This window comes from Chamaea fasciata, unplaced genomic scaffold (assembly GCF_029207755.1).
Source record: "Chamaea fasciata isolate MVZ Bird 193981 ecotype frontalis unplaced genomic scaffold, bChaFas1.0.hap1 SCAF_27, whole genome shotgun sequence".
Lineage (NCBI taxonomy): Eukaryota > Metazoa > Chordata > Aves > Passeriformes > Sylviidae > Chamaea > Chamaea fasciata.
Genome location: NW_027094112.1, coordinates 5,255,752 through 5,323,106, shown reverse-complemented (window position 1 = coordinate 5,323,106; position 67,355 = coordinate 5,255,752). Strand labels below are relative to the sequence as shown.

At 61.2% G+C, this 67,355-nt stretch overlaps 4 protein-coding genes across 6 annotated transcripts in view; 2 read left to right on the top strand and 2 right to left on the bottom strand.

Annotated features, from left to right (window-relative positions):
• Positions 1-3,696, top strand: part of DLX3 (distal-less homeobox 3) — a 5,357-nt gene extending 1,661 nt beyond the window's left edge. The window contains exons 2-3 of the mRNA XM_066205111.1: positions 314-504; positions 2,637-3,696. Coding sequence (XP_066061208.1) covers positions 314-504; positions 2,637-2,966 — 521 coding nt within the window. The 3' untranslated portion in view covers positions 2,967-3,696. The remainder of the gene's footprint in view (positions 1-313; positions 505-2,636) is intronic.
• Positions 3,697-8,275: 4,579 nt separating this feature from the next.
• On the bottom strand, positions 8,276-11,739 carry DLX4 (distal-less homeobox 4). Its single transcript, XM_066205113.1, has 3 exons — positions 11,502-11,739; positions 10,337-10,530; positions 8,276-8,527 (listed from the first exon to the last, which is right to left on the bottom strand). Exons 1-3 carry the CDS (start codon positions 11,737-11,739, stop codon positions 8,276-8,278), a joined length of 684 nt encoding a protein of 227 aa, XP_066061210.1.
• Positions 11,740-45,087: 33,348 nt separating this feature from the next.
• KAT7 (lysine acetyltransferase 7) lies at positions 45,088-57,046 on the bottom strand. Of its 3 annotated transcripts, XM_066205098.1 has the most exons (15): positions 56,950-57,046; positions 55,587-55,734; positions 54,619-54,795; positions 54,089-54,328; positions 53,374-53,456; positions 53,036-53,125; positions 52,484-52,582; positions 52,191-52,301; positions 49,465-49,656; positions 48,674-48,763; positions 47,621-47,761; positions 46,857-46,950; positions 46,560-46,706; positions 45,907-46,013; positions 45,088-45,780 (listed from the first exon to the last, which is right to left on the bottom strand). In XM_066205098.1, the coding sequence occupies exons 1-15, from the start codon at positions 56,962-56,964 to the stop codon at positions 45,679-45,681; spliced, it is 1,836 nt and encodes a 611-aa protein (XP_066061195.1). In that variant the 5' UTR covers positions 56,965-57,046; the 3' UTR covers positions 45,088-45,678. The 3 variants fall into 3 exon arrangements, with proteins under 3 accessions (XP_066061195.1, XP_066061194.1, XP_066061196.1); XM_066205097.1 differs by lacking the exon at positions 56,950-57,046 and having other exon boundaries at positions 55,587-55,821; XM_066205099.1 differs by lacking the exon at positions 56,950-57,046 and having other exon boundaries at positions 55,637-55,784.
• A 1,041-nt stretch (positions 57,047-58,087) lies between these two features.
• On the top strand, positions 58,088-64,601 carry SLC35B1 (solute carrier family 35 member B1). Its single transcript, XM_066205108.1, has 9 exons — positions 58,088-58,281; positions 59,520-59,623; positions 59,734-59,864; positions 60,761-60,791; positions 61,043-61,200; positions 61,609-61,735; positions 62,723-62,829; positions 62,932-63,085; positions 64,237-64,601. Exons 1-9 carry the CDS (start codon positions 58,088-58,090, stop codon positions 64,287-64,289), a joined length of 1,059 nt encoding a protein of 352 aa, XP_066061205.1. The 3' UTR covers positions 64,290-64,601.
• The last annotated feature ends 2,754 nt before the right edge of the window (positions 64,602-67,355 follow it).

The following is a 67,355-nucleotide window of genomic DNA, read 5'->3' as shown; positions in this document are numbered from 1 at the left end:
GTGGGGTTTTAGGACTTTGTGGGGTTTCGCCCCTCGTGTGTCCCCGATCTTTATGAGGTTTTACCCCTCCGGGTGTCCCCAGCTTGGGGACAGGGGGCTGCTGGCGGCTGTTGTGTCTCGGCCACCCCCGGTTCTCCCGTGGGGACGGATCCGTGCCGGACGCAGAGCCCGGGACACATCGCAGAGATGTCCCAGAGCTTGTCACACGGGCCGGGGACACTGCCAGCACCCCGAGCGGGGTGACACCGACCCGGGGCCGGGAACGGCGGCCCCGGGAACCCTTTCCCCGCCTCACCCCGCCGCCCTCCCGCAGTGTCCGTGAAGGAGGAGCCGGAGCCGGAGGTGCGGATGGTCAACGGGAAGCCCAAGAAGATCCGCAAGCCCCGAACCATCTACTCCAGCTACCAGCTGGCCGCCCTGCAGCGCCGCTTCCAGAAGGCGCAGTACCTGGCGCTGCCCGAGCGCGCCGAGCTGGCCGCGCAGCTGGGGCTCACCCAGACACAGGTGAGGGCTGAGGATCCCCCCCGACATCCCAAAATCCCCACCGCGGGCAGCCCAGGAGGAGCCGCCCCGCTGAGGATCCCCCCGACACCCCAAAATCTCCCCCGCGCGCAGCCCAGGAGGAGCCGTCGCTCCCGTGAATCCTGGATTTGTGAAGGATCTGGGAGCCGGGAGGGGGTTTGGGGATCACAGGGATGGAGTTCCCCGCGCGCTGTGGGGTCCCCAGGGTGAGGTTTCCACCTCGGAGCGGATCTGCTCTGCCCGGGGAAAGATGGGGAGGCTGGAGGCAGATTTGGGGTTCATCCCAAAACTCCCCCTGCAGCCGGCCCCACGGTAGAGCCGCCTGTGCCCCACAGGGTTTGGGGCTGGGTCCTGCCCCGGCAGCTGGGCAGATCCCGGGTCGGGGCACACCCGTTGTCCCAGGAATGTGGGGCGCCGAGTCCCGGGACGCTGAGGATGAGTGTTTGGGATGAGTGTTTGGGATCAGGTTCTCGGGACGCCCCATCCCCGCCGCAGCTCCTGACCCCAAACCCTGCCGGAGCCACAGGGAGCTGGGGCCGGGCCCTGCTCCTGCCGCCCGGACTCCCCGAGCTTTCCCCCGGCTCCGGCCGCCCCGTCCCGCTCGGGAGCAGGGATTTGGGGACCGGTTCCACGCCCGCTGTCGCCGGCGCCGGGGTGGCCCTGCAGGCTGGACTGGAAGAGCCGGGACGTGCGGGATGGGCTTCTCCTCCTCCCCGCCAGCCGCGCGGATTCGGGGCCAAACCCTCGCAACTCGGGGTCCCGCCTGGCGCGGGGACTGTGCGGGTGGGAGGGGAGGGGACCGTCCCCGCTGTCCCCGCAGCCCGTGACTCCCCCGCGCCCCAGCGCCGTGCCCTCCCTGCCTCGGGGCTGGCGCCGGCGCCCTTGTGCCGCCCTTGGCCTTCCTCCTCCTCCTCCTCCTCCTCCTCCTCCTCCCTGGGGCGATGAAGCAATCGGGGACACTCGGCAAAGGGCTGACGGAGCGCGTCACCCGCTCCCAGAGGGACATCCTGTTTGGGTGACAAGCGCCGCCACCCCCGCCCCTGGCCCGGGGCGGCCAGCGCCGCCTCGCCCAGCGCGGGGACGCTCCCGACGCCCGGCCCGTGGCGTGACGGCTCCTGGTGACGCCCGTGTCCCCACAGGGGTCTGTGACACCTGGTGACGCCCATGTCCCCACAGGGGTCCCCGTGACACCTGGTGATGCCCGTGTCCCCACAGGGGTCTGTGACACCTGGTGACACCCGTGTCCCCACAGGGGTCTGTGACACCTGGTGATGCCCGTGTCCCCACAGGGGTCTGTGACACCTGGTGATGCCCGTGTCCCCACAGGGGTCCCCGTGATACCTGGTGCCACATGGGTGCTGTGCACAGAGCACGGGGTGCCCGTGTCCAGAGAGTGTCCGTGGGGTGTCCGTGGAGTGTCCGTGGCGTGTCCATGGTGTGTCCATGTCCCCGGTGTGTCCGTGGTGTGTCCGTGGAGTGTCCATGTCCCTGGTGTGTCCCTGGTGTGTCCGTGGTGTGTCCATGACCCTGGTGTGTCCATGGTGTGTCCATGGTGTGTCCATGGTGTGTCTGTGGTGTGTCCATAGTGTGTCCGCGTTCTCGGTGACACTCACACCAAGGGTGTCTTCCCACATGTCCCCTGTCCCGAGGAGTTCCCTGCCATTCACCGTGTGGGGTCCCCGTGATGTCCCTTCCTGAGGCTCCTCATGTGTCACCTGTGTCCCTTGTCCCTTCCTGCGTGCCACACTGTGTCTGGGGTCCCTGTGACCCCCATGTCCCTTGTCCCTTCCTGTGTCTTTTGGGTCCCCGTGACTGTCATGTCCCTTCCCGTGTCCCTGGGGTCACTGTGACCCCCATGTCCCTCCCCGTGTCCCTGGGGTCACTCTGACCCCCATGTCCCAGCTTAGTTCAGTGCCCAGGGAAGTTCCCTGTGACCTCCCATATCTCTTCCCGTGTTTCTGGGCTGCCCGTGACCCTCGTGTCCGGTGTCCCTATGACCCAAATCACCCCATACCCTGTCCCTTCCCCTTCCTGTGCTGGCTCCTGACCCTTTTCCCTGTATCCATCCCATTCCCCTCCCTGGTCTCTGACCCTTTCCCCCCGCCGCCCCGCAGGTGAAGATCTGGTTCCAGAACCGCCGCTCCAAGTTCAAGAAGCTCTACAAGAACGGCGAGGTGCCTCTGGAGCACAGCCCCAACAACAGCGACTCCATGGCCTGCAACTCGCCGCCGTCGCCGGTGTGGGACAGCCCCGGCGGCAGCGCCCGCACCCCGCTGCCGCCGCAGCCGCTGCCCTACAGCTCCTCGCCGGCCTTCCTGGAGGAGCACAACCCCTGGTACCACCCGCAGAACCTCGGCGGAGCCCACGGACCCCACCAGGCGCAGGCGGCGCCCCCGATGCACCACCCGTCCCCCGGGCCCCCCAGCACGGGCGCCGTGTACTGAGCGGGGGGACCCCGCGGGGCTCAGAGACGCTGCACCAACTCCTCGGCCTCCTTTTTTTGGGTTTTTATTTTTATTTTTGCCCTCCCCTCGCTCTGGTTTTTTTGGGGGGGTTTTGCCTTAAAAAAAAAAACACCAAACAGACCCCCCACCCCACCCACCCCCCCTCAAAAACGACACGACGAAGCAACAGCAAAGGAAAGGACACCCCGCCCTGTGCGTCGCCTAAAAAAACTCTTCTCTGCTCATCTCAGGAACCAGAGGACTGCAAAGGCCCCGAAACCTCCGCTCCCGGCGCAGGAAAAAGCTGGAAAAACCCGAAAAAATCCTTCTGCTACTTTTGAATTTCTTGGAAGTTTGTTTTGTTTTGTTTTTTTTGCCATCACTCCCCCCCAACTCCCTGCAAACCCCCCTCGAGAGAAATTTGGGTCCCCCCAAGGAGCCTCATCCCAAACCCCGTCGTTGGAGCTTTGGGTGACGCCGCTGAGCGAGCCCGGATCCCGCCGGGACGGAGGATTTGTGTCACCGCTGTCGCGACAGGGACCTGTCTGCCCCCAGCAGAGGGGGATGTGCTCGGCCCTGGCTCCGAAATCCAGGGTTTTTTTGGGAGGGGGGTCACGGACACCCCACGGGACCCTCATCCCGGCCGGAATCACCCGGGACCGTGCTCAGACCAGAAGGTGGTGATTTAAAATGATATTAAAAATTTTGGGCTTGGGGTGGGAGGGTGGCGGGGAGGGAAATATTTTAATATTTAAGCAGTTCGGGAACGGTTTTAAGTTATTGTTGAAAGAGGAAAAAAAAAAAAAAGGAAAACCCCCCCCCCTCGCGTTCATCTCCGTTTTCTGGCTGTGCCTCCAGCTGTGGGTAAAGGAACGGCGAAAATGCCTCTTTATTTTCTTTTTTAAGGAAATCGACGACTTATTTTAAAGGATAAAATACATACATATATATATATATATATACATACATATATATATATATATAACCGAGCTCTTTCCTATTTTTTAAGAGAATAACGCTATTTTTTTAAAGCAGCAAAGTGCCGTTTTAAGGAGTGTTCATAGTGTTGTACAGTCCCGGGGATTTATTTATGTTGCCTTCTATAAATAGGGGTGGTTTTTTGGGGGGGAGGGGGGGGAACCAAAAAAACAAAAAAAAAAACAAAACAGGGAGTGTACATAAGGTTCGTTTGTATAAAGTTGTTCCAAACCAAACTGGTTTCGGTCTGGGGTTTTTTTTTGGGGGGGGGGGTGTATTTTTTTGTCTATATATATATATTTTTTTTTTCCTAAGGAAAATCCCCCCCCGGTGGATGGGAACCCCCCTCGGGTGTCCCTGAGCGTCCTTTGCTCCTTCCCCAGGGAACCCAAAGCCGGGCTGGAAGTGTTCATTAATAAAAGTTCTCAGTTTAAAGCTCCAAACTCCAGGGTTTTTTCCCCCCCCCCCCCGGTTTCTGGCGGTTTTTGGGGAGCAGCGTTTGGGGTTTTTCCACCTCGGGAAATGCGGATTTCAACGCTCCGTCGCCCCATTTTTGGGGGGACAGCTGGGCGTGGGGTGGCAGCGGGTGGTGCCGGCTCACCCCAAATCCCGCCTTGTCCTGCTGAGAGAGGATTTTGGGGCAGGGAAAGGAATTTTTTTTTTTCCCGGTTTTTAGAGGATCCCGACGCTTCCCTCCCGCTGCTCGTACTGGGACCAGTGAACTCCCAGCCCCGCAGGCTGGAGTCTGTCCCCATGTCCCTTTTGGGGACAACGAGGTGGGGGACAGGACAAACCCCCAGATTCCAAAATCCCGTGGGATCCCCGCGGAGAGGGCGCCGTCCCCGGCAGCGCTGTGGGGTTGAGGCGCTCCGGTGACCCCAAAAGCCGCGGTGGGGTGTCCGGGGCTGGGGTGCCCCTGTCCTGCTGTCCCCGGTGTCACCTGCCTCGTGTCACGGGGGTGGGGGTCCCATCGTCCCCCCAGAGCTGTCCCCATCACCCCCATGGCCGTGGGGACCCCAAAAACCCCCTCGATGGCCGCGGGGACCCCAAAACCCCACAGGGCCCCGTTCCCCTGGGGGAGGCTCCAGCGCCAGAGCTCGGCATGTCCCCAGTGTCCCCAGATCTGTCCCCACTGTCCCCATCCCCAAATCCGCGCGGGGACAGCCTCCCACCGAGCCCCCAAATCCCCCCAGGAGCTGCAGCCCCAAACCCCAAATCCCCAATCCCACGGGAGGAGGAGGAAGCGGAGCGGCGGAGGGAGCGCGGAGCTCCGCGGTGTGAGCCGGCGCTGCTGGGGAAGTTTCGGTTTAGTTTTTATTTAATTCTTTTTTTTTTCTTTCTTTTTTTTTTTTTTTTTCATTTAGAGGAGGAGGAGGAAAAGAAAAAAAAAAAAACCAAACCCAAAAAACCCCGAGAAGGCGGCGGGTTACATATCCAGGGATTATGTAAATCCCGGGCGCCGCATCGCCCAGGGCCAGGCGCCGGCCCTGCTCCCTCCCAGCGCTGCTGCCTCGGGAATGGGATCCGGGAAAACTTTGGGATCACGGGGATCCCCCTGCCCGCCCTCCAGAGGGTCCCCCGAGCTCCCGCCCCCCTTTTGTCCCCCTCACCCCCAGCCCCCGGAGGGGTCACCAGCGGCTCCTCCTGGCACAGATGTGGCCAAAACCCCCGGAATTCCCAAAAAAGACCCCGAGATCCTTCCCCGGGGCCGGGCCCGGTGTCCTGGCACACTCCTGGAAATGGGAACAGACATGGGATGGGAATGGGAATGGGAATGGGAATGGGAATGGAACAGGAATGGGAGCCATCGGTACAGGCCCCACAGGGGTGGGGACACCCCCCCACTGTCCCCAGCATCCCTGCCCTGTCCTGGCACAGGCACAGAGTGACCTTCCCTCGTCATCCCAGTCATCCCAGTTATCCCAGTTATCCCAGTTACCGACAGCCCCGGGATGGCAGGACGCGGTTGAGTGGGTTCTGGCAGGGAGGGTGACAGTGCCAGGGGAGGTGGCAGTGCCAGGGGTGACAGTGTCAGGGGAGCAGAGGTGGCAGTGACAGGGGATGTGACAGTGCCAGGGTTGGCAGTGCCAGGGGTGACAGTGCCGGGGGTGGCAGTGCCGGGGGTGGCAGTGCTGGGGGAGGTGACAGTGTCAGGGGATGACCATGAGGAGGGTGACAGTGCCAGGGGTGGCAGTGCCGGGGGGTGGCAGTGCCAGGGGTGGCAGTGCCGGGGGGTGACAGTCCCCACGTCCCCGCGCTGTCACCCCGGGCCCAGCGGAGCCCTGCCAGCGCTCTCTCGGTTCCTGCCCCGTTGCGACACCTGCGGCCCTTGCGTCACCCGGTGCCAGCCCCGGGAGCGGGGGCAGCGCCCGCCCACGGCCCGGCCCGGCCCGGCAGCCCCGGAGCCCGGCCCGGCCCTGCGCTCGCCCGCCGGAGTCACGGCCCCACAAACGGGGCAGCGGTGCTCCCGTGGGATGCCTCCGTCCCCATCCTCCTGCTGGGGACAGGGAGGTGACACCGCGGACCTGATGTCGTCCCTCAGCATGGGAAACTCGATGGGAAACTCTCCCCTCTTCCAGCAATCCCATCCCCATCCCTAAATCCTCTGTGGGGAGGGTGGTCTCCGTCCCACCGGGAAAATCCCACTGGGATTGTCACCCACCACCGGCCTGGCCGTGTCCCAGTCCCTGGGTGCCACATCCCCCCGTGGGGACAGCTGGGGACACCCACCCTGCGGGGTCAGCACACCAAACCCCTCGGCTGAGGGATCCGAGCTCTCCCAGGGTGGGCGGGAATGGGGAGATGGGAATGGGGACATGGGAATGGGGAGATGGGACTGGAACACGGGAATGGGACATGGGAATGGGACACGGGAATGGGGAGATGGGAATGGGGACATGGGAATGGGGACACGGGAATGGGATATGGGAATGAGACATGGGAGTGAGACATGGGAGTGGGGACATGGGAATGGGACATGGGGATGGGGACACAGGGACGGGACATGGGGGTCCCCAGTGCCACCGACCCCAGACAGGACATCCCCAGGCTCCATCCCAGCCCCAATCCCTGATCCTGATCCTGATCCTGATCCCGACCCCTCAGGTGGGATCACGGGGGGTTTGTTTGTGCCAGGGGGTCCCAGGGGGTTTGTCCCTCTGCCTGGGCAGCCCCGGGGGGATCTCTCCCCCTCCCCGGGTGACAAACCCCCAGCGGGGTGGGGAAAAGCGGGAAATGACGACGTGGAAAGAAAGAGAAATGCCAAGGATTTATTTTCTGGCTTCTGGGAGCACGAAGCCAAAGCTGCTGAGGGAAATCACCCCCCGCTCCCAAAACAACCCCGCCTGGCTCTCAGGGCTGGGTGTCCCCGTGTCCTCCCAGTGCCACCCCTGCCGGGGTGACATCTCCAACTGCTCCAAACTGCCCCAGATTCCCACAGGAGGAGCCCCTGGAGAGCCCCGGCCTCACAGTTCCTCTAATTGGGCTCCATTTGGGGCAGATTTTTGGGGGGGACACAGTCCTGCACCCCCAGCCCCTCTGGGCGGTTTTCCCGGGAACTGGGAGAGCCGGAGGTTCTGGCTGGAAGCGTCTCCCCCAAACCAGGGGCACCCCAAAGCCACCCTGAGTGTGGAGGAGCCGAACCCGCCGACGTTCATAAATGGGGGCACAACCAAAACCGGCAGAATCCATAAACAAAACCCGACAGAATCCACAAACAACCCCGGGCCGGGGGGACCCCCAGCCCCTCCCGGTGTCCCCGTGTCCCCTGTCCATCCATGGGGACACCCGGACCCGGGTCCTGTCCCTCTGGGTGCTGGGTCACTGCGGAGTGTGACAGAGCAGGACACCCGCGGGTCTCTGCAGGTCGTTGTCACCTTCCTCCTCCTCCTCCTCGTCCTCCTCCATCCGCGGGGTTCCCCCGGGTCTTCACTGCACTCCCAGTCCCCCGGGGGGCAGCGGCAGAGGGCCCCCCTCAGTGTCCCTTAATGTCCCTCACTGTCCCTCAGTGTCTCTCAGTGTCTCTGGGTGTCCCTCAGTGTCTCTCAGTGTCTCTGGGTGTCTCTCAGTGTCTCTGGGTGTCCCTCGGTGTCCCTCAATGTCTCTCACTGTCCCTCGGTGTCACTCAGTGTCCCTCAGTGTCTCTGGGTGTCCCTCGGTGTCACTCAGTGTCCCTCAGTGTCTCTGGGTGTCCCTCGGTGTCTCTCGGTGTCTCTCAGTGTCTCTGGGTGTCCCTCGGTGTCTCTGGGTGTCTCTCAGTGTCTCTGGGTGTCCCTCGGTGTCTCTCTCAGTGTCCCTCAGTGTCCCTCTGTCCCTCCAGCTCGGTGGCAGTGTCACATCACGGGGGCCCTGGGCACGGCGTCCTGCGGCTGTGGCGGGTACCAGGCCCCGAAGGTGTTGATGTAGGGCCCGGGGGGCAGCGGGGGGGGCCCCTTGCCGGGCCCGGGGAGGTCCCAGAGCGGGGACAGGCCGGGGGACAGGGCGGGGACGCCGTGCGGGGGCTGCGGGTCCCCCTCGGGGACACTCGGGCCCTGCTTCAGGATCTTCTTGTACTTGGAGCGCTTGTTCTGGAACCAGATCTTCACCTGGGGGCAGAGGGAGGGCCGTGAGAGCGGGGAGAAGGAAACCCCCACCTTTAACCATTGCAGACCACCCAGGGCCCCGTTTTTGGGGGGTCGGGGGGATGACCCGGGTTGGGAGCCCGACTCTTCACACCCCACCTCCCAGGCGGGGGGAGAACTTGGGGAGAGGCACCGGGGGCCCGCAGAGCGAGGCAGAGCCCCCAGGAGTGACCCAGGAGTGTCCCAGGAGTGTCCCCAGGAGTGTCCCAGCAGTGTCCCCAGCAGTGTCCCCAGCAGAGTCCCCAGCACTGTCCCCGCAGTGTCCCCAGCACTGTCCCCATCAGTGTCCCAGCACTGTCCGCATCAGTGTCCCAGGAGTGTCCCCGCAGTGTCCCCATCAGTGACCCATCAGTGTCCCTGCAGTGTCCCCATCAGTGTCCCAGCAGTGTCCCAGCAGTGTCCCAGCACTGTCTCCATCAGTGTCCCCATCAGTGTCCAATCAGTGTCCCCGCAGTGTCCCCAGCAGTGTCCCAGCGGTGTCCCATCAGTGTCCCAGCAGTGTCCCCGCAGTGTCCCCGCAGTGTCCCCGCAGTGTCCCCATGTCCTCCCGGTGCCGTGCCGTGCCGTGCCTGGCTGCGCAGCCGGCCCCGCTCATTCACTCCTCTCCCCGCCGTCCCCCCCGCGCTCCGCCGGCAGGTTCCCACTTGTCCTCCTCTCCCTCTCCCTCCCTCCCTCCCTCCCCGGCTTTATGAGCTCTCTTCGCCCCCGGCTGCGGGGCTGCACCGCCGCCGCCTGCCTGTCTCTCCCCATCGCCTTCAAAAACCCACCGGCCCCGGAGCGGGCACGGCCGGGCCGCCAGCCAGGCTCCGGGGCTGGGAAAGTCCCGCTGCCGCCGGGAGGTGCGGGCAGGGGCGCCCCGAACCCCGGCCCTGCGGGCCCACCGGCGCCAGCTCCCCCCGCCGCGCCCCGCCCGCCTCGGCTCGGCCCGGCTCGGCTCGGCTCCAGCAGCCCCGCCGCTGGCTCTCCCGGTGGGCACGGGGAGCGGCCCGGTGGGGCTGGGACAGACCTGGGTGGCACCGGGACAGACCTGGGGCTCAGGGACGGCTCTGGGGGGCTCAGGGACGGCTCTGGGGGGCACTGGGACAGCCCTGGGGGGCTCAGGGATATCTTGGGGGGCTCAGGGACAGCCCTGGGGGGCTCAGGGATATCTTGGGGGGCTCAGGGACAGCCCTGGGGGGCTCAGGGACAGCTTGGGGGGCTCTGGGATAGCCCTGGGTGGCACCAGAATAGCTCCGGGTAGCTCTGGGACACCCCTGGGTAGCTCTGGCATAGCCCTCGGTGGCACCAGGACAGCTCTGGGTGGCTCAGGGACAGCTCCTGGTGGCTCTAGGACAGCCCTGGGTGGCTCAGGGACAGCTCCTGGTGGCTCTAGGACAGCCCTGGGTGGCTCAGGGACAGCTCCAGCGGCTCTGAGATGGCTCTGGCCAGCACAGGGACAGCTCTGGGTGGCTCTGGCTGGCACAGGGACAGCCCCGGTGGCACAGGGACAGCCCTGGATGGCTCAGAGACACCCCTGGGTGGCTCTGGGATGACTCTGGCTGCCACAGGGACAGCTCCAGTAGCTCAGAGACGGCTCTGAGTGGCTCTGGGACATCCTTGGGTGGGTCAGGGGCAGCTCTGGCTGGCACAGGGACAGCCCTGGGTGGCTCTGGGCGGCACAGAGACAGATCCAGTGGCTCAGGAACGGCCCCCGGTGGCTGTGGGTGGCTCTGGGACACCCCCGGTGGCTGTGGGTGGCTCAGGGACAGCCCCGGTGTCCCCGCGGGGCCGTACCTGTGTCTGGGTGAGCCCCAGCTGTGCCGCCAGCTCGGCGCGCTCGGGCAGCGCCAGGTACTGCGTCTGCTGGAAGCGGCGGTTCAGCGCCTGCAGCTGCAGGCTGGAGTAGATGGTGCGGGGCTTGCGCAGCTTCCTGCCCCTCCCGCCCGGCCGCGGGACCCCCCCGGGCACGGCCGGGCGCCTCTCGGGCTCTGCGGAGGGGGGACGGGGGACACGGGACGTCAGACTCACAGGGGGGGGGTCAAAAAACACCCCAAAAACCACCCCAAAAACACCTTAAATCCACTTCGAAACCATCCCAAAAATACCCCCAAAGCACCCCAAAAACACCCCAAAAACCACCCCCAAAACACCCCCCAAACACACCCCCAAAATACCCCCAAAGCACCCCAAAAACACCCCAAAACCCATTCCAAATCCCCCCCCAACCACCCCAAATCCCCCCCGGCTCACCCCCGCGGATCCCGGGGGTGTCTGTGGCGGGGGGGGGGATATCGGGGGTCGGGGGCCGCCTTTCGCTGCTGTTTAAACCTCGGGTAAGTCAGAACGAGGGGACAAGCAGGGGCCGGATGTGACAATTCACGCGGTGTCACCGTCCCCGTCCCGCAGCACGTGGGACACGGGCCTGGGCCTGGCCTGGGGGCTCCCTGGGGGATGGGGGTCCCGGGGGACAGCCGGGGGTCCCAGGGGACGGGATGTGACAGCCGGGGGTCCCAGGGGACACCCGGGGGTCCCAGGGGATGGGATATGACAGGTGGGGGTCCCAGGGACAGGATGTGACAGCCGGGGGTCCCAGGGGACACCCGGGGGTCCCAGGGGATGGGATGTGACAGGTGGGGGTCCCAGGGACACGATGTGACAGCCGGGGGTCCCAGGGGACACCCGGGGGTCTCAGCCTGGAGGGTTCCGGCTCACAGAGGCTGACGCTCCCCGTGCCCGCGGCTCCTCGAAGCCACCCACGTGTCCCCTGCGGGTCGGAGCGCTCCGGGAGCGGGGGGGAGACCACCCCCGAGTCCCCCTGAGCTCCCCGAGCCCCCCCAGGACCCCTCACTCAGCCCGGCCCACCCCCGACGGCTCCATCCCAGCTTAATCCCGGGGCGGGTGCGCGACCCCCGAGCCCCCGGGACCCCCGAGACCCCCACGCCCCCCGAGCCCCCCTTACCTGTGTCCTGCAGCCCGGCCGCGGGGCCCGGGGCGTGCGGGGCGCCGGGGGGCGGGAAGGGCAGGTAGGGCCCCCCGGGGGTCCCCGCGGGGTACGGGAAGGGCCCGTAGGGGGAGCAGGGGAAGGGCGGGGGCTGGGGGTCGTGCAGGGGGTAGTGCTGGGGGGCGCCGAGCTCCAGGAACGCGCCTTTGGACGGGTCGGAGCCCAGCAGGGTCTCGGTCAATGAGCTCATGGTCATGGTCGGGCCGGGCCGGGCCGGGCTGTGCCCGCAGCCCCCCGAACCGAGCCGGGCCGAGCCGAGCCGAGCCGGGCCGGGCCGGGCCGAGCCGAGCCGAGCCCCCGCCGCCCCCCGACGGCTCCGGCAGCCGCGGCCCGGGGATGCCCCGAAGGCCCCGCCCCCGCCCCGCCTACTCAGTGACGTCACTCCCGGGGCACCCCCTTCACCCCCCCCATTGCGTGGGGACCCCCTCCAGGCCATCCCCTCCCCTTGTGTCACTGGGACCCCTCCCCGGGGCTGGGGGGACACCCAGACCCCCCCAGGGGGACACGGGGGGGCAAGGGACAGCTCCGGGGACAGGCAGGGGACAGCTGAGGCCACCCGCACTCAGCTCACCCACGGGGGACACGGGGACACGGGGACACGGACACGCGGGTCCGGAGGGACACCGAGGGACATTGAGGGACATTGAGGGACACCGAGGAACATTGAGGGGGCTCTGGGGGCACTCCCGGGATGCCAGACGCGGGTGGGACCTCCCGAGCCACCGCTCCAGGCCGGTGACAACCCACCCGGCCGGTGACAACCCTCAGTGACCCCGGCGGGGCCTCGGGCCGGGGGGGACCCCCAGCCACCACACCGCACCCCAAAAACGGCCACAAACCCCTTCGGGAGCTGCTGTCACCGCCTCCGGGGACAGCCAGCGGAGCTGGTGGCGGGGTCAGCGGGGCTGCGATGGCTTTGGGGACAGCGGGGTGACACGGCGGGGAGGGGAGCGCTGTCCCCGCGGGAGCGGTGACAGCGGGGAGCTGTCCCCTCCCTGTCCCCACCCTCGCACTGGGCCGGGGCCCGGCCGTGTCTCCGTGCGGCCACCGCCTCTGAGTCACCCGCGGCGGGGACAGCGCTGCGACAGAGATAAAATAACCCGGCTCGGGGACACGCGGGGACTGTGTCCTGCCCCCCTTGGGGACACTCAGGGACCGTGTCCTGCTCCCGGGACACGCGGGGACTGTGTCCTGCCCCCCTTGGGGACACTCAGGGACCGTGTCCTGCCCCCGGGACACGTGGGCACCGTGTCCTGCCCCCCTTGGGGACACTCAGATACCGTGTCCTGCCCCCGGGACACTCAGATACCGTGTCCTGCCCCCCTTGGGGACACTCAGATACCGTGTCCTGCCCCCCTTGGGGACACTCAGGGACCGTGTCCTGCCCCCGGGACACGTGGGCACCGTGTCCTGCCCCCCTTGGGGACACTCAGGGACCGTGTCCTGCTCCCGGGACACGCGGGGACTGTGTCCTGCCCCCCTTGGGGACACTCAGATACCGTGTCCTGCCCCCCTTGGGAACACTCAGGGACCGTGTCCTGCCCCCGGGACACGTGGGCACCGTGTCCTGCCCCCCTTGGGGACACTCAGGGACCGTGTCCTGCCCCCGGGACACGCGTGGACCGTGTCCTGCCCGGCTCGGGGACAGCCCAGCCTCACCCTCCAGTCCTCCCGCTGCCCTCTGTCCCCACCCGAGGCGCCGGTGGCACCTGGGGACAATCCCCGGCGTAGCCCGGCACTGTCCCCTCGGTGCTGCGCCGTCCCCGGGATGATCCCCGGGACCCCAAAACCCACATGTGGGGGGCGAAACCTCAGCAGCCCCACAGAGCTCCGGGGACCAAGAGGGGAAAGTCCCCGCAGCCCCCCCGGCCCCGAGCGGCGGCGGCCGGAGGAGAACCCCAGATGCCGGCAGATGTTCGGCAGCCGTGCCCGGGGAAGGAGAGCCCGGCGCAGGCGGCACCGAGGGCGAGGAGCGCGGGAGAAGCTCCGCGGGCCCGCTTTGATGCCGGCGCTCACTTTCCCCGCCGTGACTCAGCCCCCACGGGCCGCGGGGCGGGTGCCGGCTTGCCGGGCTCGGCTCCTCACCCGGCCCCGGGGGGCACAGAGGGGGGGCCGGGAGTGGGGGTGGCACCCCACACACACACACACACACACACATCTCCTCGTGGGGGATCCCATAAATGTCCCGGAGTTGGATCCGGGACGGGGCGGGGGGGGCGGGGGGGGCACAGAGCCCATTTCCCAGCGCTCCGTGTGAGGTGGATGGGAGGATTAGCCGTAATTAATAAAAGTGACACAAAATGTTCACCCTAAAGCAGGGGAGCCGGGCCCCTGTGCCGGGGGCTCCAGGACGGTGTCCCCAGGGGGGTTTGGGGACAATATTTGCCCTCAGGCAGGAGCAGGGGGGACACCCGGGGGGCAATTCCCTGCTGGGGTGAAGGGGCACAGCTCTGTTCTGCCAGGGGTGGAAGGAGGGATGGGAGCTCTCCCCATCCCAAATCCCAAAGCCCAAAGCCCAAAGCCCAAATTCCAGATCCCAAATCCCAAATTCCAGATCCCAGATCCCAAATCCCATCCCACCGAGCCAGTGGGGAGGGTCCTCCCCCCATTTAGGGATCTCCGGGGGGGACCCATGGGAAGGGGCAGCCCAGGGGGAGCAGCGGGACAGTGGTGACGCCATCCTCATCCTCCTCATCTTCCTCCTCCTCCTCCACCCTCTGGGTCGGGGGTCTGAAGGTGCCAATTGCAGCCCCGTTCTGTGCCAAGGCTGGGCACAGGGCACAGGGCACAGGGACAAGGAAAGGGCTAGGGACAGGGACGGGGACAGGGACAGGGATGAGGACGGGGACAAGGCCAGGGACTGGGACAGGGATGGGACAGGAACAGGGACAAGGCACAAGACAGGACAGGGCACAGGGCACAGGGCACAGGGCACAGGGCACAGGGCATAGGGCACAGGGACAGAGGTGGGGACAGGGATGGCACAGGGACAAGGACAGGGATGGCACAGGGCCAGAGGGCAAGGCACAGGGATGGCACAGGGACAGGGACAAGGCACAGGGATGGCACAGGGACAAGGACAGGGCCAGGGATGGCACAGGGCCGGGGGACAAGGCACAGGGATGGCACAGGGCCGGGGGACAAGGCACAGGGATGGCACAGGGACAGGGACAAGGCACAGGGATAGGGCCAGAGACGGGACAGGGACAGGGATGGCACAGGTATGGCACAGGGACAGGGCCAGGGCCAGGGATGGCACAGGGCCAGGGGACAAGGCACAGGGATGGCACAGGGACAAGGACAGGGCCAGGGATGGCACAGGGCCAGGGGACAAGGCACAGGGCCAGGGCCAGCCTCGCCCGCTCCAAACCCCTTTGGGAGAAGGGACAAACCCCGGCACAGCCCCCGGAGCTGGCAGAGCCCTCGGTGTCACCGGGGGCCGTTTTTTGGGACTCTCCGGGGACAGACGCGGGCCCGGGGCACGGCCGGGTCGGGTGCCAACCTCTCGGTGTCACCGGGGGCTGGCGCGGACGGCACGGGGCTATTGGAGCGGAGCTGAGGCTTGGGAGCGGCGCCCCTGCTGCCAAGACAAACACATCGCCTCAACCCGTGTTAAATTAAAAAAAATAAAATAATAAAATAATAAAAATAAATCACGGGGGAGCTGGGAGCCAAGGCCCGGCCTCGGCGGCGGCGCTGGAAGGTGCCGGCACACGCCGAGCCCCGCGCCGGGGCCGGGAAGGCGCCGGGGACACGCCGGGACGGTGTCGCCGGTTGTCACCTGGCCCGGGGGATGCTCCCGGGATCCACCCGGCCACAGCTCGGGGCTTCTTCCCGTCCGCCGGGGCTGATGGAAGCAGCCGGGATTAAAGGAGGGGGAAAAAAGAAAGCGCAGGGATGGGCTTGTGAGGAGGGAGGGAGGGAGGGAGCGGGGAACGCGTGTGCCAGGTAAAACCAACCCCAAAGATCCCCCCCCGAGATAAAGGGAGATCCCAACAGCTGTAATTAGGCTGGAGATAGAGCGGCGCGGGGAAAGCCTGGAGCCAGGAGCAGGAATTCTGGCTTCGCGGCGGCCCGAGGAGAAGTTAATAACAAGGCGAGCGGAGCGGGGAGCAGACAGCCTGGCGTCTGCCCTCCCACACGGCCGCGCTGCCACCGCCGCGATATCTGCGGGCCGCAATGGTCCCGGGGCGGGCGGGGACACCGGCCGGGCTCCCCGCCACGGCCCCTCCCGGCCTCGGGGGCGTCTGGTCACCGGGAAAAGCCGCCCCGGGGGGAGCGGGGGGGGCGAGGGGACGGCGGGGACAATCCTCGGGGACAGGGGAGGGACAAACTCGCGGCCCCAGGGGCTGCTCCTGCCCCGGAGGGGTTTGTCCCCTGGATGGTGCCACGCACCCGGGGGTCACGAGGGGACGTGACCCGATGGCGCAGGGGTGGCCCCGGGGGACGGAGGGACGTGGGAGGTGACAGCGATGTCACAGCAGGGGCTGGGCGGTTGCGGAGGGACACAAGGGACGGGGAAGCTCGCCTCGGTTTCCTCCCCCCTCCTTCCCCTCCCCTTTTTCTTTTAAAAGCTCCGAGGAGTTCTGGATTTGAAGTTTTCTGCCAGAAGCAGCTCCAGAAGCGGCTCTGGAGCCTGGATGGGCTCGGGGAGGAGAACCCCGGCTCCCATTAGGAGTTCCCATCTGGATTTCCAGCACCCAGAGGGTCTGCAGCGGGTGTGGTGCCCCCAAAATCCCCACCCAGGGGTGGAAATCGGCATTTCCCCCACGCCAGGACCCCACAGCACCCGGGAATCAGCATTGCCCCAACGCCAAAGATTTGGGTTCAGAACCTCCAAAATATTCCTCAGGACTCTTGATGTTTTTTAGGAAAGTGAAGGCGTCAAAGGGCCCCGGTGGAAACAACAACGAGAGACGGCCCGGGAGGGAAAATCCCGGATTCCCAACCCTGCTGGGAGGGATGGAGGAGCGGGGAAGAGGGGAGAATTCCTGAATTCCTGTTTGGAGAGGAGCAAACTTGGCCCCATAAACGTGGAGGTGACTGTTCTGTCATTCCCAGCCCATTCCCAGCCGATTTACCCACGAGAGGTGACAGCAGGGCAGATTCCCAAATCCCAAATCGCAATTCCCAAATCCCAGATCGCAAATCTCAATTCCTAAACCTCAGCTCCCAAATCCCAGATCCCAAGTCCCAAATCCCAAATCTCAAATCCCAAATCTCAGATCCCAAGCCCCAAATCCCAATTCCCAGACTCCAGATCCCAAATCCGAGATCCCAGACCCCAAACCCAGCCCCACAGAGCTCCCCAAATCCCGGCCCCCCTTCTGCCCCCCAGCCCCGTGTGGGGTCACCAGTGGGGTCAGCGCTGTCCCCAGCCAGGACCGGTGGCTTTGGGGAGATCCCAATCAGCGCCCCCACGCTCTGGTTAATTAACAGAGGGACAATTAGCGGTGGAGGAAATTGTTCCTCTCCTCGTGCCGTTCCCGGTGTTTTTGGCCGGGGTTTTGTTGTTGTTGTTGTTCTCCGCGTGTGCCGGGGACCGGGAATTCCTGGAGCCTCTGGGGCTGAATTCCCGGGCTCCGGCAAAGTTCTCCCTGGTTCTCCCTGGATAAAAACTCCGCGTGGGTTTTCCTGGATAAAAATCCCTTGTGGGTTTTCCCTGGATAAAATCCCGCGTAGGTTTTCCTGTGGCAGAGTGACACTGGCAGGGTGACACTGGCATGGTGACACCGGCAGGGTGACACTGGCAGAGGTGGCGTGGTGACACCAGCAGAGTGACCTTGGCAAGGCTGCCATGGTGACACTGGCAGGATGACACTGGCAGGGCTGGCAGTGTGATGCTGGCACGGTGACACTGGCACGGTGACACTGGCAGGGTGACACCAGCAGGGCGACACCAGCAGGGCTGGCACGGTGATACCGCCAGCTCGTGCAGTGACACCCCCACACCCAGGTGACCCCCGCTGTCACAGCCGGTGACATCCATGTCCCCAAATCCCGGAGGCACCGAGCGCTTCCCCGCGGAGCCCCGGGGCCAGCCCGGGCCGGTCGGGGCGGTGTCACCTGCCGTGTCACCTGCCATGTCCCCACGCCGCCGCGGCTCGCAGGTGACAATTAGTGGCGGTGACAATCCGGGCAGCACGCGCCGGGCATTTCCATCCCCGGGGAGCTCGGCAAGGAGGGAGGGACAGCCGGGGACGGAAAATGTGTCATTAGGGTGTCATTAAGAGGCGCCCAGGAGTCTCCCGGGGACCGGTCGCTGCCACCCCGGCGGCTCCCAGGTGACAAAATCCCCCCGGGCACGGCCCCGAGGGCTCGGGGGACCTGCCCCGGGGGATGCGACATCATCAGGGGCGCTGTCACAGCTCCCAAAGCCGGGCAGGACCGTCCTGTCCCCGTCCCTGCCAGTGGGTGACCCGGCCCCAAAATCCAGTGATGGCTTTTCCTGTCCCTGGGAGCATCCCCGTGTCACTGGTGACACACGAACCCCTCCAAGTGCCACCCTGCCACCCTCACCCAGGCCGAAAACCCCAGGTTTGAGGCCCAAAATTCCAGATTTGAGGCCCAAAATCCCAGATTTGAACCCCAACCCCCCGTTCCTCGCTGCCCCCCAGTTCCCGCTGCCCTGCCGGTGCCTTTCCCGCGGAACGCCCCCCGCCCCTCAGGCCCCTTGCAGCTCCCGGATCGTTCCTGGTTCAGCGGGCGCCAAATGGGGCTGGAATTCCCAAATCCCCCCGCGGAGGAGCGGCCGCCCCATAACCCAAACCCCGGTTCCTCCCGGGGGGGCCGCGGTTCCCTTTGAACGTCCCCGGGCCCGGCTTTTGTCCCCTTTGTCCCGGGAAGTCGCACCTGGAGGCGGCCGGGCCCCGCAGGGATCCCGGTTCCTCCCGCTTTGTCCCCGTTCATCCCGCTTTGTCCCCGTCCTGTGGGTTGGGGTCCCCGCGAGGGGTGACAGGGGTGACCCGGGGGGGGGTTGGGTTTGGAACGGGGGTGACCCCACAAAGGTGCCAGAACGTTCCCCGGTGTGTCCCAGTCACCCAGGGCGGGGTGTCCCTTGTCCTTATCCCTGTCCCCACCTCGTCCCCATCCCTGTCCCCATCCCCGTGTCCCTGTCCCTGAGACCACCATCAATTAAATTCCTCCTCCCGGAGGAGAAATACGCAAACAAAACAGACAAATTCTAAAAAATATACATTTAAAAAAAAAAAAAACCTTTTTATTTTTTTTAAATATATAATTCGTTTTCTTGAAGCTGCGCGAGAGCAAAATGCAAACACTGAAAAGCACAAAAAAATTAAAGCAACGCCTGTGGGACCGGAACAAGGGACAGGGACAAGGGACAGGGACAGGGGCCACCGGGGCCACCAGGGCCGAGACCCCAAATCCCCGGGCAGGGCAGCCCGGAGCCCGGCAGGATCCTCCCGCAGCCCCGGGGGCAGAAGGTGGAGCTCGGGGCCACCTCGGCTGCCAGGGCTCGGTCACCCGGTGCCACCGGCCGGGACGGGACCTGCCGGGCCGGATTCCTGCCGGGACGCCGCTGCCAGCGCCGCGGATCAAAGGCCGCGGGGACGGGGACGTGTGAGCCCGGCTCACGTGGGGCAGGGCCGGGAATGCCGTGGGGAGCTCAGCATCCTGCCCCACATCCCCGGCGCCTCCTCCCAAACACAACCGGGCCCGGCCTGGCGCCCCAAAAGCAGAATTCCCGCTCCAAACCCGGTTTTGGGACGAGCGGGATCATTCCCTGTCCCCACACATCATCTGGCTTTCATAGGGAAGAGACCTTGCTGTGCCCTCCTGGATGGGAGCCACCCCAACCCTCCCAAACCCAACCAGGCCTGGTCTGATGTCCCAAAAGGAGAATTCCCGCTCCAAACCCGGCTCTGGGAGGAGCGGGGTCGTTCCCTGTCCCCACACATCATCTGGCTCCCATGGGAGCCTCGCTGTGCCCTCGCTGTCCCTGCAGGGCTGGGAGCCACCCCAGACACCAAATCCTGCAGGATCCGCTCGGCTCTGGGGTTTTCCCGGTCCCACAGGGAATTGTGCCTTGCCATGACCCGGGATTCCATCCCAGAGGAGCAGAGGGATCCTCATCCAGGAGATCAAACCCAGCATCACCCCGGGGAGCAGGGGAACCCTTCCAGGCTGGCCTGGGGCTCCTCCAGCTCCTGACCCTAAAGGAAATGGGTTTGGGATTTCAGGAATCCCCGGCCTGCCCCTTCCGTGCTGCCATCCCCAGCCGGGAGTGAGGATTTCCCCTTTACCCATTTCCCACCCCCCACTCCGAATTCCTGCTGTTCCCGCCATCCCAAAGCCTCTCCGAATTCCTGCTCCTCCTGCTGGGCCGCAGTGGGGACGAGCCCTGAGCGTTTTCCAGGTGACCCCACTGATGGGATGGACCCTTCCCGAGTCCTCTCGGGATCTTTCCCAGCTCCTCCCCGCGGATGCCGGCCCACATCCCGCATTCCTCACTCCCCAGTCACCTGCTCCGGCAGGTGCCGGCCCCATTCCCGGTTTCTCCCTGGAAAACACCCACAGGAAGGCGGTGCCTGCTCCTTCCCCGTCCCCTCCCGTTCCCCGGGAGAGGCCTCGCAATTCCCGGGAGTTCAGCCAGGCCTGGCCAGGATCTTTATCTCCCCCAGGGAGAGAGGAAGTGCGGGAGATTGGGATCTGGAGCTGGAAACTGGGGATAGGGATCATCCCACATGGCCTCACCTCGTGCCGGGATCCTCCCTGAGCCCTGCAGGGTCTCCCCAGGCTCCTCCTGGGATGTGGAATCGGGGAATCCGGGAATGTTTGGTGTGGAAGGAGCTGAAATCCCACCCAGAGAACCCGGGAATGTTTGGGGTGGAAGGAGCTGAAGTCCCATCCCGTTCCCCCGACACCTTCCACTGTCCCGGATTATCCCAGCCTGGCCTTGGGCACTTCCAGGGATCCAGGAATCCACAGGAATCTCTGGGAATTCCATCCCAGCCCTCTCCAGGGAACAATTCCTGCCCAATCCCTGTGGCGGTGGGATCCATTCCCTGTGTCCTGTCCCTCCATCCCTTGTCCCCAGCCCCTCTCCTGGAGCCCCCTGAGGCCCTGGAATGTTCTGGAAGCTCTCCCTGGCTCCTTCCCTTCTCCAGGTGAGCATTCCCAGCTCTCCCAGCCCGGCCCCACATCCAACCCCACCTCCCTCCGTCCCTGTTTGTCACCTCCAGCCGCAACTGGGGACCCCAAAATCCCCAAAACCTGAAATATCCCTGGGGAGCAGAGCTGCATTCCCTATGTGGGGACAGAGCCGGGACAGAGCCGGGACAGAGCCGGGACAGAGCGGGACAGAGCGGGACAGAGCCGGGACAGAGCCGGGAAAGAGCCGGGACAGAGCGGGACAGAGCGGGACAGAGCTGGGACAGAGCGGGACAGAGCGGGACAGAGCCGGGACAGAGCCGGGACAGAGCGGGACAGAGCGGGACAGAGCCGGGACAGAGCGGGACAGAGCGGGACAGAGCCGGGACAGAGCCGGGACAGAGCCGGGACAGAGCGGGACAGAGCGGGACAGAGCCGGGACAGAGCCGGGACAGAGCGGGACAGAGCCGGGACAGAGCCGGGACAGAGCCGGGACAGAGCCGGGACAGAGCCGGGACGCTCGGGGCTGGCGGGCCCGGGCCGGCCGCGGGTGATTCACACCCGGAGCTGCCAGAGAAGCTCCCGGAGCCTTTGAAGTGCGGCTTGGGCAGCGCTGCCGCAGCCCCGGAGCCGCTGTGGGGCCGGAGCGGAGCCCGGAGAGGGAAAAGGGAGGGAGGAAAAGTGGGAAAAGCCTCAACCTGAGCGTTCCCGGCGTTGTCCGACCCGTCCCCAGGGACTGGGAGCGACGCCTCCGGTGGAGAGCTGGGATAATGAAACCGGGGATGCTGCAGAAATTTAATTTCGTTTAATTAAAAAATTAAAAAAAAAAAAAAAAGAAAAAGAAAAAAGAAAAAAGAAAAAGGCGGCGAGAAGAAAGGACGGAGAAAGGATCGTCCCGGGAAAGTTGCCCCGGGATTTGGGATGAGCTCCAGGCAGGGCTGGGCGGGCTGGGCTCTGTTCCCTCAGCTCCTCCTGAGGTTCCTGGAGAGGGGGACCCCAGGGACCGGGGGGATCCCATCACCAGGGATTGGGGGGATCCCATCCCCAGGGATCGGGGGGATCCCATCCCCAGGGATTGGGGGGATCCCATCCCCAGGGATCGGGGGGATCCCATCCCCAGGGACTGGGGGGATCCCATCCCCAGGGATTTGAGTTGCAGAGATCCCAGGGATTTGGGTTGCAGGGATCCCAGGGATTACAGGGACAGAGATCCCAGGGATTTGGGGTGTAGCCATCCCAAGGGATTCTCCACGCTCCCGAGTGGGATGCAGAGCCCCGGAGCAGCCAGGGCTGGTTGGGCTCAGCCGCTGCCACCCCACAGCTCCCAGTCCATCCCAATCCGTTCCCTCGCCCCATTTCCCCGTTCCCTGCCCCGCGGGATCGGCCGGGAGATCTCTCGGGGTTGCAGGGTCGGGTCTGGGCCTGAGCGTTTCCCGCACGGCGCAGGGGATCCCAACACGCTCCAGTGGGCACAGGAGGCACCAAACCCTCATCCCTCATCCCTGGGACCTCTGTCTGCTCGGAGATTTGGCCATGGATCCATCCCTGGATGGGGAAGGAAACCCGGGAAGAGCCCCGGGATGGTGTGCGGGGACACTGAGTGTCACCCGTGCCACACCTCCTGTCCCCTGGGCCCGCCCGGCACCACCGGGGGCTGCCGGAGCCGCGGGGCCGGGAGGGCCCAGGGGCGGCCCGGGAGGCTCCCCGAGCTCATTCCATGCAGGAATTCCGGCATCCCGCTCTTATGTAATGCTGGGGCCGGGTGATTTATGGATTTATCACGGCCCGGCGATTCCGAGCTCCAGCAGCTCCCTCTGCGGGCTGGGAGAGCCGGGAGGTGACTCAGGCCTCGGGATTGCTGCTCCTCTGCCGCGGCTTGGGATTCCTGCTCTGCCACGGGTTGGGATGGTTCCCGTCCTTGGGTCGGGATTGTTCCTGTCCTTGGGTCGGGATTGTTCCTGTCTTTGGTCTGGGATTGTTCCTGTCCTTGGGTCGGGATTGTTCCTGTCCTTGGGTCGGGATTGTTCCTGTCCTTGGTCTGGGATTGTTCCTGTCCTTGGGTTGGGATTGTTCCTGTCCTTGGTCTGGGATTGTTCCTGTCCTTGGGTCGGGATTGTTCCTGTCCTTGGGTCGGGATTGTTCCTGTCCTTGGTCTGGGATTGTTCCTGTCCTTGGGTTGGGATTGTTCCTGTACTTGGTCTGGGATTGTTCCTGTCCTTGGGTCGGGATTGTTCCTGTCCTTGGTCTGGGATTGTTCCTGTCCTTGGGTTGGGATTGTTCCTGTCCTTGGGTCGGGATTGTTCCTGTCCTTGGGTCGGGATTGTTCCTGTCCTTGGTTTGGGATTGTTCCTGTCCTTGGGTTGGGATTGTTCCTGTCCTTGGTCTGGGATTGTTCCTGTCCTTGGGTCGGGATTGTTCCTGTCCTTGGTCTGGGATTGTTCCTGTCCTTGGTTTGGGATTGTTCCTGTCCTTGGTCTGGGATTGTTCCTGTCCTTGGTCTGGGATTGTTCCTGTCCTTGGGTCGGGATTGTTCCTGTCCTTGGTCTGGGATTGTTCCTGTCCTTGGTCTGGGATTGTTCCTGTCCTTGGTCTGGGATTGTTCCTGTCCTTGGTCTGGGATTGTTCCTGTCCTTGGGTCGGGATTGTTCCTGTCCTTGGTTTGGGATTGTTCCTGTCCTTGGGTCGGGATTGTTCCTGTCCTTGGTCTGGGATTGTTCCTGTCCTTGGGTCGGGATTGTTCCTGTCCTTGGTCTGGGATTGTTCCTGTCCTTGGTCTGGGATTGTTCCTGTCCTTGGGTTGTGTTCCTCTGCCATGGTTTTGGATTGCTCCTATCCCATGTTTTGGGATTGTTCCTGTCCTTGGTTTGGGATTCCTGCTCCTCTGCCATGGGTTGGGATTGTTCCTGTCCCATGGTTCGGGATTCCTGCTCTCCCCACAGTTTGGGATTCCTGCCCCTTCCACCACCCCTGCCGTCCATCCCCATCCTTTGGCTCCCTGTGCAGGACAAACCCTGGCCCCAAACCCCGACCCCAAACCCCTCCGAGCTCAGCCTCTGCCACCATCCAACCCCAAAAAAACCCCTCAGGCGCTGACACCGCCCGCGAGGCCGAGGGACATCCAGCTCCTGTGGAATTTCTCCTCCACAACAACAACAACAACAACAACAACAACAGCAACAACAACAACAGCAACAACAACAACAACAACCACCAGCGCAGCAGCAGCGCGTCCCGGCAGCGGGAGCAGCGCCGGGAGCGGCGGCTCCGGTGTCCCGGGGCCAGGGCGGGGCGGCCGCGGGGCTCCGGCCGCGGGTTCCTGTTGGCCCGCAGCGGCTCCGGCACGGCTCCGGCACGGCTCCGGCACGGCTCCGGCACAGCCCCGGGCTCCGATCGGCACCAGGGTTACCCGGAGAACGGATGGAATCCCGAGGATGCCGCGCTAATTGCGGGGTGGCACGGCACGGCACGGCACAGCCCGGCACGGATCTGCCGCGGTTGTTGTGCTGGGAAGGAGCCGGGCAGGGAAAACACCGCGGGGGAAGGGATTCCCGAGGATCCCAAAAAAACAGGGAATGGCTCGGGATGAGGGATCCTGAGGGTCTGCCACGGGCAGGGAAAATTCCAGTGTCCCAGGCTGCTCCAAGGCCTGGCCTGGGATGCTGCCACTGGAGAGATCCCATCACAGACCTTCCCAAAAAACCCCACTTTTCCTCTGGAATTCTGGCTGTTCCACAGGAAGCGGGAAAAGGGGTGGGCAGCAGTGCTGGATCCAGATCTGAGGGTTCTCCATGGATTTCCATGGATCTGGAAAGTGTTTCATGGATCTGGAAAATGTTTCATGGATCTGGAAGGTTTTTAGTAGATCTGGGAAGTTTTTTATGGATCCGGGAAGTTTTTTATGGATCTGGAAGGTTTTTTAATGGATCCCCAAATGTTTTATCCGCTGCTGGGAACTGGGATTGCTCCAGGCGCTTCCATTGGTCCCAGCCCATGGATCGATTCTCCTCCTCCTCCTCCTCCTCCTCCCCCAGTATCCCTGGACACTTTTTCCGGAGAAGAAAGTGAAATCAATCCGACCTTTGGGACAGCTCATCCCGCCCCATCCCATTTCCCCCTTTCCCAGGCCAAACCTCCCCGGCTCTTCCCTAATTGCTGCGTTTTCTGGGATCATCGGTGGAGCAGGGAATTCCTGGAGCCCAGGACGCCCCCGATCATCCCTGCGCCCTCCTGGGAGTCACCCCGGCCTTTCCCAGGAATGCCGGGGCGGTGTGGGGCAGCGGGAGCTGGATTTGGCTCAGTTGACACCAGGATAAATCATGGAATAAAATCATGGGATTGCTGGGATTGGGAGGGATTGGGAGGGATTGGGAGGGATTGCAAAGCTCGGCTCGTCCCACAGGGGACGCGTTCCATGGGGCCCAGGGGGAGGAATGCCAGGTGGATAAATCCCAGGTGGATAAATCCCACCGTGGATAAATCCCACCGTGGATAAATCCCACCGTGGATAAATCCCAGGTGGAAAGATCTCCTGTGGATAAATCTTGAGTGGATAAATCTGGATAAACCCCACATGGATAAATCCTGGATGGATAAACCCCACATGGATAAACCCCACGTGGATAAATCCTGGATGGACAAACCCCACGTGGACAAACCCCACGAGGCCGGGAGCAGCCGGATTTTTTGGGAATGGCTCTGGAGGCGGGGCCTGGGATGTTCCCGCGGGGCTGGAAGTGGCCTCTGGAGCCAGGCCGGGATGTCACACCCGGCCCGGGGATGTCACACATGTCACACCCTCCGTAACTCATCGGGAGGGCGGGGGCAGCCGCGCGGGCCGTTGAGCAATCCCAGCTGGTTCCTTTTGGGAAGAGTTGCAGCATTTGGAAATTTCGGACTCTTTCGGAAAGAAAACAAAAACAACAACCTCCCCCCACCATAAAAACAAACAAACCGAAACAAACCAGAAGATGTTGGCGTTTCCCAAAAAATCCAAAGCTGGATAAACAGCAAATCCCCGTCCCAGGGCCCGGGGCTGGCACAGGAATTTATTGGATTTATTCCAGCACGGCTGGTTCCTTCTGTTCCATAAATTTTCCTTTCTGCGATGATTTCTTCCCAAAAGTCAGACGGGTTTGAGGAAATATTTTCTTTTCGGCTCCCCCGGCCATTCCTCGTTCCGGTTCTTTGATTTTATTTTTGGCGTCGGGAGGTTCTCGGGGGCAGCTCCAGAGCTGGATCCTGGCTCTGGGTTTTCTCACAGGTTTTTGGGGCAATTCCTGAGGAAACTTTTTGCCACCTGGAGAGGAATCGTGCAGCTGAGGTCGGGATAAAGGCTGGGAATTCCAGGAGGAACTCCTGGATGTGTTATCCACCCCTGGGATAACCAGATCCACCCGCACAGGGGGATGGAATCGTGGAATTCCGGGATTTCCAGCAGAGACGGAGGAGAATTCCCTCAGCCTGGCTCCGAGGGATCTCCGAGGGATCTCCTCGGGATCTCCCCAGGAATACAAAAGGGATTTTAAACCCCCCAGGATGGAGGAAGGGGCGGAGGAGGCCTCGGGGGGATCCACAGGCACAGGGAAAGGCCTGGAATCTCCAGGATAAAAGGGAATTGTCCTGCTCGGCGTGAGGAGAGGCCGAACCCCCGGGGCTGGGAAGCAGCAGGAAAGGTGCAGGCCGGGGTTTGGATACACGGGACATTCCCGGGTTTGGGTGGGAAGGGAGCAGGCTCCCGATCAGCCCCCGGGGCTTTGTGTGCGCGGGAATTGAGGCTCCCGCGGCCTCGGGTGTCCCGGGCAGGGAATGTCTGTCCCTGGCTGCCTGTGCTCCGGGCCTGGAATTGGCATCCCCAAATTCACCCCGGCAGGGCTGAGCTCCAAAGGGACGTGGGGAAAGGGAGGTTTGGGGTCACCCAGGAACAGAACAAACCCCAGCCCGTGTCCAGCTGGGAAATGTCCCTGTGACAGTCCCGGGATCGGGATCGGCGCCGGGGTCAGGACAGAGCCCAGGGAGGCCGAGCAGGAGCAGCTTTTTGAGGAAAACCGGGACAAGCTGGGAGCTGCGGGAGCCCGGGGATGTGGGGATGAGCTCAGCGGGGCTGGAAAAATCCCAAACTCCCTGGAGACAGCGCGGGGCTCATCCCAACCCTGCTGGGAGGAGCGGGAACAGATCCCAAATCCCAGATCCAAAATCCCCAGTTCCAAACCCCAAATCCAGAATCCCGAATCCCAAACCCCAAATCCCGAATCCCGAATCCCAAATCCCTGTGGGGGCTGCCAGGGGGATGTGGGGCCCTCATTGTCACCCAGCAGGAGGGACGTGGCACAGGGCCGGGTGACACTGCAAAAGTGTCACTGCAAAAATGTCCCTGCCACCATTGTCGCTGCCCAGGTGTCACAGCCCAGGTGTCACTGTCACAGTGTCACAGCCCAGGTGTCACCGCCACCGCCGCCCCATCCTGTGCCCAACGAGTTCCTGATGCAATTCCCGATGGATCCGCGGCATTCCTGGGGACGGAGTCACCGGGAGAGGGCCCGGCCTGGGCGGGGGGTGTGGGGAGCAGGGCTGGGATCCACAACATCCTCCTCCTCCTCCTCCTCCTCCTCCTCCTCCTCCTCCTCCTCCTCCTCCTCCTCCTCCTCCTCCTCCTCCGCCTCCTCACAGGAGAAAGGGAGCCGAGGATTGGGAAGAGGCTGCGGGGTCCAGAATCCTCGGGAAGAGCCAGAGGTTCTGGCTGCCCACACCTGGGAGAGGGCAGGGGCACGGATTTGGCTTCGTCCGAAATGAGTGGAGCAGAGGAAATCTGGAAATCCGGAAATCGGAAAACTGGGAAATCGGAAAATCAGGAAATGGGGAAATCAGAGAATCAGAAAATTGGGAAATCGGGAAATGGGGAAATCAATAAATTGAGATATCGGGAAATCGGGGAATCAGGAAATCTGGAAATCAGGAAACGGGGAAATCAGGCAATCAGGAGTTTGGGAAATGGGGAAATCAGGAAATCACGCCGGGCTCCTCAAACAGAATCCCGGAGGATTTGGGAAGAGCGGGAGAGGCTCCCCGGGGTCGGGCTCCGATCCCCGATCCATCCCACAGAAACCACAGCACAGGAACCCCGCGGGGAGCTGCCTCTGCCCCAGGAAAGAATCCAATCAATGTCGGCTTAATTAGCTACAAATTAATCTCATCAATCGGCCGCTGATCACAGCGCCCTGCACGGGGATCCCAAAGCACCCGCGGCACCCCAAACCCTGCCTGGGGGGAGGCCAGGGACTCATCCCGTGGATTTCCCAGCCCCGTGACCGCGGGGGAATCTCCCCCAGACCATCCCAGAACCTCCAGCTCTGCTGCAGCTCCTGGAAAAACGCCCTGGGAGGTGCCGGCGGAGAACCCGCTCCCGCCTGGAAAAACCAGCTCCCGTCTCCTGAAAATCTGGTCCCCGCGAAGGCACCGAGCAGCAGCTGCCGCCCTGGCCGGACCCCGCGTCTCCCGGCCGGGTTCCGCCTTCTGGAAAAATAAAAACCCCAAACCAACCTGAAACCAACCCGAAACCGACTCCAAACCGACCCCAAACCGACCCCAAACCAAATCCCCAAACCGACCCCAAACCAAACCCCAAACCAAATCCCCAAACCAAACCCAAACCAAACCCCAAACCAAACCCCAAACCAAATCCCCAAACCAAACCCCAAACCAACCCCAAACCAACCCCAAACCAAACCCCAAACCGACCCCAAACCAACCCCAAACCAACCCCAAACCAACCCCAAACCAAACCCAAACCAAACCCCAAACCAAATCCCCAAACCAACCCCAAACCAACCCCAAACCAAACCCCAAACCAAACCCCAAACCAAACCCCAAACCGACCCCAAACCGACCCCAAACCGACCCCAAACCAAATCCCCAAACCGACCCCAAACCAAACCCCAAACCAAACCCCAAACCAAACCCCAAACCAAATCCCCAAACCGACCCCAAACCAACCCCAAGCGACCCCAAACCAACCCCAAACCAACCCCAAACCAAACCCCAAACCGACCCCAAACCAAACCCCAAACGAAACCCCAAACCAACCCCAAACCGACCCCAAACCAAACCCCAAACCAAACCCCAAACCAAACCCCAAACCAACCCCCAAACCAAACCCCAAACTGACCCCAAACTGACCCCAAACCAAACCCAAACCAAACCCCAAACCAAACCCCAAACCAAACCCAAACCAAACCCCAAACCAACCCCAAACTGACCCCAAACCGACCCCAAACTGACCCCAAACCAAACCCCAAACCAAACCCCAAACCAAACCCCAAACCAAATCCCCAAACCGACCCCAAACCGAACCCCAAACCAACCCCCAAACCAACCCCAAAGTGACCCCAAACCAACCCCAAACCAACCCCAAACCAAACCCCAAACCAAACCCCAAACCAACCCCAAACCAAATCCCCAAACCAAACCCCAAACCAAACCCCAAACGACCCCAAACCAAACCACAAACCAAACCCCAAACCAACCCCAAACCAAACCCCAAACCAACCCCAAACCAAACCCAAACCGACCCCAAACCAAACCCCAAACCGACCCCAAACCAAACCCCAAACCGACCCCAAACCAACCCCAAACCAAACCCAAACCAAACCCCAAACCGACCCCAAACCAACCCCAAACCAAACCCCAAACCAAACCCAAACCAAACCCCAAACCAAACCCCAAACCAACCCCAAACCGACCCCAAACCAAACCCCAAACCGACCCCCAAACCAACCCCCAAACCAACCCCAAACCAACCCCAAACCAACCCCAAACCAACCCCAAACCAACCCCAAACCAAACCCCAAACCAACCCCCAAACCAACCCCAAACCAAACCCCAAACCAACCCCAAACCGACCCCAAACCGACCCCAAACCAAACCCCAAACCAACCCCCAAACCAACCCCAAACCAACCCCAAACCAACCCCAAACCAACCCCAAACCAAACCCCAAACCAACCCCCAAACCAACCCCAAACCAAACCCCAAACCAACCCCAAACCGACCCCAAACCAACCCCAAACCAACCCCAAACCAAACCCCAAACCAACCCCAAACCAACCCCAAACCAAACCCCAAACCAAACCCAAACCAACCCCAAACCAAACCCCAAACCAAAGCCCAAACCAAACCCCAAACCGAACCCAAATGACCCCAAACCAACCCCAAACCAAATCCCCAAACCGACCCCAAACCAAACCCCAAAGGCCGAGCGGTGATCCCCGGGCGGCAGATTTGGGAACGCGGCCACGGGCGGTTGGTTATTGGGTTAAAAGTAAAAACAATTTAGGATTCGTCTCACAATTGGACAGTTTATCCTCAAAAGGCCGTGTGGAGAATTAGAGACGGAGCCGGTTTCACTTTGATAGGTGGAACTCGCGACCCGTGAGGCTGTGACAGGGAAAAGAATTAATAAACGTCCGAGTCCCAACACAAAATCCAGCTCCTGAGCGTCTAATCCCCGCTCTGACGGGAGAAATCCTCTTTATGATAAAATCAATTTTTTATTGTAACATCCCGTTTTCATTACAAAATCCATTTTTATTATACTTGTATTATTTTATTTTATTTCATTTTATTTTATTTTATATTGTTTTATATTATTTTATATTTTATTATAGTATAGTACAGTATGGTACAGTATAGTATAGTGTATTAGAGTAAATAATAGTATATTATAATTAATATTAATAATAATTATTAATTATTTACATTCTATTATATTGCATTATGCAATATTGTATTATCTTATAATATTATTCATGATACTGTTTTTATTTTATTTTATTTTATTTTATTTTATTTTATTGATTTGATTTGATTTGATTTGATTTGATTTGATTTGATTTGATTATAAAATCCTTTTCTCACTGTTGAATTCTTGCTGGGTTGTCGTTTTGTTTTTTGTGAATTCCTCCTGCAGGGACACAAGGACCGGGGGAATTGTCCCGGCCCACGGGGAAAACAAACAGGAGAAAAATAAAATCCTGGGGTGAGACCCCTTAGCAGGATGTTAATTAGTGTTAATTAGAGGTTGCCTTGTCCAGGCCGAGGGAGACCCTGTGTGGAGAGCGGGAGCAGCACAGGCCCCGCGGGGACACCCGGAACGGTCGGAAAATTCCAAATTTCTGGGAAAAAAAACCCACCACAAAACCAACCAACAAACAAACACAAAAACCCAAACCAAAACTGGGAATTTACAGGGAATTTATTGTGAATTTATTGTGAATTTACAGGGAATTTATTGGGAATTCATTGGGAATTTACTGGGTATTCACAGGGAATTTACTGGGAATTTACAGGTAGTTTACTGGGAATTTTCTGTGAATTCATTGGGAATTTACAGGTAATTTACAAGGGATTTGTAGGGAATTTATTGTGACTTTACTGGAAATTTATTGTGAGTTTACTGTGAATTTACAGGGAATTTATTGTGAATTTATTGGGAATTTACTGGGAATTCCCGGGAAGGTTTTGGGGACAAATCCAGGGGTTTTTAACCCTTTAATGCCCCCCCCAGCCCAGCCCAGCCCGGTGGCGGCTCCTCCCTGGTGACATTTGGGACACTCGCGGCCTCCCGGTGACACAGATCCCACAATTCCTGACCTATTTCCCCCGGGAATGGATTTAACCCGGATAAATCCCGGGGGAAAAGGGGTCAGGGCCGAGCAGGGCCTGGGGTGGGCCCGAGGGACTGGGATTCCCAAAAAATTCCCTGGAAATTCTCAATTAATCCACAATAAATTCACAATAAATTCCCTGTAAATTCCCTGTAAATTCCCCAGCCAACAGTCCCCCCCACCAAGACACCGACAGCGGGATCAGGACGGGAATGAAGAGGAAAAACCAGGAATTCCTCCAAACAATCCCAGCCCTTTTCCTACCCTGGGTTGGCTAAAATCGAGTCATTTGCCCCCAGGAAGGATAAATTGTATTCCCGCTTCACAAATGATCTCCAAACCCAGATTCCTCCGGAAAATGTTGGGAAAAATCAGGATATTCCATCCCAGGGAGGAGAAATTGTATTCCCACTTCACAAACAACATCCAAACCCAGATTCCTCTGGAAAATACTGGGAAAAAAATCAGGAATTCCTGCTCCCAGGAGGGACACGGAGCTGTGTCAGCGGGAGGTGGCAGCGCCGTGTCCCGGTGACATCAGCGCGGAGCCGGCCCCGCCACGTGTCCCCGCCTGGCGACAGGGACGGCGACAGCGACAGAGACGGCGACGGCGACAGGGACGGCGACAGGGACGGCGACAGCGACGGCGACAGCGCCGCCCACGAGGACGGGGCAGGGCCGGGCACGGGGGGGGGGACAGCGCGGGGACAGCGCCATCCCTGCCAAAAAACCGGGATTGGCTCCGGAGCCCCATCCCTGTCCCAGCCAAAAACCCGGGATTGGCTCCGGAGCCCCATTCCTGCCAAAAACCCGGGATTGGCTCTGGAGTCCCATTCCTGCCAAAAACCCGGGATTGGCCCCTGAGTCCCATCCCAGCCAAAAACCCGGGATTGGCTCCGGAGCCCCATCCCTGTCCCAGCCAAAATCCTGGGATTGGCTCCGGAGCCCCGTCCCTGTCCCAGCCAAAAACCCGGGATTGGCTCCGGAGCCCCATTCCTGCCAAAAACCCGGGATTGGCCCCTGAGTCCCATCCCAGCCAAAATCCCGGGATTGGCTCCGGAGCCCCATCCCTGTCCCAGCCAAAATCCTGGGATTGGCTCCGAAGACCCATCCCTGTCCCAGCCAAAATCCCGGGATTGGCTCTGGAGCCCCATCCCCATCCCAGCCAAAATCCCGGGATTGGCTCCGGAGCCCCATCCCTGTCCCTGCCAAAATCCCGGGATTGGCTCTGGAGCCCCATCCCCGTCCCAGCCAAAATCCCGGGATTGGCTCCGGAGCCGCTTCCCGCCTCCCGGGTTGGGTCCTGGGGACAGCCCGGGCCGGGGTGACAAAGGGACATCCGCCCGGGGTCGGGGCGTCCCCCCGGGGCCCTGGGGTGGCCCCGGCCCGTTTCCCGCGGGTTTGGATGGAGCCTCCGCCGATTTCCCGGGAATCCAGCTCCTGAAGAACGCCGCCGACCCCCGTTTGTTGTCCCCGGCTCTGTCCCCACCCCGACTGTCCCGGGACACTCCCGGGGTCACCGGGGTCACCTCCGGGGGGCGGCCCGGGCCGGGTGAAGCTCCGGGGCCGCCTTTGATGCCGGAATTCCAGCCCGGGATGTTCCCCCGCCCTTCCCTGGCCCCGAGAGCTCTTCTCCCTTTAATTAATTTTGCCTTTTTTCACCTTTCCTTGTTAATTATCCAATCCCGGGAGGCCCTGCTGGGGACAGCGGTGTCACCCCCGGTGTCCCCGCGGCTCCTCTCGGAGCACGATTCCCGCTTTTCCGCGGGTTTGTGGCTTCCGAACTGCCCCGGGCACAGGGCGGGAATTTTGGGATTGGGGTGATTCCAGGGGTTCCCTCCCAGCTCGGGATGTTTTTGGGGAGGATCCGGGGGGATCCCTGGGATCCTGGGGGGATCAGCTGGGATCTGGGGGCTCTGGGGAGATCTGGGGGAATCCGGGGGATCCGGGAGATCCAGGGGTATCCATGGGAACCCGGGGGGATCCAGGGGGAATCTGCTGGGATCTGGGGGGATCCAGGAGATTTGGGGGGATTTGGGGGAGTCGGGGGGATCTGGGGAGATCCTGGGGGATCCAGGGGGACCTGGGGGGATCCGGAGGGATCCGGAGCCGCCTCCCCTCCCGCCGCTCAGCGCTGTGTGTCGCCGCGGGACAGGCGCCGATGCCTTTGATCGCCTGGCAGGTTTTTTGGGTTTTGGGTGTTTTTTGGTTTTTTGGGTTTTGGGGGTTTTTTGGTTTTTGGGGGTTTTTTGGGTTTCTTGGGTTTTTGGGGTTTTGGGGGTTTTTTGGTTTTTGGGGGTTTTTTGGGTTTTTTTGGGTTTTTGGGGTTTTGTGGGTTTTTTGGTTTTTTGGGGTTTTTGGGTTTTTGGGGTTTTTTGGGTTTTTGGGGTTTTGTGGGTTTTTTGGTTTTTTGGGGTTTTTGGGTTTTTGGGGTTTTTGGGGTTTTTGGGGTTTGTTTTTGGGGGAGAGGCTGGGGAAAGGGTTTCATCACAAAACGCACTCGGGGAGGCTCCGAGTCCTGCCCTGGAACAGCCCCCGGACATTCTGGCCGCGGCGGCAGCCAAGGGAGGCGCCGCCTCAGCTGCTGCAGCTCCAAGAGTTTCAAGGAAGCTTTTCCCGGCCCCGGGAGCTTCGCCCAGCTCCGCAGAAAATCCTGGGATCCTCCATCCGAGGCCGGGAGGTTCCCGCAGGTAAATTCCTGCCTCCCTGCCCCCCTTCCCGGGAGAATTCCAGGATGGAGCCTCAGCTCCACCAGCAGGAGAATTCCCAGGGATGCAAACGGCCGCGGGATGGATAAACACACACACATTGAAAAAAAGGGAATTTCTGGTCGGGTTGGGGAGCCGGGGATGCGCAGAGAGTCGGGATGGATAAACACACACACATATTTAAAAAAAAGGGAATTTCTGCTCGGGTCAGGGAGCCGGGAATGCGCCGAGGAGGGATCCTCGGGGTCTTTCGTAGCCTGAAAAGTTTTGGTTTTCTAGAATTGTTTTCCCAGGAATTTTCCGTGGAGAGGAGAAGTGTTTGCCGTGACTTTGTTTTCCATTCCTTTTCCCCGGAGGGAGTCCCCGGTGTCCCTCTGCTCTCAGCGGCGCGGGTGAGGAGCTTTTGTCTTTGTGCCGCCAACTGGTCTGTGTGAAACGGAATGAAAGGGAGACGCATCCCAAAAATAAAAACCACCATTTTCAGCCTCCTGGAGTCGGAGTCTTTGTGTCCTCGTGGTGTGAAACGGGGCCGGGCTTCGGCCTTGCCTCGGGATTGGGAAATCCCGGCCAGGAGGGACCCGCAGGGATCGCGGGATCCCATCCCAGAGCGGACCCGGGATCGCGGGATCCCATCCCAGAGCGGATCTGGGATCACGGGATCCCATCCCAGAGTGGATCCGGGGTCACGGGATCCCATCCCAGAGCCGATCTGGGATCACGGGGTCCCATCCCAGAGCGGATCTGGGTAGGGAAAACATCCCGGCTGTGTCCCTCGGGGCCGGAGCTGCGCGTGCTGGGATCCCAAATCCCTCCCTGGCTCGGGGGTGACTCAGGCCTCCCTCATCCCCGTTCCCCTCTGGGATCACCTCTGGGATCACCTCTGGGATCAGCGGCGACCGCGGGGATCTGGGGACACCTGGAGGCCACTCAGGGTGACCCCAAATCCCAAAAGGTTCCGTTTTCCACAGAGAACGCTCCATGATGGGGACACCGGGACACCTGGGGGGACACCGGGACAGGGAGGGGTCACTGGGGACACCTGGGGGGACACCGGGACAGGGAGGGGACACCCAGAGGGTCCCCAAGGTCTGGGAACGGTCCTGGCCCTGCTCTAGGTGGTACCAAGGGCAGTGTCACCAAGGTGGTGGCACCAAGGTGGTGGTGGAGGGATGGAGGGATCTGGGATGGGATCCAGGGATCCAGGCTGGGATAAAGAGATCCAGGCTGGGATAAAGGGATCAGGGATGGGATCCGGGTATCCAGGCTGGGATTCCCTGCCCGGGGCAGAGCCCAGACTTGGCCGATCCCGAGGGAGATGAGGGGATTTGTTCCTGCCGGGATCCAACAAGTTCCCCGGCCAACCAAAGAGCCGGGATCAGAACCAAACCGAAGGCAGCGGCTTTACCGGAGCCTCCCCTCGGGGAGAGGGGCGGGAGCTGCACCTGCATCCAGCCGGGATTCCCAAATTCCTGGGAATATCCCGGGAGACCTCCCCACCACGGCTGCGGCCGCCGCCTTCCCCGCCGCGATTTCTGGGAATTCCTGCCCCTGTCCCTGTCCCTGTCCCCATTCCTGTCCCTGTCCCTGCCCCCATTCCTGCCCCTGTCCCTGTCCCTGTCCCTGTCCCCATTCCTGTCCTGTCCTTGTCCCCATCCCTGTCCTGTCCCTGTCCCTGCCCACGTCCCCAGCTCCGTGACCTGCATTTCTGGGGCCGGGATGTCGCAATCCCGGGACGCGCTGGGAGCCCGGCAGTGTCACCCGTGACACCCGTGGGGACATGACACCGGGGACAGGGCACTGTCACCTCCTGGGATGTGACACCGGGGACAGGGCAGTGCCACAGGGGACAGACAGGACAGTGCCACCCGCCGGGATGTGGCACCGGGGACACGTGGTGGCCCTGCCCGGGCTCAGGCGAGGCCGCAGAGTGGGACGGGCCCTCTGGATTTGGGGCCGAGGAGTTAAAAAAAGCCCCAGGAGGGGCGGGGAGGCCCCAGAGCGCCGCTGCCCCCGCCGGGAGCTGAGGGCGGCGTTCCCGAAATAATTCCTGGGGCAGCTCCAGATCCCAAAAACCCCGGAGCGGCCTGGACGCGCTCCAGGGCTTTGGGTTCTGCTTGCCCTGAGCCGGCCCAGGGCGGGCAGAGCTCGGCTCAGCCGGGCCCCGCCAGATCCCGGCTCCACCGTCCCCACCCCGAGCCCCACCGGCCGTGCCCGGGACTGGGAATGGGATCCCAGAGATCCCAGAGACCCCACAGACCCCAGAGATCCCAGAGATCCTAAAGGTCCCAGACCCCCCAGATGCCCCAGACCCCACAGACCCCAAAGATCCCACAGACCCCACAGATCCCAGAGATCCCACAGACCCCACAGACCCTGCAGATCCCTGCAGCTCCCAGGGCCGGGAAAACAGGTCGGGACTGCCCGGGCGGGGTTGGGAGACAGGGGAGGGGAGCAGGGACACCTGGGGTGTCACCTGGGGTGTCACCTGGGGTGTCACCTCCGCTCCCGGGTGTCACCTCTGCTCCCGACAGTGCAGGGCTGGGCAAGAGCCGGGAATCTGGGCTCCTTCCCCACGCAGGGAATGTTTTTATTCCGGGCCCAGAGGGGCTCCGGGAAGGTCACGGCAGGTTTTCCATGGATGTTCCCTGGAGCCGAATTCCCAAAGAGCCGAACCTGCCCCAAAGCCCCGGACCTGAGCGGAGCCCCGGGAGCTCCCCTGTCCCGGCTCCAGGATTCCCAGATTCCTGATTCCTGGATTCCCGGATTCCCAGATTCCGTATTCCCAGATTCCCTGTTCCCAGATTCCCAGATTCCCCTTGGTCCTCGAATCCAGAGCTGGACAAAATCCCGGAGGGAGCTTTTCCATGATCTGGATGGGCGCAGGGTGAGCTCATTCCCGGCGCTCCAACACCACAAGTGCTGGAATCCCAGCGCGGATCGGATCCCGAATCCATCCGGATCCCGAATCCATCCGGATCCCGAATCCATCCGGATCCCGGCTCCAGGATCTGGGATCAGGGCGGGATGAGCTCCCCCGGGATGTCTCGGTGCCCACGAGGAGGGAAGCGCGGGGGGGATCAATCAATCAATCAATCAATCAGCTCCTTATCGGAACCCGAGCCCGCGGCCCCTCCCGCCAGCCCCGCGCAGGGAGCGCAATTAGCGCCGCCTGCTAATGAGGCTTCCGGCGGCAGGCGGCAGGGAGCTGCCCGCGGCTCCTCTCCCGGCCCGTGTCGGGCACCGGCCCCGCTGCCACCCACGGAGCGGCGGGGCGGAAAGCACGGCTGCACACCGCGCCCGCACCTCCCGCCGCCCTTATCTCATCCCGGAGCCCTTATCTCATCCCGGAGCTCTTACCTCATCCCGGAGCCCGGGAGCGGCTCCTCCCCGCCCAGCTCCCTCCCAGCCCGGGATCCCTGAGCTGACGCTGGGCTCGGCTTCCCACCCCAATCCCAAACCCAAGATCTCAATTCCCAGTTCCCAAATCGCAGTTCCCAAATCCTAGTTCCCAATTCCCAGATCCCAATTCCCAGATCCCTAACGCCAAATTCCAGATCTCAATTCCCAGTTCCCAGATCCCAAACCCCAAATCCCAGATCTTAATTCCCAGATCCCAATTCCCAGTTCCCAAATCGCAGTTCCCAAATCCTAGTTCCCAATTCCCAGATCCCAATTCCCAGATCCCTAACGCCAAATTCCAGATCTCAATTCCCAGTTCCCAGATCCCAAACCCCAAATCCCAGATCTTAATTCCCAGATCCCAATTCCCAGTTCCCAAATCCCAGTTCCCAAATCCTAGTTCCCAATTCCCAGATCCCAATTCCCAGATCCCAATTCCCAAATCCCAGATCCCAATTCCCAGATCCCAATTCCTAAATCCCAATTCCCAAATCCCAATTCCCAAATCCCAGTTCCCAGACCCCAGATCCCAAATCCCTTTCCCCGCCTGCCAGGCCGGGAACAGCCGCCCCAGAATCAGGAATGAACACCGGGAGCGCGTTTCCCGGCCCCGCCGCCCGCGCTGGCCCCGGGGGCGTCACCTCGCCCCGGCGGCGCCTTTTGGGCTCTCCCGAATTCCTGGGAAGCCTCGGGATGCCAGGCTGGGAAATCCCTGCCGGGGACTGGAATTCCTGATGGGACAACAACAACGGCAGCTCCCGAAATTCGGTGGCCTTGTTTCCTGCCCTGAAAAGGATTTTTCCAAACCTCATCCCAAATTCCTGCCCCAAAACCCCTCACCTGGGATAAAAGGATCTTTTCCAAACCTCATCCCAAATTCCTGCCCCTCAGCCCCTCACCTGGGATAAAAGGATCTTTTCCAAACCTCATCCCAAATTCCTGCTCCCCAGCCCCTCCCCAGGGAGGAAAGGGTTTTTCCAGCCCCCGGTTCCTGCTCCCCAGGCCCAATCCCACGGGACATTCCCAGGCTGGGGGCGCAGGTTGGGAAGGAGTTTTCCTGCCCTTCCTCCCCGGGATGAGGAGGAGTCCCGAGCCCTCCTTTGTTTTTGGGGCCCGGGGCTGGGGTCGGGTTCGCGGCGGGCACAGGCGCCCCCGGGGGCGTTCCCCGGGCCTGGAATTCCGCTCCGGGCCTCAGTTTCCCCTCTGGAAGGAGGATGCGCCCTGGGGGGCTGGAGCTTTCCCTGGGTTCGTTCCCTGCTCTGAACATTCCGCGGTTTCGTGGGGCCGGGCTCGGGATGTGCCCGGAGCTCCTCCTTTGGGGGAAATTCCGGAATTTCCACCGGAGAGGATTTTTTTTTCCTGTCCCGAGATCTCCCCGACCCGAACATTCCCGGGGATCCCTGATTTCCTGAAGGGAACATCCCAGAGGAATGGTTGGAGCCCAGGAATCCAATAAAAAACCGTCCCGAGGAACATCCCAAACTCCAGGATTGCTCCCAGGATTGCCCTGCTCCAGGGGGAGATCCCGGCAGACAATTCCCGGCTCTTCCCTGCTCAGTCATTCCATGAAATCCCTCGGGACAAAGTCCATGTGGGAGTTTTCCTGGAGCTTCCCAGGATTCCTCACCGGGAACGGAGACACCGACCCTGCTCCAGGTTTTTTTTGGGAATCCCTGAGGGATCCCAACCATCCCTGGGAAAGATCCCCCTGAGCCTGGATGTGATCCCAGAGAGGATCCTGGGCACTGCTCCCAGCCCAGCGGGATTTATCGGGATTTATCGGGATTTATCGGGATTTATCTCCCCCCTCTGAGGGCAGGAATTTTTCCCAAGAGGCGATTCCGCCAGCCTCTCACGCTGTGGGAAAAGCTGGAGCGGTTTTCCTGCTTCCAGCGAGGAAAATCCCGCCTGGATTTTCCTCCTCGGCAGCGACCCGGGGAGCGTGGAGAGCAGGGAGATCAGGACGGTGGGAATTGTCCGGGAAAAAAACCAAAATCCTGCTCCCGGATCCCGCCGAGAGGCCGCGCATCCCTCAGCAGCGGGGCGGGGAAGGGATCCCGGAGCTCTGGAAAGGGTTAATCCCATCCAGGTGAGTCTTTTCCAAAGCCGAGCTCATCCCCAGGCCGACCGCAGCCTCCAAATCCTGCCGGAAAAACAACAAAAAACCAAAAAAAACCCCACCAAACCCCGAATCTCTGGGCGCTGCAAAGTCAGACTTGCCGCCGAGGAGCGGCCGCGGTGTCACCTGTCAGGGCCGGGGACGCCTCCGGGGCTGTGGGATCGAGTTACGGGACAGGAACCGCCGCTGGAATTGGCCGCAGCTCCCGGCCCGCCGCATTCCAGCTGGAAAAAAACCAAACCAAAAAAAAAAAAACCAAACCCCCCAAAAAAACCCGAAATCAAAATGACGAATTTAAAAAGGGAGGCGCCGGGCTTTGATGTCCGGGGCCCGGGCGGCGACTCCCGGCCCCCGGCCAGCGCCGGCAATCCAAGCGCCGGGAAAGCGGAGCCGGAGCCTGGCACGGGCCGGAGCCCGGCCCGCCCGCGGGAAGGGGATGCGAACCGGCCCGGAGACGTTCCTCCGCTTGCCCGGCTTTGAAGGGCGGCCAGGCGGGCTGGAGAGCGGCGCGGCCGAGCCTTGGGAACGCGTTTGGATCGGGGAATTCGGCTCCGGGCGGGAGGCGGCTCCCAGCGGAGCCGAGAGGGGCACACCCGGCTCAGGGCTCTGCCCCCCCGGGGGCTGCTCCCCGCTCAGGGATGCTCCAGATGTGGGGAACAGCTGGAGCGCCGGGATGGGGCTGCTCTGGGTGCTCCCCCCGGGCAGATTTGGGCAGACTGATTCTCCCTTTCGGTGCTTTGCTCGCGCAGCTCCCGCAGCCCCGGGCTCCGTCCCGGTTTCTCTGGGATCGTCCCTCCCCTCGGCAGCGCCGCGCTCTCAGCTCGGACCCCCAGGGAATCCCCGATTCCTGCGGCCGACGAGGCGGAGAATGCAATTCCGAGCCCTCGGGGGGCCGAGGCGGAGCTGCCCGGCCGCGGGGGACGATCAGCGCCGGCCCGGGGGGCGCCCCAAGCCCCGCTCCGCCGAGCCTGCTCCTGCCTGCAGGCCGGAACGGGCGCCGGCAGCGCCGCCAGCCCCGGATTCCTTGGAATTCTGCCGCGGGATCCTGGGTGGCGCAGCCCCCCCACGAGGGGCAGGACGAGCTCAGGAGGTGCCGCCGCCCCGAATCCCGGAATTCGGGATCCCCGAGGCGCAGGCTGACGCTGATCCCGCTGCCGGTGCCGGTCCCGCTCGGCCGAGCTTCCCTGGGGGGCTCCAGGATTCCGGGGGGGAGAGTTGAGATCCCTGAGGATCCCTGCGGATCCCTGCGGATCCCGGAGCCCAGTGGATCCCTGGGGTTTCTCTGTCCCTCTGTCCCCGTCCCCCTGTCCCTGTCTCCATCCCTGTCCCCCTGTCCTTGCCCCCTGTCCCCGTCCCTGTCCCCGCAGCCCGTCCCGCCGGGAATTGCGGGCTGCCTTTGGGGCCGGGACGAGCAGCGGGAGGACGAGCAGCTTTTCCTGCCCGGCTAAATTTAAACCCGCGGCCCTTTCATGTGCCGGGGCCGTAACTGGAACCAGCTGCGCCGGGAATTCTGCTCCAGGGGCGGCTCCCGGAGCCAACGGCGGATGGGACGGGCCGGGATCGGGATGGGATCAGCCGGGAGCGGGATGGGATCAGCCGGGAGCGGGATGGGATCAGCCAGGATCGGGATGGGACGGCCAGGATCGGGATGGGACAGGCCGGGAGTGGGAACTGGGAGCTCTGGGAGCACTGGGAGGGCACTGGGAGCAGTGGCAGCACACCAGGAGGGCACTGGGAACACTGGGAGGGCACTGGGAACACTGGGAACACTGGAAGGGCACTGGGATGCACTGGGAGCACTGCCAGCCCTGCCCGGGGGCGGCTCCTGCTCCTCCTCCCGGCTCTTCGACTCCGGGATTTGGCGCTTCCCGAGGCCGGCACCTTCCCCGGCTCATCCTGCGGGGGCTGCTCGAGAGGAAGGGAAACCCAAAAATATCCCGAAATGACGGAGGGCGGGACGGGGCTGGAGGCCGGCGGGGCTGCGGCAGCCCCGGGCTCTGCTCCCAAGGAACTGGGCAGGGAGAGACAATTCGGGAAAGATCCGCCGGGCCCTGAGCCCCAAAATCCCTGCAGGGGCTGCGGGCGGTCCCTGGGGCTGCCGGGAAAAGGAACCGGGCAGCCAAAACCCCCTGGGGTGTCCTGGGGTGTCCCGGAGTGTCCCTGACCTGTCCTGGGATGTCCCTGACCTGTCCTGGAATGTCCCTGACCTATCCTGGAGTGTCCTGGGGTGTCCTGGGGTGTCCCTGACCTGTCCTGGCCTGTCCTGGCGTGTCCCTGACCCATCCTGACCTGTCCTGGGGTGTCCCTGACCTATCCTGGGATGTTCTTTTTTGGTGGAAAAATGTCACTCTGAGGCCCTTTATTCCTGCGAGTTCCCATTCCTTTCTTCTCCCGCTGGGACCCCAGAAGCCACAAGAGCAATTCCCGTTATCAGTTTGAGATGAGGATCCATCCCTGCATCCATCCCCCCATCCATCCATCCATGGATCCATGGATCCATCCCATCAATCATCCACGGATCCATGGGTCCATCCACGGATCCATCCCTCCATCCCTCCCCGGATCCTCGCCCTCTGGAATGACTCACAGGGAGCAGCAGCAGCAGCACCGGGTGAATCACCAGGAAAACTTCCCGACCCAGCCGGCTCCGCGGGCAGGACGCCCCCGGAGGATCCCCGTGCCCACCCCGGGGGATCCCCGTGCCCACCCTGGAGGATCCCCGTGCCCACCCCGGGGGATCCCCGTGCCCACCCCGGGGGATCCCCGTGCCCACCCCCGGGGGATCCCCGTGCCCACTCCGGAGGATCCCCGTGCCCACCCTGGAGGATCCCCGTGCCCACCCCGGGGGATCCCCGTGCCCACCCTGGAGGATCCCCGTGCCCACCCCCGGGGGATCCCCGTGCCCACCCCGGGGGATCCCCGTGCCCACCCTCGGGGGATCCCCGTGCCCACCCCCGGGGGATCCCCGTGCCCACTCCGGAGGATCCCCGTGCCCACCCCCGGGGGATCCCCGTGCCCACCCCCGGGGGATCCCCGTGCCCACTCCGGAGGATCCCCGTGCCCACCCCCGGGGGATCCCCGTGCCCACCCCCGGGGGATCCCCGTGCCCACCCCGGAGGATCCCCGTGCCCACCCCCGGGGGATCCCCGTGCCCACCCCCGGGGGATCCCCGTGCCCACCCCGGGGGATCCCCGTGCCCACCCCCGGGGGATCCCCGTGCCCACCCTGGAGGATCCCCGTGCCCACCCCGGGGGATCCCCGTGCCCACCCCGGAGGATCCCCGTGCCCACCCCCGGGGGATCCCCGTGCCCACCCCCGGGGGATCCCCGTGCCCACCCCCGGGGGATCCCCGTGCCCACTCCCGGGGGATCCCCGTGCCCACCCCCGGCCCCGCTGCACCCAACAGCTCCGGGGGGTCTGTGCAGAGAAACCTCTCCCGGATGATCCCAGAGCCATGGAATGCTGTTCGGGATCCCACCTGGGATCACCTGTCCCGGGTTTTTGGGAACCTCCTCACTGGCAGAGCAGGAGACACAAAAAACAACAAAGGGAGGGGGGGAAAGAAAGAGTCCCTGAGCTGGGGTAAAGCCCAGCCACGGGTGTGTTCTCCACACCATTCCCAGGCCATTCCCAGCCCATTCCCCTCCCATCCCAATCCCATTCCCATCCCATTCACATCTCAATCCCATTAGCAGCCCATTACCAGCCCATTCCCATCCCCACTCCCATCCCCAGCCCACTCCCAGCCCACTCCCATCCCCACTTCCATTCCCAGCCCATTCCCACTCCCATCCCGGCAGCGGGAGCAGCCGAGGAGGAATTCCCTGGAATCGGGGGCAGGGGCACGCTGGGCCGGCCGGGGCTCCTCAGGGCAGGGCAGGGGGGAGCGCAGAGCCCGTGGAACGCTCCGGCCCGGCCGCGATTCCCCGGGCTCATCCCGGGCTCATCCCGGGCTCGGAGCCCCTGCCGGCCCAGTCCAGGCTGCGATTCCACAATTCCTGGCGATTCCCTGGCGATTCCCGGATTTCCACCGGCACCCTGCACAGCCGGGCACGCTCCGCACCCCCCAGAGCCGCTCGGGAGGTTCCCCTCTCCCCCCGTGCCCTTCCCACCTCCCCACTATCCCTTTCTTTCTGCTCAGAAATCCGCGATAAATTCCCGGGGAAAACGCGCCCCGAGCTCCCGGGAGTTCCCTGCTTTGCCCGGGGAAGCAGCACCCTCTGCTGCCCTTCCCGGCGATCCAGGCCCTGCTGGAAAACCTCGGGAAAAAAAATAAAATAAAATAATTTTCCCTCTCTGACATTTCCCCGGAAGTTTGGCTCGTGAGGAATTCACTGGAATTGCCCCAAATCCCTTTTTTGTTTGTTTTTTTTTTTTTTTTTCCTGGGATCCTGCTCAGGTCAGGCTGGGTCTCCAGAGGTGGGAGAAGCTCCCAGTTCCCTGCTCAGGTCAGGAAAGGGAATTCCAGAGGTGGGAGAAGCTCCCAGTTCCCTGCTCAGGTCAGGAAAGGGAATTCCAGAGGTGGGAGAAGCTCCCAGTTCCCTGCTCAGGTCAGGAAAGGGAATTCCAGGTGTGCCCAAACCGGGAGAACCGGGAAGGGCCGGCGGTGACGAGGGGCTGGGGTGGATTTTCCAGAGGAAACGTGGAAGTTCCACCCCTGGAAGTGTCCAAGGATGGGGTCTGGGGCAGCGGGAAGCGTCGTGCCCAGGGCAGGGGCTGGGAACGGCTGGGGTTTAACACCCCAGACCACCCCCTGCCCCGCGATCCCAAATCCAGGGCTGTTCCAGCTGCCCGGACCTGCAGGGAGGGCTCAGCTCCGGCCCGGCAGCTCCCGGGGGCCGAGGGAACGCCACAGGAGCCGCTGGGATCCAGCTGCGGTTTCCTGGGGATGTTTTCTTTTCCTTCTCCTGCCTCCCGCTTTTTGGGGGTTGGGTTGTTTTTGTGGGTTTCTTTTTTTCCTGCACCTCTGGTGGTTTCGGGGCGGCGTGGGCCGGGCCGGGGAGGGCAGGAAAGGCCGGGATAATGACAGGGAAGGAGCCCAGAAATAGGATCGCCTCTGCCCCGGGCCGGGAGCAGCACGGAGAGGCCGCTCCGGCTCTTCCCACGGGATTGGGACAGCGAGGGGGGCACAGGGACCGTCCCCCGGATGGAGGGTCACACCAGCAGCAGCTGAAGGCACTGCATGGAATTGCCTCCCTCCTCTTCCTCCTTTCCCTGCTCCTTTTGGGAATTTCAGCCCGTTCCCTTTGGGATCACCAGCCCCTGTTCCCTCTGGGAACTTCACCTCCTGCTCCTTTTGGGAATTTCAGCCTGTTCCCTTTGGGAACTCCAGCCCCTGTTCCCTTTGGGATCACCAGCCCGTTCCCTTTGGGAAGCCCACCTCCTGCTCCCTTTGGAACACCCTGTAGAGTTCCTCAGGAAAAGGCCAAACTTTGGATTCCTTCACCCTTTGGAGGGAAAAAAACCCCCAAAAACCAAACCCCAAAACTCCAATCCAAAGGGACGTGCAATTCCAGGAGAAACAAAACCAGCGCACGCGTTCCCGGGGGATACACTCAGCAGGTTGTTTATGTACAGGGAACTCAGCGATTCCACGAGACACACACCAGGAAAATCGGGGTGGGGCGGGGGGGGCTCTAATCCAGAGGTGCTCCAGCTGTGGGCTGCAGGAGGTGCAGGTGCGGCTCTACGACGACAGGAACGAAGTGGAGACCCGCCGGATCCGAGGGAAACCTGCTGGAACCGGGGGGGGGACACGATCCCACTAAAGCCATCTCCGACGGGGAACGGGGCGGGAGCGGGTCCGAGCCGCGGCGGCGGCGCCGGGGGAGCCGAAGGCGCCCCGCAAAAACCATTCCCAGCCGCTTCCCAAAGCCGGGGCGCTCGGGGGAAAGCTGCAGGAGGGGACGGCGGGGACGGAGGAGGCCAGCAGGGCCGGGGCCAGGCCCAGGCAGCAGAGCTCCCGGGCTCCCTGCAGCTCCCACGCACTTCCAGTCCTGGCGGCCTCACTGAGGCCGAGACATCCGAGTTCCTCAGAACTTTGTTGGGGACAGACGGGCGGGGGGAGGGGACCCGCCCCGGGGACACCGCGGCAGCACGGCCCCCGCGGCGCTCCCGGGCTGGGGACGCGGCCGGGGACGCTCAGGTGCCCTTGGGAGGGGTCCACTTGAGGCAGCTGGGGTCCATGGTCTTGTTGCTGTTGGATCTCTTGGCCTCCTTGGCCATCCACTCGTCGATCAGGTCCTGGGGAGGGCAGGGAGGGTTAGGGGGGATCCTGAGAGCAGCCAGGAAAAGGAGGAGAAGGAGGAAGCAGGAGGGAGGAAGAAGGAGGAGGAGGAAGGAGGAGGAAGGAGATCCCCCCAGGCTCACCTGTCTCTTGAGGACCAGGTGTTTGCCCTTCCAGTACTTGAGCATCTGCAGGGCCTGCAGGGTGCTGACGATGTCCACGGGGTTCACGGCCGTCTCCTGGCTGATCTCTGCAACCAGAGCCCGCGTCAGAGTCCCCAGAACAGCCCCAAAGCCCCCCAGGATCTCCTGGCTGACCCACAGGGATCTCCTGGCTGATCCCTGCCCACCCAGAGCCCCCGGGACAGCCCCAAAGCCCCGGGATCCAGCAGCGGTCTGGTGTGAACCCCTCAGAGACGTGGGGCTGGGCAGGCACAGGCAGCACTGCAGGGTTTGGGGCTTGTGCCAAACCCCGTGCAAGAGGCAATCCTGCTTTGCCCCACAGCCCCAGGACACCCCAGCAGAGAAATGCCATAAAAAAAGGCCAAATATCCTCAATACTGGCAGCTGGAGATGGGTTTTTTTGTTTGTTTTTGTTAAAATCAACAGCTGGATGAAGCTTTGTGCTGAACCTTTTTAAAATCTGTTTTGTTTGGGTGTTTTTTTTTTCACAAAGAAGCCAATTCACCCTCTCCCGGCTCATTTTTTTCCGCCCTGAGGAAAAAAATCAGGAAAGAAATCCCAATAAATCCAGGTGTGAGAGGAAGAGGATTGGTTTTTTTTTTCCTCTGCCTCACCTTTGATGGAGATCTCCTTGCCCTGGAAGTTGTGCAGGTACCTCAGCAGGACTTCCTTCCAGTAGCTCCTGTAGCTGATGAGCCCCAGGTCGGAGAGGGGACGCTCCGGGGAACCGACTTTCTCTTCTACTTTCGACAGCAAATAGCCTAAAAAAAAGTTTAAAAAAATAAAAAAAAAATTTAATCTGCTCAGAAACGAGGCAGGAAGGTGCTCAGGCAGCAGCAGGTGGCAGGTGAGGTTTCCTGGCGGAAAATCCCGGGATTTTTCCCCCCTGGGATCTCCCTGCCCACACTCACTGAAGTCGATGAGCATTTTGCCATAGCCCTGTCTCATGTACTGGGGCATGGTCAGGATGCAGGACACGTTGTAGTTGAGGAAGGAATTCTTCTCCTGGAAAGAAGAGCACAGAGGAAACGGGGAGAGAAAGCAGGATTTTTTTCTTTTTATTCATTTCATTGTTTTATTTTTAAAAAAAAATCGTGGTGAATGTCCCTGGGCTGACTTTATGCCCAATATTTATTTGAGTGTATTTATTTGAAAGTATTTGTTTTAATGTATTTATTTCAATGTCTTTTAATGTCTTTATTTTAATGCATCCCCATATTTTGGGGATATTTTTTTAAAATATCCCAAATATTTTTATGTATCCCCAATATTTATTTTATAGTATTTTAATGTATTTATTTTAATGCATTTATTTTAATGCATTTATTTTAATGCATTTATTTTAATGCATTTATTTTAATGCATTTATTTTAATGCATTTATTTTAATGTGTCCCCAATATTTATTTTAATGTATTTTTCTCCACATTCCTTCCCAATTTCTTTTTTTCCTTGGAGCTGGTTGGGAGGGTATTTTTGGGGCTTTTATTTTTTTCCTGGGAAAGAGAAAAGACGGAGCAGCGGAGCCCCAGCAACGCCTCAACAACCCCTGGACCTTTACCTGCTCCCAAAAGCAGCAAATCCCCAGACTGGCAATGAATAAATCCCGTTTTGGGGTGAAAAGTGGTGAAATAAATCCCCTTTTGGCGAGGGTGGGATGAATCTTTCCCACTGACCTTGGAGAAATACCCGATGAGGTGGCAGCCGGTGTTGTCAGCCTCTGTCATGACGTAGAACAGGAAAGGCTCCACGTCGTAGTAAAGGGTTTTGTGGTCCAGGAAAAGCTTGGCCAGCAGGCACAGGTTCTGACAGTAGATCTGGGCACAGAAAAAAAACCCCACAAAAATAAAAAAAAATGAAAGAGATGGAGGCGTTGGTTTCAGAGGGACAGCCCAAACGTGGCCAGGAAAAGGGCGAAACAAAATAATAAATAAAATTCAGAATCGTCTGAGGAATGATGGGGAAAGAGAGCAGCTGGGGCAGGAAACAATTCCAGGGGGGATGGAAATGGCTGAGCCCGGAACCTGCCCCTCAGCTCTGCTCTGTGAGACACAAGCCCCAAGGAAAGGCAGCAGGAAACTCCTGCAGGAATGTGCTGGAGCCCTGGGAATTTTGGGATTCCTGTGCCGAGACCCCCCCAGGCAAACTCTGCATTTGACCTGAGGCCGTGGAAAAGGCTCCCAAAATTGAGTGACAGCACCGGGATTGTGGGTGTGGAGTTTGGATAGAAGTGTGTGATAGCACAGGGTGGAAAGCTCAGAGTTGAAGGGTTTCAAGTATAATAAAATATATTTTATATATATTAGGTTTTAGGGCAGAGGCTGAGTCTTTCTTTTCCACCTTCCTCTTCATGGATCTGGGTGGTTTTTTTTGTAATTGGGTAGAAAAATCCACATTGTGGCCACGGGTGGTCGGTTATTGGGTCAAAAGTAAAAATAATTTAGGTGCCATCTCATAATTGGACAATTTATCCTTTAAAGACCTTGGAAAGAGTTAGAGACAGAGCCATTTTCACTTTGCTAGCCACAACTCGCAGCCTGTGAGCCTGTACCAGAGATAAGAATTAACAAACATCTGAGTGCCAACACGAAAACTGCATCTCGCGTCTATTAATCCCGGCTCGAACAGGAGCAAAGAAGATTGCAGCCCCCCAGGAACGGCCCGGCTGCAGCAGCCACGGTGTGATCAGGGTCCCCAGGGCCCCCCAGGGCCCCCCCAGCCCCTCTCACCTTGTTCTTCTTGCCGTCCACCTCGAAGACGGAGATGGAGCCCTTGCGGTAGATCTCGTCACCCGGGGGGTGCTTCCAGACACACTTGGCCTGTGACAGGGACACACAGGGGGCTGTCACCCTGCCCTGGGGACAGGGACACACACAGGGGGCTGTCACCCTGCCCTGGGGACAGGGACACACACAGGGGGCTGTCACCCTGCCCTGGGGCTGTCACCCTGCCCTGGGGACAGGGACACACACAGAGGGGCTGTCACCCTGCCCTGGGGCTGTCACCCTGCCCTGGGGACAGGGACACACACAGAGGGGCTGTCACCCTGCCCTGGGGACAGGGACACACACAGGGGGCTGTCACCCTGCCCTGGGGCTGTCACCCTGCCCTGGGGACAGGGACACACACAGAGGGGCTGTCACCCTGCCCTGGGGCTGTCACCCTGCCCTGGGGACAGGGACACACACAGGGGGCTGTCACCCTGCCCTGGGGACAGGGACACACACAGGGGGCTGTCACCCTGCCCTGGGGACAGGGACACACAGCCTGGCCGTCCCCAGTGATCCACAGCAGCATTCCCAGTGGGAATGAGCCCTCCCCAGTCCCACAGCAGCATTCCCAGCTGCACTGAGCCCCTCTCTGGTCCCACAGCAGGATTCAAAGCAGGAATGAGCCCTCCGTGGTGCCAGAGCAGGATTCCCAGCGGGAATAAACCCTTCCTGATGCCAGAACAGTGTTCCCCTCAGGAATCAGCCCCAGCCCAGCCCTCCCCTCGGCCCTGCCCGGGCCCAGCCCTGACCATGTGGCGGCGCAGGATGGTCTGGCTCTTCATGTACTTGAGGCAGAACTCGCACATGTAGAGGCGGCCGAGGCGCGCGTACTCCTCGGGGTAGGGCGAGTGGTACCACGTGTCCAGCTCGTAGCGCCCGAACGCGATCGTCTTGATCATGTTGCTGCCCTCGGTGATCTGCCCCTGCAGCCTCAGCTTCTCCTGCCCCGGGGAAAGCAGAAAATCAAACAAAAAATCAATTTAAATTCAGCTGGGTGCAGTGTGTCCGGCTCATAGCTTCTCCTACCCCAGGGGAAAACACAGAATCAGCCAAAAAAATCAATTTAAATTCAGCAATGTGTCTGGACAGGGTCCAGCCTGTGGGGCTGATGTTTGTGGGTCTCAGAGATTTCAGCCCTGCTGGCAGCTGCTGACTTTTCCTCCCCAAGGAAGAAGTTTCTCAAGAAAGCTTCTCCTCAAAACAACCTTGGCCAACAACTCTCCTGAAACAACCTTTCTCCAGGTTTTGTTTTGCTGTTTAACCCATGGCATTGGGGAGGTGCTGTTCCTGTTCACCAGCCACGTTCAGTCTGTTTGGGAACGCCTTATAAAAGGCAGTAAGAATTAAACATTAAAAGCCTTCTCTCTGTGCCCTTTGCCTTCTGAAACATTTGGAGCCTCTCATCCTCCTCTCGTGTCCTACACCAGCCAAGCTGCCTTCAGTCATTCTTATCAGAACCTGGAATTTGTCAAAGTTACTAAAGACATAAAATAAAACAAAACAAAACAAAACAAAAAAAACCACTGAGAAACAGAATGCCAAGACTGCAGGAACCAGATAAAGGAAAGCCACGAAGCAATGATGGTTCCTGCAGCCAGTCTCATTTCCTGAAAGGCGCACGCTGAATGTGTGGCCGAGACAGAGGCACCAATCAAGTAAAGTCTGGCTGTGTGAACAGTGGTTGTAGAATACATAAATACGGCTTAATGTGAACAATTAACAGCTCCTGATTAATGCCACCAGTTAGCTATCCAGAAGTCCTGAGCTCCCGCAGCTGGAGGAGGATTGGGATTTGCTTTCCTGCAGGAAATGTGCTCTGAGTCTTCTAAATTCATCGATTTTTGTTAAATCCCTACAGCTCCTCTCCGCTCCCTGATCCACAGGGAGAGGACACGAGTGGTGTGGGGAGCAGCTGAGGGAGCTGGGGCTGTTTCTGTCCTGGAGAAAAGGACACGAGTGGTGTGGGGAGCAGCTGAGGGAGCTGGGGCTGTTTCTGTCCTGGGGAGAAGGACACGAGTGGTGTGGGGAGCAGCTGAGGGAGCTGGGGCTGTTTCTGTCCTGGAGAGAAGGACACGAGTGGTGTGGGGAGCAGCTGAGGGAGCTGGGGCTGTTTCTGTCCTGGAGAGAAGGACACGAGTGGTGTGGGGAGCAGCTGAGGGAGCTGGGGCTGTTTCTGTCCTGGAGAGAAGGACACGAGTGGTGTGGGGAGCAGCTGAGGGAGCTGGGGCTGTTTCTGTCCTGGAGAGAAGGACACGAGTGGTGTGGGGAGCAGCTAAGGGAGCTGGGGCTGTTTCTGTCCTGGAGAGAAGGACACAAGTGGTGTGGGGAGCAGCTGAGGGAGCTGGGGCTGTTTCTGTCCTGGGGAGAAGGACACGAGTGGTGTGGGGAGCAGCTGAGGGAGCTGGGGCTGTTTCTGTCCTGGAGAAAAGGATCTGCCATTGTTCCCCACACCCATGAGAGGAGGCTGCAGCCAGGGTGGGCTCAGGAGGACACGGGCTGAAGCCCCCAGGCTGTGCCAGGGCAGGTTCAGGCCCTACAGGAGGAATTTCCCCCCAGAAAAGAGGCATTGGGGACTGCAAGGGGCTGCCCTGGGTGAAGTGGCGCCGCCCCTGGAGGTGGCAGCAGGTGACAGGGCGGTGTCAGGTCAGGGGTGGCACTGAGTGACCTCAGAGGGCTTCTCCAGCCCAGTTTGTCCTGTGGCTCCATGACACAGCCCTGGGCTTTACCCCAGGAGCCCCGGGACGGCATCAAAGCACCCTTTGATCCCCCTCTGGAATGGGATGTGGCTTCGGGAAGCTCCTCAGGAGCTCTGGCATCACCAGGCTGAGGTGGCTTTAGTTGTCCCCAGCCCTCAAAGCTGTCATTGTCCCCCTGGGAGCACCCCTGGAATGTCACCTCGCATTCCTGAGGGCAGAGCTCAGCTCCAGCTGCTCCTGCAGCGATGAAATCCAGCAGTGGGCACCACTGAGGAGCAGACACACTGAGGGTCCTACAGAGAAACCTCTGCTGAACTCTGCCCCCACAAACCCCAGAGGTGCTGAACCTATGAAACAAAGCTGCCCTGACCCCACAGCCACCTTTACAGGTGTCTGCCAGCCCAGCTGTAGGATTTCCAATAACACAAACGAATTTAAACTCCCACAGCCAGGCTCACAGGTGTCTGCCAGCCCAGCTGTAGGATTTCCAATAACCCAAACGAATTTAAACTCCCACAGCCAGCCTTACAGGGGTCTGCCAGCCCAGCTGTAGGATTTCCAATAACCCAAACGAATTTAAACCCCCACAGCCAGGCTCACAGGTGTCTGCCAGCCCAGCTGTAGGATTTCCACCAGTCCCAGTGAATTCAAACTCCCAGATAACAGCACGGGGACAATGAGGGGGGGACACCACAGCTGGCACTCATGGCGCAGGCCCGGAGCTCCCTGTGCTGCCCCCCGGAGCCTGGCAGGGCCCCCCAGAGCCCCAGGGATCTCACCAGGTCCTCGGAGGCGCGGGCCTGAGCCCGGCGGAACAGCTCCAGGTCGTACTCGCTGGTCAGGTTCTCCAGCAGAGGCTCCCTGGTGTTGCCATAGGTCTGCCTGTGCTCCTGGGGAACCAAAGGACACCAGGCTGCTGGGTGCTGCAGCTTCTCCAGCTGGGGGTGACTGGGAGGGGGCTCAGTGCAGGCTGGAGTTCTGCTCTGGCGCCAGAGATTCCATCCCCGGGTTGGGGGGGGAAATGAAAGGGTGAAAATATAAAGGGTGAAAATATAAAATCCCTGGTTTTTACCATGTATTTCTCCTTCTGCTCCTTGCTCAGCCCGGAGTTCCTCTTCTTCCTGAGCTCAGCCACCTTCTCTTTGTACCTCAGCTGCCTCTCTGTGGGGGCCTGAAAGAAACCCCAGGGCTGGGACCGTGAGAGGTTTCCAGCCCCTCCGAAGATCCCCCTTTCACTGCCCACCCCACAGAATTCCCATCCTGGCTGTCACCCCACGGGCTTGGAGCCAGACCCTCTTCTGCTAATCACAGGGCACTGCAGGAATGCAAAGAAGGAAATTCAAATTCCCCCTTCCAACCCCAGGACAGGGCGAGCTCCCCCTGGAATGCTGGCAGCAGCTCCCAGCTGACTCAGGGGCCGGGAAATGTCATCCTGCAGGAATTCCCTGGCCCTGCACATCCCAAACACGGGGAGGATGGCGCAGAGAACACGGCCCTGCTCTCCCCTGCCTGACAGGGACACAAGGAATTGATTCCTCTGCTGGAAGGGCGGCTGGGCAGGGTCAGGAGAGCCCCAGCAGCTCCTCAGGGAAGTGGAGGAGGGAGCTGAGGTGTCCCCGCTCACCTGGTGCCTGGTGGCGTGCCTGTTGTTGTCATCCTGCCTGTGGGCCAGCATCCGCTCCTCGATCTGCTTGTCCCGGCTCTGGGCCCGCACCTGGAGGCCAAAACTCCCCTGTCAGGGCTGCAGACACCTGGTGTCACCTCCTGTCACCCCCCTTCCCTCCCAGGTGGGTGCTGGAACCCCCAGGTGTGTCACACAAACACGTCACACACGTGTGAGCTGCTTTCTGCTCACAGAACTCGGCGTTCTGCCCTGAAAACCCCAAAGGAGGAGGTGGAAAATCCCAACCCAGAAGGTAAAAAAACCCCAAATCAGAAGGTAAAACCCCATTTTAGGTTGACCTTGCACTCGTCTGCCGAGAGGTTGTGGTAGAGGGGACACCCCGAGATGGAGAAGTGACGCTCGTGCTTCCCGGTCAGGTGTCCTGCAAAGGGGCAGGAAAACAACAAAACTGGTGACAAATGATCCCAACGAGGTGGGAAAAGCCTCCCGGGTGGGCAGATCCCTCACAGGAGCAGGCTCAGGTCACCGACACGGGGATAGGAGGAGGTGTAAAAGGGAAGGAAATCTCTATGGCACGCTAAGCCAAAGCAGCCAGGGGTAGGAATGCAATAATCTGGGAGTGAAATCCCAAAAAAACCCAACAGTTCCCTGCTCACAAACCTTTTCCTCCCACACCTGCGCCCACCCTCCTTATCCTGTCACCCCCTAAAACAAAAAACACCTAAAGGAAACAGCAGAAAATTCCTCCAGGAACTGTTATTTGTGCATTATTAAAATCCCATTTTAGGACAACTGGACCTAGGCTGCCTCCACCTATCAGGTCACCATGGGGAGGCAGAGTCCTGAGGAAACTGGGAGTGGGAAAAGGAGTGGGAAAAGGAGTGGGAAAAGGGATTTTCAGCCCCCCAGAGGTGTGGTTACAGAGCAGGGTCCTGAGGAACCTGGGACTGGAAAAAGGGATTTTCATGCCCCCAGGGCCGTGATTACAGAGCAGAATCCTGAGGAACTTGGGACTGGAAAAAGGGATTTTCATGCCCCCAGGGCCGTGATTACCCAGCGAGTTGCAGCCCGGCGTGGGACACTTCATGTTGAAGTTGTAGCTCTCGTGGAAGCGGCGGCGCTTGGGCCGGTGGGACAGGTCGCTGCCCGAGTCCTTCAGGGACATGTCCTTGGCCACGCTCTCGTCGTGGGACACGTTGGGGCTGGAGATGTCGATGTCGGACTCGGAGGAGGGCGCGTTGCCCGTGGGCGTGCGGGGAGGGGACTCGTCCTGGTCCGCGGCGTTCTTGGTGTCTGTGGGACGGGAGGGGACGGGGCAGAGGTCCCCGGACACCTCAGGGGTGCAGGGAAAGCCCTGCTGGAACAGCCTTTTGGCTCAGGCAGCACTGTGTCACCTCAGGGACATTGTGTCACCTCAGGGACCCTGCAGAGCCCCTCCCACCCCGGGAGCAGGTGTTTCCCTGCCCCTCCCCTGTACCTCTGTCCCAAAAATCCCACCCCGTCCCAAAAATCCACATACCTCTGTCCCAAAAATCCCACCCCGTCCCAAAAATCCATGCACCTCTGCCCCAAACCCCCCGCACCTCTGTCAGAGAAGTCCACGGCGTGCTCGGTCTCGGAGCCCGAGGAGCGCGTCTGCCTCAGCGGGTATTTTTTGGGGGTGACGGGGGCGGGCTGCTGCTGGCTGCGGGTCACCCTCCGCGTGGAGTACACCGGCTCCTCCGCGCCCAGCGCCGGCGTGCCGCGCACCGGGCTGGAGTCTGGGCACGGGGAGGGCACCGTTAGACACGGGGAAAGGACAGGGACAGTGGGGGGTGGCATGGGGACAGCATGGGAATCAGGGGGACACTGCAGGAACAACATGGGGACACCACAGGAACCACGGGGACCCCATAGGAGCCATGGGGACACCGCAGTGACACCATGGGGACACCACAGCACCCACAGGGACCCCCAAAGCCCTGCGGCTCTGTCCTGCCCGTGTCACCCCGCTCTGGCCCTGCCTGATAAAACCTCAGGACACTCGGAGCAATGTGCAGTAACAGCAGCTTTCTCCAGGTTTAACAGCTTAATTAAGCCGTAATTAGCGGCCAGCTCCCAGCTGGGGAAGTGGAGAGCCCTCAGTTTAGATAAGAACCAGCAGGATTTAGATAAGAACCCTCGGGAACAGCAGGATTGGGTGCTTGTGGTGTGGAGCTGCAGCTGGGATTGTGTGTGGGGCTGGAAGAGCCTTTCCCAGTTTAAGGAAGAGCTTTTTCCTGGTTTAAAGAGAAGCCTTTTCCCGGTTTAAGGAGAAGCCTTTCCCAGTATAAGGAAGAGCTTTTCCCTGGTTTAAGGAGGAGCCTTTCCCTGGTTTAGGAAGAGCTTTTTCCTGGTTTAAAGAGAAGCCTTTCCTGGTTTAAGGAGAAGCCTTTCCAGGTTTAAAGAGAAGACTTTCCCTGTTTAAGGAAGAGCTTTTCCCCGGTTTAAAGAGAAGCCTTTCCTGGTTTAAGGAGCAGCCTTTCCCAGTTTAAGGAAGGACTTTCCCCGTTTCCAGGAGGCGACCCCTCACCCTGCGAGCTCTGGCTGAGGCGGGCCGAGGAGCGGGTGACGCGGGCCGACCTCCGGGACGCGCCGTCGCTCTCGGAGCTGTCCGTGTGCTCGGGGTCCGTGGAGAAATCCGAGTCCTCCGTCCCGTCCGAGCTGCTGCCCGCGTTCCTCTGCAACGGCACACCCCGAAATGTTCCACTTCCATGGTTAAAAACCCCACAGAAACGGGGTGAACGCCTCATATTCTCCACCCTCCCAGCTGCAAGGGTGACCTGTGTGCTTTATCCCACGTCAGGGGCTCTTTTTTCCCCTTTTTTTTTGTGTCTCCTGCTCTGCCACCGAGGAGTTTCCAGCAAAGAAAAAGGGATGTGTGATTCTGACCGGCCAAAGGGACGCTCCCCAGCACAGTGCCGTTCCCAGTACACAAACTGGAGGAATTATCGGGAATTAAAGTGGAGGAGCAGCCTGGATGTCACAAGGGGGTCCGGCACCGGTCAGCAATTCTATATTTGCTCTTTTCCCTTCCTGTTACCGTGGTTATTTAACACTATTCCAGCGTTTTACTTCACTTCTCACTGTTAAACCGGCCACGCTTCAACCTACAAGCTTTATTTTTGTTTCCCCCCCCCCCATTGCTGGCTTATACTGAACTCCCAGGCGGGGTTTAACGGTGACACCGTGAGGGGACACCGGGGCTCTGGGGGCCGCGATGGCGGCGCCGTGAGGGGAGCGGGGGGGCGCGGCCGCCATGAGGGGCGGGGGGGGCTTTGTTTTGCACCCAGCGGAGCCGCGCCCGCCCCAGCCAATCACAGCGCGCCTGGGCGGGGCCAGAAGGGAGGCGCACCAATGGCAGCGCGAGGAGGAAAAAGGGGGCGCCGCCGAGCGTGATTGACAGCGAACGGCGGCAAATCAGAGCGAGGCTTGCTCCCACGGCAACGCCAAGCGGGGGGGCCGCGGCGCGATGGGGGAAGGGAGGAACGCGGCTGGCGCGGGGAGGTGACCGTTGGGGGCGAGGATGGACAGCAGCCGCAGCCAATCAGCGGCCAGCCCGGCACAGAGACACGGCCAATAGGCAGCCAGCTCTCCGCGCGCGTGGCCAGTGGGAAACGGCAAGGGGCGGGCCCCGCTAGCGGCGCGGGGGAGGGGGAACGGGAGCCGTTGGGGTGATGAGTGACAGGCGGAGCGCCCAATCAGCGCGCGGCCTGCTCGTGCTCCAGCCAATCAGAGAGCGCGGGGTGCGGGCACTGGGGGCTCCAGGCCGCTATTTTTGCCCAGGTTTTTGAGGCCGGAGAGGGAGTCGAAGGGCTGGGGAAGGGTAAAAAGCGGCGGCCCGAGCTCGCCCATCTCTCCGCAGAGCGCCTGCCCCGCTTCCCGGCCGCGCTCACCTTCCTGCGCTGCATCCTGGGCGGGGGCAGCGAGCTTGCCTGCTCCCCGGCACCCGCGGCCCGCGAAGCGGCGGTGGCCGCCGCGGTGTTGGCGCTGGCGGACTCCGTGGTGACAGCCGCGTCCCCCGCCCTGCGGCACGTCTGCTCCGGCGGCGCCAGCCCCGCTCCCGCCGCCGCCGGCCGCCGTTCCCCGCTCGGTCCCTCACGCTTCCGCCGGGACGCGGCCCACACCCCCCGTCACGTGACCGCGCGCCATCTTGGGGCCGGGCGGGCGCCTCCGGCGGTGAAGCCGCGCGCCGCCATCTTAGATCGGGGCAGCGTCCTTGGGCGCCGCCATGTTTGATACGGGCACGAGGCCCGCGGTTACCGGCGCCGCCGTGGTGAGGGCGGGCAGGGCCGAGCGCCCGGAGCTCCCCCGTGGTGTGAGAATCCCAGCACCGGCCGCTCCTCCTTGGAGGAGAGCAGCGCCCTGGAGGTGGGGTGTGAGAGCCAGGAAGGAGCCCGCCCGGGGATTGTGAATCGTGTTGGAATTCCCGTACGGATGGGAGGAACTGCGAAGGGCAAAGTGCCCGGGACGGGGGCTCGTCCCTCCCCGGCCAAAGGGCTTTCCTGACCCGCTGCTCCCCGGCCCCGCCGCGCCCGGGAACCTCCTACAGGCGCTGCTTGGAGCAGCGGGAGCGGCTGAACGGGGCCTTAGGAAGGGCAGAACCGGCCCCGAGCCTAAGCTCGGAACCGGGCCCGGACCGGCGGGAGAACCGGCAAAGCCCCTCCCGGGGTCACCGGCACTGGGCGGAACCGCCTCCGCCAGAACCACCAATCACAGCCCGCCCCTGTGCCCCGCCCCCTCATTACAGCCAATCGCCGCCCTCCACATCTGGGGGCGCCCCTGCCCGCGCCGCGCACCGCGAAGGCCCCCGAGGCTGGGCTGCCCGGGGCACCGCCTGCACCGCCCCGCGCCCCGCCCGCCCCACCGCGCCCCAACCGCGGCCGCCGCCGCCCCGGGGACGGTTCGGGGATCTCCTCCCGGATCCCCCGCCCGGCCTCACGCCGTCCCCAGAGCTTCTCTCCCGCTTTTCCCCTGGCGCCGGGTCCGGCAGCGCGGCGGGCGGCGCGGGGCGGCGCGGGCGCGGCGGGGCCGATGAGGCCGCCCGGGGCGCCGCGGGATGTGGCGCTGGAGGTGCCGCCCGCGCTGAGCGGCCCCGGCCCCGCCGCCGCCGCCGCCGCCATGGGAACGAGCGCGGCCCCGGCGCTGCCCGAGCGCCTCCGCCTGCCCGTCTGCTTCCTCGGCGTGTTCGCCTGCTACTTCTACTACGGCATCCTGCAGGAGAGCATGTGAGGGACACCGGCGCCACAGCGCCACAGGGACCGGGGACGGCGGGCGGGGAGGGGCTCGGGACTAACGGCGCTGCCGGGGACACCGGTGAGGGACTCCGGGCCGGGGAACACCCGCGGCTGGCGGCTCTGGAGGGGACGGACCAGGGCAGAGCCGCGCCCGGGGCTCCTTCCCGTGCCCGGGGCTCTGTCCTCGGTGTGACCGCTGCTTGTCTCGCTGTGTCCCCGGTCCTGTCCCTCTGTGTCCCCGGTCCTGTCCCGCTGTGTCCCCGGTGTCCCCGGTCCTGTCCCTTGTGTCCCCGCTCCTGTCCCTCTGTGCCCCGATGTCACCGCTCCTGTCCCTCTGTGCCCCGGTGTCCCCGCTCCTGTCCCCGGTGTCACCGCTCCTGTCCCTTGTGTCCCCGCTCCTGTCCCCGGTGTCACCGCTCCTGTCCCTCTGTGCCCCGGTGTCCCCGCTCCTGTCCCCGATGTCCCCGCTCCTGTCCCCGGTGTCCCCGCTCCTGTCCCTCTGTGCCCCGGTGTCCCCGCTCCTGTCCCCGGTGTCACCGCTCCTGTCCCTTGTGTCCCCGCTCCTGTCCCCGATGTCACCGCTCCTGTCCCTCTGTGCCCCGGTGTCCCGGCTCCTGTCCCCGGTGTCCCCGCTCCTGTCCCCGGTGTCACCACTCCTGTCCCTCTGTGCCCCGGTGTCCCCGCTCCTGACCCCGGTGTCCCCGCTCCTGTCCCCGGTGTCACCACTCCTGTCCCTCTGTGCCCCGGTGTCCCCGCTCCTGTCCCCGGTGTCACCACTCCTGTCCCTCTGTGCCCCGGTGTCCCCGCTCCTGTCCCCGGTGTCACCACTCCTGTCCCTCTGTGCCCCGGTGTCCCCGCTCCTGTCCCCGGTGTCACCACTCCTGTCCCTCTGTGCCCCGGTGTCCCCGCTCCTGTCCCCGGTGTCCCCGCTCCTGTCCCCGGTGTCACCACTCCTGTCCCTCTGTGCCCCGGTGTCCCCGCTCCTGTCCCCGGTGTCACCACTCCTGTCCCTCTGTGCCCCGGTGTCCCCGCTCCTGTCCCCGGTGTCCCCGCTCCTGTCCCCGGTGTCACCACTCCTGTCCCTCTGTGCCCCGGTGTCCCCGCTCCTGTCCCCGGTGTCACCACTCCTGTCCCTCTGTGCCCCGGTGTCCCCGCTCCTGTCCCCGGTGTCCCCGCTCCTGTCCCCGGTGTCACCACTCCTGTCCCTCTGTGCCGTTCCCGTCCCGCAGCACCCGCGGCCGTTACGGGCAGGGCGCGCAGCAGGAGCAGTTCAGGTTCGCGCTGACCCTCGTGTTCATCCAGTGCGTCATCAACGCCGCCTTCGCCAAACTCCGTGAGTGCCGGGGGGCCCCAGCTGTCCCCGCCGCCGTCCCCGTCCCCGAGCCCGTCCCCGAGCCCGTCCCCGAGCCCGTCCCCGAGCCCGTCCCCTCGCTGTCCCCGCAGTGATCCGGCTGACGGAGGCGGCGCGGCCGGACCGCACGCGGCGCTGGCTCTACGGGGCGTGCTCCCTGTCCTACCTGGGCGCCATGGTGTCCAGCAACTCCGCCCTGCAGTTCGTCAGCTACCCCACCCAGGTGACACGGGGACACCCGGGGACACCCGGGGGACACCCAGGGGACACGGGGACACCCAGGGGACATGGGGACACCAGGGGTCACAGGGACACCCGGGGGACTCGGGGACACCCGGGGGACGTGGGGACACCCAGGGGACACCCGGGGACATGGGGACACCAGGGGACACCCGGGGACCCGGGGGGCACCAGTGGACATGGGGACACGGGGACACCAGGGGTCACAGGGACACCCAGGGGACATGGGGACACCAGGGGTCACAGGGACACCCGGGGGACTCGGGGACACCCGGGGGACATGGGGACACCAGGGGACACCCGGGGGACACCAGGGGACACGGGGACACCCGGGGACATGGGGACACCTGGGGACTTGGGGACACCAGGGGACACCAGGGGGACACAGGGACACCCAGGGGACACCCAGGGGACATGGGGACACAGGGACACCCAGGGGACACCCGGGGGACACCCAGGGGACATGGGGACACCCAGGGGACACAGGGACACCAGGGGACACCCAGGGGAACACTGAGGATACTGAGGGGACACGGGATACCAGGAGGACACGGGGGACCTTGGCTGTGACACTGAGGGGACACGGGGGACACTGGCTGTGACACTGAGGGGACACGGGGGACACTGGCTGTGACACTGGCTGTGACACTGAGGGGACACCAGCCCTGCCTCTCCTCGTCCTGGGGTCGCTCTGGTGTCACTGCGGGCAGGGGCTGAGCTCAGACAGGGGACAGAGATCCCGGGAACGGCTTTGGGAATTTGGGAATTGCTCACTGGGAGGGAAATGAGGGAATTCCGTTCGGGGCAGGGGCTGAGCTGCCACGGCTCAGTGTCGTCTGGGGACATTTGGCGTCACTGACAGCCGCCTTCCCTCCCCAGGTCCTGGGCAAGTCCTGTAAGCCCATCCCAGGTGAGAATTCCCGGATTTCCCTGAGGGTTCCCCCGCCCCTGTCTGAGCCATCCCGGGGCCCTGGGATCACTTCGGGGTGTTCCTCCTCCCCAGCCGGGGTTTGGGAATGGGTTCGTAGGGATTTAACTCCTGTGGGTGGATTTTGGGAGCAGTTTCTGACCTCCCCTCTCCCATTGCTGCTCCTGGGGGTGAATTTTCAGGGATTTAATTCCTGTGATGGATTTTGGGAGCAGTTTCTGACCTCTCCCCAGTGATGCTGCTGGGGGTGACCCTGCTGAGGAAGAGGTACCCCCCAGCCAAGTACCTGTGCGTGCTGCTGATCGTGGCGGGGGTGGCCCTGTTCCTCTACAAGCCCAAGAAAGGGGCAGCGGAGCCTGAGCACGTCTTTGGCTACGGGGAGCTGCTGCTGGTGAGTGTGGGAGCCCCAGGGACCCCCCAGGAACCCCCCCGGGACCCCCAGGGCTGGGGTCACACCTGGGAGGGGCCCCGGGGTGTAACTCAGGTAGGGTTTGCTGCTCACCTGCGATAAACTCTGGGCTCTCCAGTGGGATTTACACCTGGGAGAAATCCTGGGGGCTCAGGTGGGATTTAGCCCTCACCTGGGATAAATCCCGTGTCCCTGTGTGTCCCCTGTCTGTGTGTCCCCTGTCTGTCTGTCTGTGTGTCCCCTGTCTGTCTGTCTCTTTGTCTGAGTGTCTGTCTGTCTGTCTGTCCGTGTGTCCCCTGTCTGCCTGTCTGTCCGTGTGTCCCCTGTGTGTCTGTCTGTCTCTGTGTCCCCTGTGTGTCTGTCTGTCCGTGTGTGTCTGTGTGTCCCCAGCTGCTGTCTCTGACCCTGGACGGGCTCACGGGCGTGTCCCAGGACCACATGAGGGCTCATTACCAGACGGGCTCCAACCACATGATGCTCAACGTCAACCTCTGGTCCACGCTCTTCCTGGGGGCAGGTGAGGACCTGGGCAGGGAGGCAGCGGCCAGAAACGGCCCTGGGGAGCTCTGGGCCCGGAGTTCTTGGCTTTGGTGTGAATTCTGGGGTTGGAGAACCCTGCGCCCAGGGTTCTTGGTTTTGGTGTGAATTCTGGGGTTGGAGAACTCTGCGCCCGGGGTTCTTGGCTTTGGTGTGAATTCTGGGATTGGAGAACTCTGCGCCCGGGGTTCTTGGCTTTGGTGTGAATTCTGGGATTGGAGAACTCTGCGCCCGGGGTTCTTGGCTTTGGTGTGAATTCTGGGGTTGGAGAACTCTGCGCCCGGGGGTTCTTGGTTTTGGTGTGAATTCTGGGATTGGAGAACTCTGCGCCCAGGGGTTCTTGGTTTTGGTGTGAATTCTGGGGATTTTTTTTGGTCAATGTGTTATTCACATGGTGGTTTTTCCTTTGTTGACTTTTGTTTGCTGGCTGGGAGATGGGATTTTGGGAGGAAAAAGGGTGAAATAGGTTTGACTTAAAAGCAAACAGATGGGTTGTTAATACACAGTAAGGGAAAGAAAAAGAAAACGAAACTATTAAAAGCCAACGCATTCCTGCGTGCAGCCGGCAGTTTTGGTTGGCAGTTTGAAGGGGATCACCAGCTGCTCTTCACTGTCTGCGTTAAACCCGCACCAAACGTGGCACTCAGGAGACTTGGGGTCCCTTCTGCAGCCCAAACCGCTCCAGGAGCCGGCGGCAGTTCCTGCTTCACCGCCGGGCACTGTCGTGTTGGACTTTGAGCCCACTTAATGATTTCTCTCATTAATTAACCACGAGGGCGGTTCCTGCCCTGCTGCTGGTCCCTGCTGCTGTCTGCGGGGTTCACTCCCTGTTTGGGGGCTCTGACCCCACAGGTCCTGGCAGGGTTTGCTGACCCCACAGGTCCTGTGCTGACCCCACAGGTCCTGGCAGGGTTTGCTGACCCCACAGGTCCTGGCAGGGTTTGCTGACTCCAGGCTGGTTTTTCAGGGATCCTGTTCACGGGGGAGCTCTGGGAGTTCCTGAGTTTCACGGAGCGTTATCCCAGCGTCATCTCCAACATCCTCCTCTTCGGCCTCACCAGCGCCCTGGGCCAGGTGGGTGCCCCGGGCTCGGGGCTGGGATCCCCTGGCCGGAATTCCCGGCGTGTCCCGGGCCGGCGGCAGTGACGCTGGCCGGTCTGTGCTGTCCCCTGGCAGAGTTTCATCTTCATGACCGTGGTGTACTTCGGGCCCCTGACGTGCTCCATCATCACCACCACGCGCAAGTTCTTCACCATCCTGGCCTCGGTGGTGCTCTTCGCCAACCCCATCAGCCCCCTGCAGTGGGTGGGCACCGTGCTCGTCTTCCTGGGTGAGTTTGGGGACAATCCAGGGGGTCCCTGCCCTGGGGACAGGCTGAGGATAAATAATAATAGTTATTATAAATATAAATTATAAATATTGATCAGCCCCCTGCAGTGGGTGGGCACCGTGCTCGTCTTCCTGGGTGAGTTTGGGGACAATCCAGGGGGTCCCTGCCCTGGGGACAGGCTGAGGATAAATAATAATAGTTATTATAAATATAAATTATAAATATTGATCAGCCCCTTGCAGTGGGTGGACACCGTGCTCGTCTTCCTGGGTGAGTTTTGGGGCCACAATCCAGGGGGAATATAATAATACACCTTCTAGTATATACTATATATTATATATTAGTTTTATATATATGTATATATATATATATATATATAGTGTATATATAGAATGTGTGTGTATATATATGTGTATATGTATATATTTATATGTATATATATTTATAGTAAATATGTAAGTATATACAATATATATAAGATACATATACCATTTATAATATATATAGTATATATATAACATATATAAAATATGTATATATATTAAAAGTTTTAGAAGTTAAATGAACGAAATGAAAATTTTTAAAGAAAATTCCCATTTTCTTCCTTTAGCGTGTATTAATTTACCTTCTGGTGGATATTATATATTGAGTAGATATTACTTTACCTTTCAGTATATACCATATATTTAGTATTTATTAATATACCTTTAAATTTAAACCTACACTGCTTTCCTCCTAATCCTGTCTCACAACTAAAAAAACCCACTCCACTAAATTTAACAAACAAAACCAGACTGTATGGGTTATATATTGGTCACACACATTATATGTATAGCATATAGATATATGTGTATATAGTATATATATATAGTGGGGTTTTATTGGCATCTTTCCTAAGCTGCGTGTGGGTTATGGATGTTTTGGGGTGTTCTTTTAAGACAAGTCATTTTCAAGGCAAAGGCTATATTTTTTTTATTTCACAGAACAGTGATTTGGTCTGACTTTTTTACTGGGCAGAGGTTTTGTCTGGGTGTATCCTTAGCCCAGCTCGTTCCATGGGTAAATGTGGGGATACTCAGCTGGTTTTTCCCGAAATTCCCATTTTCCTGCTGGTTTGAAAGGACCCAAACCTGGCGTTTTTCTTCCCCCAGGCCTTGGACTCGATGCCAAATTCGGGAAGGTGGTGAAGAAGACGTCGCATTGAGTTGGGACGAACTTTTAATTTATTGTCTCGTACCTCAGAATCTGGTGTGGAACTGGACTCAGGACGGGGAATCGGAGGGAAACCGTGCGGAGTTTGTTTTGGGGGGTTTGGTGGTTTGTTTTTTTTTTAATTCTGAATCGTCTCTGAAATGTAATCCTTTAGTTTGAGGTATAATTCCGCTTTTTTTTTTTTCTTTTTGGTGTGTGTGTGTAATCAGAGCTGCCCCCTGGAGCCGAGCAGCAGCAGCAGATCCTTGCCTTAACAGGAGAACACAAATCCTTCCTATCTTTATTAAAGAAAAACAGGACAATGGTCACTTCTCCGGGACTTTCTGTGGGGGGCAGGCAGGGAATGATCCCACTCCTTTGGGGTCACCCCCCCCTTTGGGTTTTCTCCCACTGGGGTGTGTCCGCAGGGAAATCCTGGGCGTGGCCCAGCCCTGTCCTGGCTCCCAGGGAGTGAGAATTCCCCAAATTTGGGGCTGAACCCAAAGCGGCAGCTCCTCTCCCATCCCATGGGATCCCCCGTGCCAGAGCAGCTCTGACATTTCCCCCGGACTGGAGCAGCTCTCTGGGGCTCCTGACCCCTCCTGAGGAGAATTTGGGGTGTCCCTGCCTGCATCCAGCTGGGAATAAACCCCAAAGGAACCGCGGTGGGATTCCAGGCATTTCCATCCTCTGCTGCTTTTTCTCCTCCAAGGCATTTTGGGAGAGGGGAAGATTCTGTTCCCTGGGTTTGGGGCTCTGCTCCTTTTCGCCGACCTGAGGCAGGGCTGGGATTGGGGAGGGGGAATGTAAGGAAACTCCTTCTGTCCCTAGGGATGTACAGGGTTTTGATTCCAGGGGTTTTGATTCCTGCTGCCGAGGCCTGTTGGGTTTATTCCCAGCGGGAAGTGACCAAGTGACCCCACCCAGGCCTTGGGATGTCCCAGGATGGGATTTTAGGTCCCTTCCAGCCCCAAACATTCCGTGATTCCCAGTGCAAGCGCACCTGGAGGCAGCTCAGAATTCCCAAGGGACAAATCCCGGTGCCCAGGGCTTGGACCAGACCTTCCCCAGTTCATGGGATGCAAATCCAGGTAAACCAAAGATTTTGGGGGGTTTGTGTTTCCAGCCCTGGCAGCTCCCTCTGCCTGCGCAGCTTTGGGATACAGGAGCCCTTTCCCGACAGGAATTCTTGAGGCTCTGGAACGTTCTGGGGCTGGCTTGGCTGGGCAGGACGTTCCCGCAGGGAATTCCAGGGGCTGTTCCCGGGCAGGAGGAGCGGGATTTGTGCCCCGGGCAGGTGCGGATCACCGGGGCCGAGCTGAGCAGCTCCGAGCCCATCCCGCTTTTCCTCCCTCCCGGTTTTTGTCGCCCTCAGATCCCGATTTCAGCCTCAGTTACCGGCAGGGGGAACTCTGCTTCCAACCATTCCCCGCAAACACCGGGAGGAGCCCAACAGAAGGCGGCTCCTGTGCCATCCCTGTGCCTCTGGAGCCAAACCCGGCTTTCCTCCACGTTTTCCCCTCGTTTCCATCGCGTTTAATCCTTCCCGGCCACCAGCAGAGCCTCCAGGAGCCGGGTTGGGGAGCTGAAATCCTCCCAGGCAGCTCGCGGAAAAAAAAAAACCAAACCATTCCCGCTGGGATTCTCCCGGGAAGCTCTGGCGGGTTCGGGGGGATCAGGAGCTGCCCCGGGAGGGTGAGGATGGATGGAGGGATGGAGGGATGGATGCAGGAGCCGAGCCCCGGCACCCGCAGGGGGGAATTTGGCAGCTCCTCTCCCTCTCCTTTCATCTCCGCTGCTTCTCCCAGCTCCTCCCGCAGCTCCAGCAGCAGATGGTCCAAAAAAAAAAACCAAAACCAAAACCCAAAAAACAAACCCCGAATGTTTGCAGAGCGGAGGTGGAGGGGCCTGGATGTTTGGATGTTTTGTAGGGATGGAGATAATCCTGTGAGCGATCATTCTCTGCTCACACGGGAGAGCCAAGGTGCACAAGGGATTGTTGTTACTCCCTTGGCGTCTTGGCGTTTCTCGGGGGTGTTTTGGGGACAGCCAGGAAACCAGGCTGGGGAATGATCTGATGGTTTAATGATTTGATGATTATTTGCGTTCCCCACAGGTTTGGTTTAATTGTGCCCACATCCAACCAAATATTGGGATTTTCCCTTGATAAAACCCCCGCTGGGAGGGACCCGGAGGCCGCCCTGGGGCACGAGCAGAGCCCTCTCCCCGTGACCAGCACAAAACTCTGCTCCGAACATCCCCAAAACCCGAATATCCCCAGGCACTGAACCCCTTCGTTTGTCAATTCGTTTCGCTGTGAAAACAAACCCCTGGGATGGTTTGGGTTGGGAGGGAGCCGGGCTGGAGGCTGTGCTCCCACCAGCTCCTGTTTGTGGGGAAAAAAAACCCCTGAAATAAATTTGGGGGAAACGCTCTGGACCCCCCCACAAGCCTGCAGGTGCCGAGGTTTGCGGAGAGAGAAACAATTCCACAGCAGGATGGGGTTTTAATGAGCGTGGGATCAAAAGCAGCCTGGAAAACAAGAGCAGCCTCATCAGGAGCCGCCGCTAACGAGCACCAAAGGCCCGCTCTGGGCTGGGGGAGCCGCTCGCTCACCGCTGCCTGTTTAAAGGCCGAGTTCCTCCTCTCCTCCAAACCCGGCTTTGATGAGCCTCCAAGCCAGGTAAAAATAGCAACCCGGCAGATTCCCTGCAATTAAAACCTCCAGGGCAGGGTTTGTTTCAGGCGGTGTTTGTTTTCTCCCAAACAGAAGCTGGGTTTTAATCGCTGCTGGCAACGGGGCTGAGGGAAGGTTTCCTGGAGGTCAGGGAGGGAGGTGTGGGGTGGGAAATGTGTGGGGCAGGGAACTCTGAGAGCTGTGTGAGGGGACTGTCCCACCAGAGCTGTCCCCTCCTGAGAGGAATTCTCCCGTGGAATTCCTGAGAGGAATTCTCCCACGGCAAGGCTGAGCCCTGGGGGTTTGCACTGGACTTGAGGCACAGCTGGATTGTTGTGGTTTGGGATCTGGGTGCCTCCAGCTCAGAATTCCAGAGGGGCCTTGGGCTGGAAGGACCTCAAA

Excerpts from the sequence above, each read along its gene's own strand:
- DLX4 (XM_066205113.1), bottom strand. The coding sequence starts at position 11,739 with ATGACCATGAGCTCATTGACCGAGACCCTGCTGGGCTCCGACCCGTCC. Across the intron at positions 10,531-11,501 it reads GGCCGGGCTGCAGGACACAG|AGCCCGAGAGGCGCCCGGCC; the intron begins GTAAGGGGGGCT and ends CCCCCTCCGCAG. Across the intron at positions 8,528-10,336 it reads TGGGGCTCACCCAGACACAG|GTGAAGATCTGGTTCCAGAA; the intron begins GTACGGCCCCGC and ends CTCTGCCCCCAG.
- KAT7 (XM_066205097.1), bottom strand. The coding sequence starts at position 55,806 with ATGAGGCGTTCACCCCGTTTCTGTGGGGTTTTTAACCATGGAAGTGGA. Across the intron at positions 53,457-54,088 it reads GCCGGGCTGCAACTCGCTGG|GACACCTGACCGGGAAGCAC; the intron begins GTAATCACGGCC and ends GCCCCTTTGCAG. Across the intron at positions 49,657-52,190 it reads CCCGCGCCTCCGAGGACCTG|GAGAAGCTGAGGCTGCAGGG; the intron begins GTGAGATCCCTG and ends TCCCCGGGGCAG.
- SLC35B1 (XM_066205108.1), top strand. The coding sequence starts at position 58,088 with ATGAGGCCGCCCGGGGCGCCGCGGGATGTGGCGCTGGAGGTGCCGCCC. Across the intron at positions 58,282-59,519 it reads GGCATCCTGCAGGAGAGCAT|CACCCGCGGCCGTTACGGGC; the intron begins GTGAGGGACACC and ends CCCGTCCCGCAG. Across the intron at positions 63,086-64,236 it reads CACCGTGCTCGTCTTCCTGG|GCCTTGGACTCGATGCCAAA; the intron begins GTGAGTTTGGGG and ends TTCTTCCCCCAG.